Source organism: Apium graveolens, chromosome 3 (genome assembly GCF_009905375.1).
Source record: "Apium graveolens cultivar Ventura chromosome 3, ASM990537v1, whole genome shotgun sequence".
NCBI lineage: Eukaryota > Viridiplantae > Streptophyta > Magnoliopsida > Apiales > Apiaceae > Apium > Apium graveolens.
The window spans coordinates 157,894,530-157,966,618 of NC_133649.1; the positions used below are offsets into that span (position 1 = coordinate 157,894,530).

The window sequence follows — 72,089 nt, forward strand, 5'->3', positions numbered from 1 at the left end:
CGACGCTTTCGCGAATACCCTACCAACTGACCCTTTAACCTTACTTAATTATTTCATACTCCAAATAGTCATTTAAGGCCCTTAACCAAGGTTTCAAAATAAGGCGAGGGGAAATGGTTCATTCGCGAAACGCCGTTACTTAAAACGGTCGTTTCTCCTAAACTGTACATCGGATTCAAGCGAACCACATATCAAAATGAAGCCTACAACACATCTAGCTAAGATTGGCAAAGTTACAGATTCAACAGTTAGCTCTCTGTCACGAATACTAAGAACAAGCAGTTGTATAAAAATGGGCATTACGACGGCTATGTTTACGCGATTACCAAGTTTTAACCACTTCAAATCAATCACAAACTAACTCACAACCAACATTACAACCAAACTCTATCCAAACCTCACTACATCAGTCCATAACTCCATGATTTTTCCAACTCATTCAATCACAACAAGAGCTACTAACTATACTTAAGGTTCATTAACCAATAACCAATATTTACAACTCAAACTCATTACAAATCCAACCAAACTCTAAATATACATGAATCATGCTTCCCATGAACTATACCAATCATAAAAAGCTCTAAATATATAAAAGTAAGGCTATGGTAGGAGATTATACCTTCCTTGGTGAGTAGAAGTAACTAAGGAGCTTGAAACAACCCTTGAAAATCCTTACAAAAGCTATATCTAAATAAAAACACAAGATCAAAAATTTAAAATTCTTGAAAACACTATTCACTCTCTTTTCAATGATTTATTGAAAGAGGTTGAGAAGGAAATGGGAGCTTAAACTTCTAGGATAGCCATAACTAATCATGAGGAACCTTAGATAATTACCTTGCAAATTATCAAAGCTTGGATCTTGGAAATTGATTTTTTGTTCTTGCTTAGAATGAAGAAGCCGAGAGCTTCTTGGTTATTTAGCAAAGTCAACCTTAAAAATGTGTTAAGATTTTCCTTGGCTTGGTTGCTACTTTTTTGTTGTTAATTAATTTTTACCATGGTGAAAAATGCATGGCTCATCATCAACCAACCATCCTTTCCACTTATCATGCTTATGTCACCATGCTTAAGTCATCTTGTTAACACATGTCATCTCCTTGTTGGTGTGATGACATCATCATCCACTAACCTCTTTGATTAACCCTTAATTACTTGGCTAATGACCGCTTATCTGTTATACGGTTCGCTTAACTTTCGTTCTCGTTATCGTTTGAGGGATCATATCCGGGATCTTATTACTTGGTTTCCCCTAAACATTTCTCAATATTTTATATTCCTTTTTATGATCCTCTCTTATAATCCTTGAATTTAAATCCTTTTTAATCATGTTACCTTATACTCAATTCTTTCGGTATCTGGTGGATTTTCGGGAAAAATCAAAGTGTTCGAATTTGGATTCTGACGATCTTTACATACACTCATATACCATATAGAGTACTAATAAGATCTCAGAATATCAATAAAAGAACTGCTACAAAGTGTGGCATGAAAAGTTTTCTTATTCAGCATAATCAGCAAAATCACTATTCATAAGGGTTACAAAAAGTCCAAAATTTTTGGGGTTATTACAAGCCAAATCTGAAATACTTTCATGTATTTGGTTGTAAGTGTTTTGTTCTTAAGACTCATCCTGAACAGCTGACAAAATTTGATCTAAAAGCGGATGAAGGAATTTTTGTTGGATATCCACTTCCACAAAAGCCTTCAGAGTCTACAATTTAAGAACAAGGGTTGTCATGGAATCTGTCAATGTATCTTTTGATGATAAGAAGATTACTGGACTTGAAGATTTCAATGATCATGATCAACTGAGATTTGAAAATGAAGATTTAAACTCTGATACTGTATATTCTGATGACTTAAACTCTTATCCTGTAAGTTCTGACGGGTTAAGTTCTGATGTCATTAAAATTGTGGTAACAACTCCAAAGGAAAATGCACCTGTCCAGGGGGAACAAGCTGAAGATCCTACCACAACTCAAGACTCTCAAGAAGCATCAGAACCTATCACTTGCTCTTCAAATTCCGATTCATCAAGTTCTGATGAGTCAAGTTCTGATAATTCTGGAAACTCTGATTCTTCAAATCCTGAAGGAACCAACTCAAATTCTGAAGTTTCGGAGAGCATAACTACAGGGAGAGCATCAGAAAATGCTGATGGAGATAGCATGGATCATGGGGGGAGGATCCAGTTCTAGAAATCAACTTCCATCTGCAAGGAAGTGGACTAAATCACATACACCTGACTTAATAGAACTAGAACTGCAACATCATATGAATATCTCTATAACTCTTTTCTATCTCAGACTGAACCAAAGAAAGTGGAAGAAGCTCTTCAAGATGTTGATTGGGTGCAAGCAATGCAGGAAGAGTTAAATGAATTTGAAAGAAATAAAGTCTGGACCCTAGTGCCAAGACCAAAGAACAGATCAGTTGTTGGCACAAAATGGGTGTTCAGAAATAAAAATGACAGTGATGGCATAATTACAAGGAACAAAGCAAGGCTAGTTGCTAAGGGTTACTCTCAACAAGAGGGTATTGATTATGATAAAACATTTGCACCAGTTGCTAGATTGGAAGCCATAAGAATCTTTTTGGCTTATGCTGCTCACAAAAAGTTTAAAGTCTTTCAAATGGATGTGAAAAGTGTTTTTCTCAATGGAGAATTGGAAGAAGAGGTATATGTTGAACAACCTCCAGGATTTGAAGATCCAAAATTTCCAAATCATGTCTACAGATTAGAAAAAGCACTTTATGGCCTTAAGCAAGCTCCAAGGGCATGGTATGAGACTTTAGCTCAATTCCTTCTGGAAAGTGGATTTCACAGAGGTACAATTGATAAAACTCCATTCTACCTCAACCATGGAAATGTCTTACTTTTGATACAGATATATATTGATGATATCATATTTTGTTCTACAAATGCCAAGCTCTGTGAAAGATTTGCAAAGCTAATGCAGTCAAGATACCAAATGAGTATGATGGGAGAACTTAGCTATTTTCTGGGACTTCAAGTTAAGCAAAATGAAGAAGGTACTATTATCAATCAATCCAAGTACACCAGAAATTTACTGAAGAAATTTGGAATACAAGACTGTTCAACTACATCCATTCCCATGGCCACTGCAACCAAGTTAGATAAAGATACTGGTTCATCAATAGATATTACTAACTACAGAGGTATGATTGGCTCAGTACTCTATTTGACTGCTAGTAGGCCTGATATCATGTATGCTACCTGTCTTTGTGCAAGATTTCAGGCTGATCCAAGAGAACCTCATTTAATAGCTGTGAAAAGAATTTTCAAGTACCTCAAGGGTACAGCTGATCTAGGATTGTGATATCCCAGAGAATCAGATTTTAAGCTAATAGGTTACTCAGATGCAAATTTTGCAGGATGCAAAATAGACAGGAAAAGCACTAGTGAAAGCTGCCAATTTCTCGCAGGCAGATTAGTTTCTTGGTTTAGCAAGAAACAGAAATCAATTTTCACATCAACTGCAGAAGCAGAATATATTGCTTCAGGAAGCTGTTGTGCACAGATTCTTTGGATGAAGAATCAGTTACTGGATTATGGGTTAAAATTTTCTAAAATACCTATTTACTATGATAATTAAAGTGATATTGCTATGATGTGTAATCCAGTTCAACACATAATGATAAAGCACATCAGCATTAGGTACCATTTCATAAGGGAACATGTGACGGAAGGTACAGTGCAATTGTATTTTGTTCCAACAGATCAACAACTAGCAGATATCTTCACAAAACCACTATGTGAAGTTACTTTTACAAGACTGGTAAATGAACTTGGAATGGTTTCAGGTTCTCTCTCTAAATCTGCTTAGTTTTTGTTCTCATGCATCAGACTTTATGATCAGTGTTTACAGATTGTCTTATCTTCATGTAATATGTTCTTAAACTGTTAATATATTAAATATTGATTGTTATCTAATGTGATTCTATGAACTCTGATAGTGATTTGAATGTTCTATGACTATTCAATCCAATGATGATTATTGTGCTAGATGTTGACCTAGTAGTCTTTAACATACAAGAAATTATATGTTAGAATTAGTTGTTTATGTGGAAATTCATTAACACAAGCAAATTATGATTTTGAGCTTAGTCAAATTTACTTTGTGTATCTTATTACTAAGTCACAAACTAGATTCTTGCTTCTTATCTGTCAAATTCTGATGTCAGTAAATCTTAAGGATGAACTAAATGTTGATGAGCCTCACTTATCTAAAGAAAAGAATATAAAATAAAATTACAGTCAGGTACTCCTTTGAGATCTAGAGTAAATATGTGGAAGGGAAGACCCAAGTGCATTCCTGGTATTAAGTTATATGCATTAGAAAATTAAATAAATTTTTCTTGGTGACTTTTCACATTCTCTGATTACTGGAGAAATACTCTGATAACAGCATAAATTCTGATAAGCAGTTGTGACTCATTTACACTGAAAAGCCACTGTGAAAAAGAATTCTAAAAGATGCATAAAATGAGCACAAACGGTTAAGATGGACTTTTGCATAAATTCATTCTATAGTAGACTTCATTATTAATGGTAGATTTTAAGCACTTTTCTTAGTTATGCCTTATTTCTAAGATGTACTGAAGTTTATCAGACTTTAATCTTTATCTGATATTTTGCTAATGCACACACTATCACTCTATATGAATGATGAAAATTACTGTGGTGATCAAGTTGTTTCAGATAAACAGTTAAGTGTCATATGCATAAATTCTGAGGACAAGTTCTGATGATTAAACTCTGAAGAAACAAGTCAGTATTTGTATGAAGAATCACAGAAACAGACATTCACTTTTTGAGTACAGAAGCCATGTTCTGATGACTGTTAAAATCTGATAATAGTCAAGTTCTGATATTAAATCCTGATGGACACTCTGATGCTTACGTGGCATTATTCTTTACTTGACTTATTTGTGGTAAATACTGAAGCGGTCATATTTAATCAGAATATAATTAAGTGAGATAAAAATAGTCATAATCATTTGGGTTAGTGGTAAACGTGTTTGTCTTGAAAAACTGCATGTGCACGGTAATTATTACTTATTTCCCGTGCCCATTAACTCCTGCTTTAACTATTGACTGTTCACATATTGCCTAAATTATTACACATCGGTCTAGGGAGACGCTCATTAAGTTAACTCTACACTTAATCATTAATCAGTCCTCTAGTCCCTTAATATTCCATTGGCTATTTAACCGACATTTGATCTCAGACATATCATTATCTATTCTCACACAAAATCATTCTCTCTCTTTTAGTTCTCACTATTTTCCTCCTTCATAAATATGGTTCTTGTAAACATGTTTATGAACTATGAAAACTTCAACGTCGAGTTCAGTTGTGGTGACTGGGAACAGGAATGGCATGTCACTGCCATTCCTGATGAGATATGAAACTTGGTTCCACAAGAGGTTCGGAGAAATCTCTTGTGGTTTGAGATGGACTATCAACTCCATCTTGATCGCTTGGAAGAAGAACGGAGAGAGGCTCTTCTTCAGCAAGAACGGATCATCCGTCTTGCAGTGCTAGTTGTCAGCAACAGAGGAACTAATCGATAGCTTTCCTTCTTAGACCAAGGCTGTTAATGTTCACCATCTTAGACTAGGATTATCTTGTAATCTTTTGCATGTAATCTACAAATTTCATAAAATGTACTCTTTTGATATTTTAATGAAATTTCTTTTGATTGCAAGATTTAGTCTTTTTTTATCTCGCATTATGTGCATGTGAATGTTCTCATTGAAGCCTGTTAATCTTTACTTCATCTACTTGAACTATATTTCTTGATGACTATTTTGATTAAAATTGTGGTTACTAATAATTTGTGATGATTTGACAAACAAATGTTGAATTTGAATCGACATATCCTAACCTATTTCTGAAAAAGTAGAAGCAATTGAGAAAGCTCAAAAGAAGCAACAGGCCCAAATCTCTGAGGTCCTGGCTAATCAAGCTTCTCAACAGGCTCAATTGGATGAGATCCAATCTTCAGTTGAACTTCTTCTCTCACTCCTACTATCAGATGATGCCAAAAAGGGGGAGAAGATAGTTAAGTCCAAATGCTCTAATGATCAAATACTGAAGAAGAAAGATGATGAAGCTGATGACCAGGGAAACCCTAGCAAGGGTAGAGGTCAAGTTCAAATTAAAGAGCACAACATCAAGGTTTCTTCAAGGAAACTAATTACTGATGCAAGCAAATCTTCTATTCAAAAGAAGACAAGTTCTGAAGCTGCTCAAACTCAAAATCTGATAGCAAGTACTGAAACTCAAAATCTGATATCAAATCTGATGAGCAAAGTCTGATGACAAAGCTTGATGTTCTGATACAAGGTGGAAGTCAAGATTCTCAAAAGTTCATGCAAACTCTGAAGCTAAAGGGGAAGTAGACTATAGTCTACTACAAAGATCCCAAGATTCAGACACTTGATGAGGAAATTTCTAGAAGATTAATTTTGAAGCATAATCCAGGAATGGATTTAGAAAATCTCAAGGAGGAAGAAGCTATATTTAAAGCTGAAAAGAAAAATCTAAAGCCAAAAGCTTATGTTGCAAATAAACCTCCAAGGCCAAAGAAAAAAGGCAATGTGATCAAGGAAAAGTCAAATACTGAGGCATCAAAGCCCAAGACTAGATCACAGATTGAGATTGATCCCAATGACAAAGGGAAAGGAAAAGTTGATGACCCAACCAAGCCACTGGAGATGAAAATTCCTCAATACCTGATAAAGCCAGTGTGCAAAATGGTTCAATTTACTGATGATAATCTTGCTGAAGATAAAGATGTTCAAACTCTGAAAAGAAGGAAGATTTCTGAAGAATCAAAGAAAACCTCTGACAAGGCTCAAGTTGTTCAGAGTGAAGAACTTCAAGCTACAACAGAAACAACAAGTTCTGATAAAATCATCAAGACATCAACCTCTGACAGTGCTCAAGTTAATTTGGACAAGATGAAAGTAGCTGACAAAAAGAAACTCCTATAGAAAAATGTCAAACCATCAGATCCAAAGAAAAGCCAATTGTTATCTGATTTCATGACTGTTGGATTGAAAGCCAGAGAAGCAGGAGACAGAGTTGGACTAGGTTCTGATGAAGCTAAGATCAAAACAGGAGTCGAAGTGCTGACTAGAGATCCATTTCTTTTAACTGATCAACCTCTTGAAGATGTTACACATAAATACCTTGATAAGGTTATCTCTGTTCACAATGTCAAGGAAAATCTGATTCTATTTCTTGAAGATGGAAGGACATATCAGATGTCAGAATCAGATGTGCTAAACAAATCACTGAAAGAACTTCAATTCTTTCATTACCTTTTAGAGGTAAAGTCTGATATTACCAGGAGATGGTCAAATTTCATATTAAAGACCAACAGAGATAAAGCAAGAATTTCTAGTTCAAGAGTTACAGAATTCATTCCTAATATTGTTGAAGATGATGGAAGTGAGATTCCAATGAAGAAGAATTCTGCTAATCTTGAAGTGATTCTGAAAGGGAAATGTCTATACTATAATGAAGATTCTTCTCATCCTAGGGTAATAAGACTGAATGATGGTTTAGAAAGAAACCATATCTCTTCTTTAAGGACTGCAATCTATCATATTGGAAGTCAGAATGAAGAGATCAAGCAAGTCAAGCCAACACTCTCTCAAGTCCTGAAAATAAAGAAGAAAAGCTGATATCAAGCTTTGTCAAGAATCATTATGGATTCAGATTGACTCAGTGAGATTGGTAAAAGCTACAAGGACTGTAAGTTGTAGTTACTTATCTAGTTAAACTCTTATTTGCATTTGTACTTAATTGTTTTTGACATCATCAAATCTATTAACTTGTATATTTTGCATAATTTACAAGTTGGGGGAGATTGTTAGATATATTTGAGATGTCATGTCTAATATGATTCATATTTAGTTTTCAGATCTTAACAAACAGGACATATCAGGACTTACTGAAATCAGGACTTACTGGAAGTCAGAACTTAATATCAGAACTTAAAGTCATATCAGAACTTAAGTGCGGGAAGACTTTCATATAAGGAAGGAAGCTGATTTTTAATAGAAGATCGAGACTAAAACAAAAGAAGATATGCATGGAAAGAGTTAGAAAACTGGAAGACTTGTAGAAGATATCTGATTGATATATTTTAGGATACAGAATTATATTCCATATCAATTAGAAGTTATCTTGTAACTTTGTACTATATAAACACAGACTTAGGGTTTACACTAGATGTGTTATCATTATCGAGAAGATTATACATTGTAACCTAGCAGCTCTTAGTGATATTTGTTCATCACTGAGAGAGAACAACAGTTTTTATTGTAACATAGATTATTCAATATACTTGATCTTTGTTACATACTTGTGTTAAATCGATTTGATTGTATTAACACTGTATTTAACCCCCTTCTACAGTGTTGTGTGACCTAACATCATCTCTCCATCCTTGTCCTTAGGGTTTCTTTTATTTTCACCCGATCTCTCACCTATCTTACCACCCTGCACACTTCCCTCTTTGGTTTTGGTGGATTTTGAAACTGGCATCTTTTGAGAGACACCAGAGTGTGGTTTCTTTGATTTGGATTTAAAAGATTTGGGTTTTGTGGCTTGGGTAGGCATCTGTTTGGTCACATTCACAGATGTCCATTACCATAGTTGAAGGCAAAGAAATAGGTGGTTGAGAAGTAGTGGTAGAGACAGAGATGTTTACCTCACTTACCGAGGCAATTCCATGATGGGAAAATAGACAAGGGGCACCTTTTTATGGTGATCAGCTCTGTTCAAATCTGCAATCACTCTTCTTTCTTGAACCCAACAATTTAGTTTGTTGGTTGGGTTCTCAATTACAAGATTCTCACAAATATGGTTAGTAATAATCATGAAGAATCTAGCATAATACACATTTTTAGTTCTCTTCTTAATTTCCCCTAACTTGTATTTTAACTCAAACATGATGGCATCACTGTAATTGTAGTACTTATCAGTAAGAAGCATATAAAGTATGTTAAGCATTGTAGTGTTAACAGAATCAAAGTTACTTATTTTACTAGAAAATATCTTGGTAACTACATCACAAAGATAACTCCACTCTTTTTTAAGACCTAGTCTCCTAATCTCACTTAATTTAGTGATAGGAAGTGCATAGCCTATAGAATTAAGCAAATTGACTATATCAGCATCTGTGTGTGGCTTAGTAGTAGTGTTATCAGGAATTTTAAAGCATACTTTGATAATATCACTGTTAATACAATGTTCTTTAACTTTAATGGAGAGAGTGATGGTTTTATCAAATGCTTGGTAAACAGCAGCAGTCCACATCTCCTCCACAACTTCACAGTAGATTGTGGGTGATTCCAGCATGGCATAACTGAGCTTGCATCCCTTCACAAAATCCATCATTTTGTGATAATCCTCAGATGCTAGAATCTCTCTGTTCACTAGAGCCACAAAGTTGTTCTTTTCATATATGAATCCTAACTGAGACATGATCTTTACTACTGGTGCCATTGTTAAAGCAAGGAAATTGCAGAAAGAAAGGGGTTTTGCTTTGAGAGAGAAGAGAACAGTTAATTGCAGTAGAGAGAGATAAAAGCAAAAATAAACTAAAGTTAGGCTTTTATGTACTCTCAAATAAAATGGGATAAAAATTAAAGATAAAAATTAAAGACCCAATGAGAATTGCCCAAAATAGCCGTTTAAAAATAAAATAAACTGTCAAAATTCTGTCAACTATCTGTCGTGATATACTTACAGACTGTAAGTATATCCGATGGATAATGTTCAGTACTTTTAACGGCTAAGTTGTAGACAATTCGACGGATGAGAATAAAGCAATTATCCGTCGGGTTTAAAATAATCCAGAAAAGTAATTGATTTTTACCAGGCTATAATATTTCGACGGATGATCAAACTCGATGAATAATGAACATCCGTCGAGATGTAAATTTTGACTTAGCCAAAATTTCATCTAAAACAGAAAAATTAATTAAGTTTCTGGCTGCATTACAACTTGCAAAATTATTAGAAATAATTTAAGAATAATTAAGCATACCTAACTCACTTACCAACCTAGTAAAGGTGGGTTCACCAAGTGGCTTGGTAAAGATATTCAGCAAGCTGCTTTTCACTTGGAATAAAATGAAGTTCCACGGCACCATTCATTACATGTTCCCTACTGAAGTGGTACTTGATGTCTGTGTGCTTTGTTCTTGAATGTTGTACTGGATTTTCAGTGATGGCAATTGCACTTGTGTTATCACAGAAAATAGGAATTTTGTCCACTTGTAGACCATAGTCCAACAGTTGGTTTTTCATCCATAGAATCTGTGCACAGCAACTACTAGCAGCAATATACTCAGCTTCGGCTATAGAAGTAGAAACTAAATTTTGCTTTTTACTAAACCATGATACTAGCTTGTTTCATAGAAATTGACATGATCCTGTTGTACTTTTTCTATCAATTTTACAACCTGCATAATCTGCATCTGAATAACCAGTTAGATCAAAACCAGAATCTCTAGGGTATCAAATGCCAAGTTTTGGTGTGCCCTTGAGATATCTGAAAATTCTCTTAATAGCTACTAAGTGAGATTCTCTAGGATCAGCCTGAAATCTAGCACAAAGATAAGTATCAAACATTATATCTGGCCAACTGGTTGTTAAGTACAAAAGTGAGCCAATCATGCCTCTATAGCTTGAAATATCCACAGACTTTTTATAATCAACCTCCTCCATTATATTTACCATATTTAGCTGGTGAGTGTTCAGTGGACATTGTGGATAGGAGTATGCATAAATGAGAAAACATGATTGTTGAGTTAAGGAAGCAATTAAATAGAGCTCAGCAAAGGATAAAATAGCAAGCTGATAAACATAGGAGTGACGGAAGCTTTCGGATGGGAGATTGGATATGGTTGAAGTTACAACTATATAGGCACATGTCTGTTTATAATAGAGAAAATCAGAAACTAGCTTTCAAGTATTATGATCCTTTCAGAATTATTGAAGTCATTGGAAAGGTGGCTTATCGAGTACAATTACCGGCAGATGCCAAGATGCATAATTTGTTCATGTCTCTCAAATGAAGGCATACCATGGAGAACCTCTTGTGATGATTCAAATGCCAGAATGGTTTAAGGTGGCACATGCTGGAATGGAGTTGATCCATGCTGTTATATTGGATATGAGGCTTGTCAAGCACAATAATGCAGTTCAGGTGCAGTTTGTGGTGCAGTGGGAAGGTTGTGCCAGTCATGAAGCAAGCTGGGAGGTGGCTATTGATTTTGTTAAAAAGTTTCCAGATTTTCTATTTCATAACAGACTTGAGGACAAGTCTCTTATAAGGGAAAGATATGATAAGGGCATTTTAATAAATGTCCTTCTTTATATTATAGGCGTCAAAACCATTCAAAGGGTTTGCTAATTCTGTTACAAATTGTATAAAGAAGACAATTAAGATGTAGAAAAGAAATTATGAATAATAACAAACTTTTCTCAAATCTCTTTCTCTCGATATGTCTCTCCCTATCTCTCTTTCTCTATGTTTCTTTTATCAGTTTTTCGTTATTAGTGTGTTCTTATCTGTGATAAAGCTAAAATAATAACAAATATTAACTGATTATGTTGAGTAGAAGTATCCGTGGTTACAAAGACCTCAATCCCGGGTACCTTTTTGCCGGAAAAGAAAAGCAATTTTCATTAAACAGACAGCGAGGACAAACCCCCGACCCCGTGTACTTGATAATTGATATTACAGCAATTAACAAAATAGCTTTGGTGTTGGAACTGCTCTCAGGTTGCTAAATAGTGACCAAGAGTCCTACAGTCCAAGATAGCATCATGGGGTGCTAGAACCAAGAGTACCATGTACATCCTGCTTCCTCTGCCACCGGTGGAGATAGAAGCCATAGCATACATTGGGTACCTTGCTGCAGACTGTGTAATGCTCGACATCCAAGTTCGATCAACATCGTCCAAGACTACAAACAGCTTAAAGAGAGCATTGTTGCCTTGTTTCGCAACAACCCATATTTATCACTCTTCCACAAATTCTGCATTGTAAATTATATGTTCTAACTTTGCTTGATATCTTTTTCAGGAATTATACTGTTTCGAATACTTTGAGCAATAATGTTATATTTTGGCATTTCAAAAAGTTAGAAATCATTACATGTACTTACCTAAACATGTTGCGTTATATTTGTAGCTTGAACTTAAGGGATGGCAATCGGGTCGGTTTTTGCAAAATCCATATCCATATCGGAAAATTTTATCCATACCCAAACTCGATCCGAACTCAGATTTTTTTAAATTACCCGAATCCCATAATTTTTTAAATTGGATATACATACCCGAACTCGAACCCGAAATCTGAAAATTTGTATAATTATTGATATTACAAGTGCTTGGATTGAACACGCAACTTGCAGAGAAAGAGTTTTTAACGTATCATTTTCCACCAGTCTATCACATTATTAATTGTGTTATTATATATATAGCTAATATTTAAAAAATCAACTCAATTGATACCCAATTTTTTTGGATTTATCACTAAAATATGTTTTGTTAACCTTATAAACCTTATCACCCATTTAAATGATTAAATAATTATATTTCATTAAATTTTATAATTAATTATTTTTTAATATAAATATAAAAACATATATTCTAAAAATTATATAATAATATGTATAATGTATATTATATAAAATAATATATATATATAATATTATAATATGTTATATATATAATTCTAATAATATATATATAATAATTCGGGTTTTTTTCGGATTTCGGGTTCGGATCGGGTTCTGATAGAGTTTCGAATTTCGGGTCGGGTTTCGGATCGGTATACCTAATATCCAAATTCAAATCCAAAAAATTTCGGGTTTAAAATTGAATCCATATCCAAAAAATCGGGTTCGGTAAATCCAAAATTTCATATTTCAGATCGGGTATCCGTCGGATCGGATTATTTTGTCATAGTTAACCTCGATGCAACTTTACTAGTGATCGTATTTAATGCATGTAATATGTACACTTTAAAAAAAAATACTAATACTTAAATCTCAATACCAAATATGTCGAACAATTATTGTAGTATTGTACTATTGGATCCCACATATACGCTGGAAAGAACTAGGCTCTACTCTAACAAATCAAGCTTAAAACATATGTCCTGCATGAAGATTGTTTTGGAAAAAGGCGATGCACAATTATACAACAGATTACTAATTGGATTAAAAGGGTTCGACATAAAGCCAATGTAAAATTAAAAACTGTAATAGCACTTGTATTCAAAAAGCTCAGTACTCGGTACACAGCACTAAATGGCTTACAGACAACAATAGAGCTGATGATATTATGAATTTATAATACAACAAAAATATTACAACCAAAACATGACAGAATTGGAAAAATATAAGGTTCTGGGAGGAGGTAAAGGGAAAAAAAACATGCTACACGACCTCATTTCTGTTATTCAGTTCTTCACTATATACTATAATCCATGTGCAAAGTACACTCCTAAAATTTTTCTTGTGATATATTTTGTCCTACCTGTTTTCATGAAGCCACCACTTTCAACAATGCTTTATCAATTTGAACAAACACATCATCTTTATCAGCACTACCATCGATCTAAAAAGAAAATGCTATTTATCAATCTTCAGATCAGACTTTATACCACACACACACACATAGAGAGAGAGAGAGTTCACAGAAATTGCCTGTACATTACAAAAGTTAAGACAAATATGAATTCAAATAATTCTAGCTTGGTAAAATCTTTATTATTAGGTACACCTACAATTAAAAAAACAGCATTCTACTTTGTATTTTACTCTCAATTAAACATGGGCTCAACAGTAAGCAAGTGCCACCAATTTCTTCCTCATAAATCAATAACAGCAACTAGTTATGTTAATTCGCCCAGTCAACAAGGCAGCGCAATGTATTGTACAAACAGTATTTTGTTTTAACACAGAGAAATTTCTTGTTCATTTGACTTTGTTATCAGTCAGCATTCATCGCTATTCAATGCAAAACTTGCACAATAATTCTTTGGAGTAATTTAAACATCACCATCCAGACCAACTATCCGAAAGTATATATATTTTTCTAGGTTTAAAATTAAGATCTATGATCTTCAACAAGTAAACATACCTTAACCGTTATATCTTCATACAGTGAAAGCACTGATTCCACATTCTGATTATGAGTCTCCAATCGAAGCTTTACCTATATAATATGTATTGCAAGAAAAGTTTGAATTAGAATCACATATATGTTGCCAATTACACGTGGGAAACAATTGCATGTCAGGGTCCTTGATTTACCGATACAAAGGAGCACCACAATGCTTTGAAGTTTGGAAAAAACAAGCATGTACCTTTTCTTCCGTGTCGTCAAACCTCTGGGTAAGCCTTGCAGCAATTTCTTCACTTTCAGGGGGAGAATACTTCAAGTGATATATCTTCCCAGAAACTGGGTCTAGCCTACGGCCTACAACTCTGTCAACAAGAATCTCTTGCGGAACCTGCCAAAAGTGTAGAAGTATTAAAGCATCCTTAAGATCAGATCATCAGACAGACCTAGTAGCAGGCCACCTAATGATCGCGTAATGGAAATAATACTAAACAAGAATGAGATTTATTAAAATTACATTAAGACCACAAAAAATATCAGGATTTACTAAAACGAGGGTTAAATGCTATAATTTCAATCATTATTTCTAGGAATTTGCTATGCCTTGGGGGTGTAGTCATGCACAGTACATAATTAACTATAAAATAACAGATAATAGTTAAACGGGTTAAGGTTTTATATCAAAGTGTCCACTATTATTGTCAAAAACTATCAAGTATTCAAGTGGCTACCTCATCTCCACGAGGACTTGTTTTTGCCACTATAATCACTATATATCACTATGAGAAATCTTGAAAAAAAAGTTGACCTAAAATTTAAGTACCCGATGATGGCTTTTCTTAGAAAAAATTAATAAAAGAGAAGCACAGAGTTCTTTTTTTGAATACATGTGGCTCGCACATCATTTGCTAATTAGGATTTCATTTATTTTCATTTTTTTTCAAAATTTACAGAGTGATATTTATTGATTCTAGTGGCCAAAACGAGTCCCTATGAAGTTCGGGTAGCCACTTGATAGTTTTTGGCAATAACAATGGGCACTTTGATATAAAACCCATAGTCAAACAACTCACTTCGAGAAGAATGAAAAGGTCTGGCTTAAAACCATATTCCTGAAGAGCAGTTGCTTGAGATGAGCTTCTGGGAAATCCATCCAAAAGCCAACCCTTTTCTACAGAATCAGGCTGCGACAACCGATCTTTCACCATCTACATGCACCAAAAATTAAGTAATCATACTCAATGACTCAACAGTCTCTCTAACTAGTTTTAGAAAAAATAAAAGCAAAAACTAACCATGACAACTATTTCATTGGGTACCAATTCCCCTTTCTCCATATACTCTTTAGCTCGCTTCCCATTTTCAGTCCCTTCATCAATCTCTGCCCTGAGCAAATCACCAGCTGCAATATGCACCAAACCATACTGCATATAAAAGGAGAACGCGAGATTAAATTACTTGTTTTGGTAAAGCATTTAGTAGTTTAAGTGGTTACTGATACAGTTATAGGTTACCAACTGCCAGAAAAGATAAGTTGGACATGACCTACGAGCAGTATCTGAATTGGTTAGCTACGATAGGGATGTAACATGTCAAAATCTCAACAGTCAGAATCTGAGAGCTCTTTGGTTAAAATACCTCTAAACTAGTGTCAAGACGTTTTGATAGTAAAATTCAGCAGTCCATACACATTCATTTAAGTCAGTTTGTTGTATGTAGTGATGTGGATTCATTAAGGAGAAGAGAACCATGAGCACTGTTAGTTTAAGGGTTGAAAGCACCTAAAGTGGAATACAAGCAGAAAAGATAAGAGAAAGGAAAACAAAACTATTTTAAGTCTAGAAAGGATCAGCTATGAGCCTATGACCACTAGTAAGGGCATCACTAAAAGCTTAAAGAAAATCTAAAGCTAAACCTTCAAAGCTAGCATTAACTATAGGAATATTGATGAAATAAGTAGGTCTTGAAGAGTATCTAGACAAAACAAAACCCTGTCAATGCATTCAATCTGTTGCTTATGCAAGAACCTTTTAAGTGGGAAGTCAATAAAAACTAATCTAAATATTATCCATATTACAGCATACTAATATATTAAAACTTGATTCTTTTTTATAAAAAAAAAATATACTGGATTTAAAATGGTTGTTAGATCACCCCTCTAAAGCATAAGCAACAATATCTCGCAGCCTGATCAAGAAATTCCTCCTCTCTGTCTCAATGTAACCCGGATTTCACCTTGAAAGTCAGGCACTAGAATATAGTACATTTGTATGAAACACACAACACTAAATTTTGGACAAAAAACATGCAACTTTTCAAATATAAAAAAAAACCAAGCCCAGTTGGATACATATCATGTTGGAAACTCCGGTAGAGTCCAGGTAACATATCTCCGTCTATATCATATATGATGTAGTACATTAAAAAAATCAGAGTTCCAGACATACACAATTTGGATGAAAATATAATTAAAAAGCAAAAATTTAAAACCTTAGCGACTTGGCATTACAAATATAATATAAATAAACACAAAAATAATTATTTTTGTGAAATGGAAGGAGTAGTAAATAAGGCAACAGGTTCAATAATTTTAAAATTAAGTTATTTTTATTATTTAGCTGTAGGCCTGCTCAAAGGTGAAACATAAGCAGATGCATAGAAGATGAACGGAAAACTATAACTAACAATCAATGTCGTGATATTTGAATAAACAGAATTCTTCAGGATTATCTATTAAGAAGTTTGTCAAATTTTCGAGGATCACATACAAACAATGAAGAATCTGTCTTTACACAAACTCCAAGGCATTGAAGGTTCAACATACTGTTGTCATGTTACATTACTTAACCCCTATTAGACCTTGGATAATTAAAATGATCTAGCGACATGCAAAAACGTATTCCAATTAAATTATGCTACATTACATTTTAACATCAATGTATAATTGGCTAATTCCCTTGTTCAAAATACCAAACGGCATAAAATTAAAATGCATAAAAAACAGCCGAAGAAAAAAAAGGAAATTACTTTCTTAGTAATGAGCTCACACTGAGTTCCTTTACCAGAAGCAGGAGCACCAGATATCATAATCTTCATTGGATCAAACTTTTTCACTGAACAATTGACCTTTAGTGCCTATACATAAAAACCCAAATCAAGAAAATAAGAATAAATTGTGTATAAGATATATTAATGTAAATGTATATAAAAATGAGGACTTTTTAAAGAAAATGTGTACCAGATGTTTTTTGGAAGACGGGTTATGAGTAAAATGAATAAGGGGGGTTAGGGTTTGATGTTTAAAAGATGAATTAGAGGAAGAGAATAAAGAATTGAAATTAAGAGAAGAAGTGGAAGTAGAAGCCATGAAAATAGCCATTGCTTGTTGCGCTTCACTAGCTCTCTCTCCTCCCTCCCTCTCTCTCTCTCCCTCTCTCCCTCTCAAGAGGCCAAATGGCAGTGAAGTTAGACCAGCCTAAAAAAAAAACACTAGCACAACAGCGCACCAGCCCACTTCTTTGGAATATGACCAATTTATTGCAGCCCCCTTCATTGGATTATGAGACCATTTTGGGCGAGTCTTACAAAAATGGCCCAATATCTAGGGGTGTACAGATAAACCGCTCAACCGCATCCAACGGCTCGCAACCGAACCGCATTTGCGGATAATCGCAAAACGCGGGTTGGTTGTGGATTTAAATTTTAAAAACCGCTCATTCGCGGTTTGGATGCGGTTTTAAATTCTTGAGAATCGCAAAATCGCAACCGCAACCCGCAACATATATTTATAATAAAATATATTTCCAAAAATGTAGTTGATATCATATAAATTAATAAGTATACACATTTATCTACTAATCTTAGGTTAATGTTAAGATTGTGTTCATAAAATTTACAATTATTATAAGAGATATAACCAAACAAATGAAAAATATAATCAACATGTAATATTTTTAATCAATTTCTTTTTTCTTTTCTCTTCGCATCCACATTTTTGTATGTTTTTAATATCCTTACTATACACGGAGCATTAGTTTATATTTTATTTTTGAATATAATTTATCACGTAACTTAAACTTCAATTTATTAATATTCTGAATTTATTTTTTTGCAAAATATTAATTATTTTAAAATAAGTGGTTGAACCGCAAACCGATCCGCAATAACCGCAAATTCGCAACCGCAGATGACGCGGTTAACCGCAACCGCATTTGCGGTTGCGGATTATAATTTTTTAAAACCGCTCTTCGCGGTTTGGTTCGACTTTTACCCCAAAACCGATCCGATCCGAACCGCGTACACCCATATCATATAGAAAACATAATTCAGACAAGCTTAAAATTTAAAATATATTCTCGCACCGTTACACAAGATGAGCTAATTTCTTAAGATATATATTCGAACCATTACACAAGAAAATCTAATTTTCGTAACTTGCACAATCACATTTCAGTTATTAATATTTGTGTATGTATATTAATAATTTCTTGAATAAATTTATATATGTTAAAATATTTTTATAATTAAAAAATGAGGAAATATTTTTTTTGCTTTATCTTATATTGTATATTAATTTTGTAAAATCACATATGCTTCTCATGAATCAATTTTTTTTGGTTAAATTTTATTTCATAAAAATTTGAATAAATATCAATAACACAAAAGACATACTATATATTTAAATTTGGTAAAAAAACTAGTTTAGATTCAAATGACTTTAAATCATCTTTATTAAATTAAACAATTGAGTACGTATAAATTATTATTTAAGTATAATAGTCATTTTTGACATGTGATCACGTAAATTTATATGATTTTAATATAATTATAGTATATTTGTAAAATAGAAATTTTTATTGCCTAGAGACCAATATGCGATCTAACCGACCCGAACCAACCCTAACCTAATTCAAAAAATTCAAATTGAACTTTAATCTTGTTAAAATGAATAAAACCAAATTAATGAGTTTGGTTAGAATTTTCTTTGTAACCCGCCCATTTCAACGCGACCCGTTTCTCTACTTCTAATAATATGATTTTAGTTGAATCTTTCTATTCAACCTCCCATAACAAGATTAACACTTAACACTATTATGGTAGATGAATATAACTTTGTACTTGAAAGCTACATCTAAATGCAACCGTACATAACCAAACTTTTATTTAATTAAGTTGGAATACAGACTTAATTTAACTAATATTATATACACTTTTGACGTATTCATGTTGGAACTTGATTAAAGGACTACTTGTTAGTATAATATGTACCATAGTAAAAACTTGTATTTAAAAATTTGCACCAAGCCTGTTTTCTTTTATCTTAACATTGTTGTACACAGACGTAATAATTTTTTATATTCTGAACGACCCAACTGAACTCAAATTCTAACGAACCCGACCCGATAGAATTTAATGTGAGCTTTAATTGGGTTAAAAATTATTAAAATCGAATTATATAGATTGACTTTGAGCTTTACATGTAATCCGTCCAACTCGACCCGCGACACCGCTAATAGTCATTCTTGGAGTTATCTCACTTTGTGTAACTATATATAAGACATGAGTTAGTTCCCCTGTGGTAATATTTATATACATCTTTAATGACCGCTTGTTAAATATTAATATTCTTTTCAAAATTTAACACTTGACGCTCGTCTATTTCTTATAACATCGTGCCCGAATGAACTCAAGTACACGGTTATATATATCAAGTTCATCACATTGGTCTAAGCGAAGTATTATACATACTTGAAGATCTAAATTTTTAACTAATTTTAACTCAAATTTAATGCAATTTTTGTTATTTTTTTGAATTTTTGTGTATTTTATTTAATTATGTTATTAATAAATTTAGAGTAAATGACACTTTGCACCCCTTTTAAATATTCACTTTTTCGTAGAAGGCATCCCTTAATTTTAAATTTCATTGCATATTGCACCCTTTTAATAATTTGTGTCCAAAATAACCGTCCATAGTTAGCAGTTCCAGCTCCGTATGAAGGTCACGAGATCCATGAATCGGGATCCTGATGCATATAGATACAAATGGTCCAATAGGAGCAATAATTTCCAGGGCACACCATAGTTTTAATATTTTGACGATATGCATCATATATAGTTTTATAGTTTATACTTTATTTTAAATTTTCATAACTTTTGAAATTAATAAAAAAAATATTATTAAATTAAATTAAAAAATAAAACATATAACAGACAAACTGGCTAGGGTTGAGCGTGCTTTTTAAAAAAAAATAAACCGAAATCCAAAATTAATATTATAAAAACGATCCAAATCAAAACTAAATGCTATAAAATAAAGAAATATTAAACCCAAACATAAACATAAAATTCGATGGTTTTTAGTAGATTATTATATTATGAAATCCAAACCAAAATAAAGTAGAAAATTTTGGTTTGTATAGTTTAGTTCAGTGGATTCCGAGAAAAAGAATGTCCAATAACATTGCATGCATTTTACGAGTTTTTAATTTGGTACATATTTCGTAGCTAATTTATTTTAAAAATAAAGATAAGAACATGAATCAAATGAAGTATTTATTAACACTAAAAAAATTGAAAAATTAGGAAATTTATAAATTTAATAGAAATTTATTATAAAATATTAAAATAAAAACAAAAAATTATAAATTGTAAAGATTGTGCCAAAAAGTGATACCAAAACCTAGACACATATATTTGATAAAATAGATATCTTTTGATATTGTTATTTAAAAGTATATATAATTTAAAATTATCTGCATAGTATTTAAATTTAATTAATTTGGATAAATGATAGGGAATAAAAATAACCCTAATTGTGGAGTTAATGTCGCATTAATTAGACCTGATTTGGTCAAAGGGGAATGCCCAAATAATGAGGCTCAAAAACCTAACTATTTATTAAATTCGTAATTAATAAAGGGGCTAATTAAACAGCCCAATAAATACGTTCAAATAAGTAACTATGTCTACAAGAAGTAGCCTCCAAGCAACCCAAATTCAGAAGGAAACTTTCCTGATTTTTAGGACTCCAAAGTCCAATATGAGGTGGAGACTTTCCCATCAAGTCGTCCAATTCTACCCTATTTCCTAGACACTCAACGTCTATATAAAGGGTCTTACCCCTTCAACTTCAGCAAAACATTTTGGGGACAAGATCTCCACACGTCACAAAGCCGTGAAGGCATCCTACAAGCCATGAGGACATTACGAATGACGTTTTAGACTGAGTCCTCGAAGGGCATGAAAGTCGTTACGTCCTTGGTGAGCTCTCGTTGCCATAGCCCCAAGGGTATGCATCACCAAGAACTATGTTTTGGCTTGATCCTTGGCATACACCAAGGTACGTAGGCATCTAGTGAGGGCAGATTCAAGCCACGAAACACAAGCGCAACCATTAAAGCTCAAAGCTTATCAAATCCTGACATTAAATACCCGCATTAAAAAAATACTTGTTTTTATCCATAACATTTGGCGCCATCTGTGGGAAGAAGACGGCAACCATGAAAGCACGAAGAAGAACTGAGAAACCACCTTATGAGATGCGCAATATTGCACCCAACGTTGAGATTCCACCATAGTCAAACCTCAATATTTGAAAGTCTAATCTCTTAGGGACGAAGATCACCATTACCCAACTGTTTAATCAAAGAACGGTCTCCAACCTCAACGGATGCATAAATAAGGAAAGAGTCCCAAACTATATATGGTGCTCTCGCTAATGAACACCCGTATTTCAGATGTTAATAATTTGCTTCCATGAAGGGTGAATGATCACCCACCTTATGAGATACAAAATTTTGAGAAGAAACGCAACACCGAGTGTATGAGAAGTACGAACCTCAATATTTGCAAGGGCTAAACCTTATTGAAGGGATAAACAACAATTTTTATGATCCCCGTATCGGTGATAGTGATTGTTCATGTGAAATAGAGATCGCCCCAAAAAGGTTGCAGCCGATTAAGCAACCTGTTGTCAAATGGTGATTTTAGCCCCAAAGACGTGAAAGGATGAATCCCTAAGTCATAAAGCAGATGATTCGTGTTCATGAAGCACACATTCGGGAACCCCAAAAGATCTGGAATCATAGGGAAATCACGATCTACCAACCCTTTACCACAACTTTCAATCACACAATCAAAAAGCCGAACCCGTAATTATGGGATTCCATGTGACCCAAAATTTAATTCAAGGGACCGGTACCCAATCTCAAGAAGTTGAAAACCGAGGGATAAATCCCCAATCAAATTTCGGATGTTAATAATTACGTTTTCGTCTATAAGGACTGCTAACTCACCTGATTAGAGTAAACTTCAGCGTCGTTCACATTAGGTGTATGAATTCCAGTATTTACAAGGGATTAGCCCTATTCGTAAAGTAGTCTGAGATTTCTCTAGGATAGTGATCGTCCATCTGGTAAGGAAACCGAGCCAAGAAAGAGACAACCAAAAAAATAGCCCGTTGTCAGAATACATTCTCAGTCTCGGGGGCGTGAAGGGATGATTCCTCAAACCATTTGAAAGGCATATGTCATAGCCTATTTGTTTATTCGAGGAATTAACTCAACTCAAATAAGAATGTAACAAGTAAATAATGGTTCTATCGTCAGAGAGATCTCTCATAGTAACATATGTCGAAGGATTAAGTAACATTGTTCGTCTACAGACTTGAGGACTTAATTCACTGGAAGAAGCTCAAGAAATTGATCAAGCCTCAGTGATATAAATCAAGATTGTAGATTTAATCAAGTGATAGAGATCTCGTCAAGGTATCAATTAATTACAAGGATTTAGTCTGAAGAAAATCAAGAGTATCAAGGTCAAGGTATGAAGAAACGTCACGGAAGTTAGTCACTCATGAACCAGACAGTACATCGAGTGTCAACATTGAAGTGGTAGAATTGATTCATAATTGACAGTGATTTTCAGAAGATTTTCAGAAGAATGGTTGCTGCTCAAGATTAGTATTAATTCTCTATTAATTAATTAAGTCATATAATTTAATTAAGAGAATAAATTAAATCTGCAAAGATTAATTTATTAATTAATTGAATTAATTGATTAATTAATTCAGAATTATTATTTGATTAAAATCTATTTTAATCCAGCAAGACTATCTTTTGTATTAGCAAGACAATCGGTATGACAATCAATAGTCATGCCGAAAGTCATGCTAGTGCATTTAGATTGTCTTGCCGAAAGCACCATCAGTTCAATTGATAGTCCTATCGAAAGTCTTACCAGTTCAAAGGATTGTCATCCTGAGCTAAATGGATTGTCTTGCCAATTAAAATCACAGGATTCAATATAAAGCAGAGCAGCTGTTTTTCAACAAGAAGCAGAGTATTGAATGTAAAACACAGAAGAACACAGAATAAAAGAAAAACTGCAGAGAACTTATTGCAATTTCACAGATCATTTATTTCTAGTATTCATTGTTAAATCTAATCCACTAGAAATCCTTTTCTTGTTCTTGTGTAACTATCTAGCGGATCAAAATCCCTAGAACTTAATCTCAAATTGCATTTAATATTTGATCCTTTTTATTTCATAAATAGAAAAAGTTCATGTCGAATTTATTCTAGATTTGGAATAATTTATTTGAGATTAATCCCTTGTAAACGATACCGTTGTTGTAACACCTTTCAAGTTTAATAATAGTTTTATTTAACTTGAATTTTGTTTCACTTTTTTATTCCGCATTTTATTCGATTAAACGGTATTGTTTGTATTCAACCCCCCTTCTACAAACATATTGAGACCTAACAATTGGTATCAGAGCCTTCTGATTAACGTACAAATCAAGATCCTAGACTTTTGTGATTCTTTCACTCCTTGAATTTTTATTTACTCAAAAATTCATAATGACTACACAAAAAGTTGGAACCGTTAAAATTCCACTATTCGATAAAGAAAATTATGTTATGTGGAAGAAGAAGATGCTATTGTTTTTACAAGTTGCAAATTCCAAATATCTGGAAGTGTTAAAGAAGGGTCCTAAAATTCCGATGGTTATTGAACCAGAGGTAATAGAAAATGATGTGGTGATTACCAAAGCAAGAACTTATGTGAAAGATCCTGAGGATTTTTTCTCCTGCTGAAAAAGAAGAAGCCTCCCTGGATGCTAGCCTTCAATTAATTTTAGTAGATTCCCTTGATCCCTTGATGAATAGACATGTGATGAACTGTAAAGATTCCAAACACATTTGGGAAACTATTGAGGTTATTAATGAAGGCACAGAGGAAGTTAGGGAGAACAAGTTAGAAATCCTAACCTCTAAGTATGAATACTTTAAATCCAATCCAGGAGAAGGAATCACTGAAGTGTTTGAGAGGTACAATGCATTGATCAACAACCTGAACATTAATGGTAAATACTATTCCATCAGGGAGGTCAACAAAAAGTTCCTTTTAACACTGCCAACTCATCTCGAACATAGAATCACTGCCATAAGAGAAGCAAGAGATCTGAGTGAGATTTCTTTGGAAAGTCTCTATGGTGTGTTAAAGACTTATGAGTTGGAGCAGATTCAGCAGAAGGAAGTCTACGGGAAAGGAAGAGTGGTCAGCACGTCTACTGCTCTAGTAGCTGAAGAACAACAACAACAACAATCTCAACAGTCAGAAAGAATGGTACAGTCTTCCAAGGTTGAAGAAAATGTGATAGTAGCAGAATTTGATCCTCCTACTACAAATCAATCAGGAGATGATTTTTATTCCTTGGAAGAACCAGAGCAATTGGAAGATGAGTCAATGGCCCTGATTGTCAAGAGATTCTCCAATGTCAGATTCAAGAGGAATCCCAAGTTCAAGTACAAGTCCAACTACAACAGATTCCAGAAAGGTGGATCTTCATCCTCTAACACCAGCAGTGGTGGGTACAAAACAGGGATGGTTGATCGAAGCACCATTCGATGCTTCAACTGCAATGAATTGGGACACTTTGCCACAGAATTCAGGAAGCCAAAATAAGTTAGGAAGAACTGTTATGATTCTAATCAGAAGAGTAAATCTGAAAGGGCTTACCTGGCAAAGGGAAGAAGCTGGGATGATACTGACAGTGAAGATGAAGAAGTTGGGAATCTTGCTCTCATGGCTAGTGATGCAAACACCTCATCGTCAAGAAAAGAAGTAAAATTTAGTGATGCTGAATTAGTTTATCATCTAGGAGGTTCCTTAGATTGTGCTCGTAATGATAATGAAATGTTAAATCAACAAATCAAAGACCTTGAGAAAGAGGTCAATGAATTAAGACTTGTGCACATTAATCAAGATAAAATAAAAGAACAAGTATCTTTTCTAGAGAATAGAGTTGACTGTTATAGACAACTCGAAACTATTCTCAAAGACAAGATCACCGGTCTTGAGGCTAAGGTTAAAGCTTACTTTAATTCTTGTTCGAAGTCCAAAGAGTTTTACAATAAGCAAGCTGTTAATCAAACATCTGGAATAGGTTATGATTACAATGTTGCTATTGGAAAATTAGGCATAAACTCCCCTCCTCATGTCTGTGCTAAAGGTAGGGAAGTACCACATGTGCTTAAGGGTGTTGATGAACCCCTCTATAAAGAATCAATTGCTGAACCATTTGATGAGACCTCATTTATTATTAAAGAAGAAATCTGTGCTGAAGATCTTGCTAATGAGAAAGCTGTTTCCAAGTCAAGTGTGTCAAAGGTTCTAGTCAAAGTTGTGAAAGCAACTGAGACTAACTCAGACACACATGAGTTGGATAACACAAATGCCATGTCTACCATGCATAAGTTGCCTATTGTTAATCCCTCTCATAAAGCATGTGGTGTTCCTGATTTTATGTCTTGTGCTTTTAATTTGATGTATGCTTATTTTAATGGTAAGCATGTTTCTAATGATAAGATTACTCTTCGTCAGCATGTGAATAATAGGAAGCATGATAGGTCTAAGACTGCTAGTCCTCCTAAAGCTAGAAAGGAGACATTTGTGCCTAAGCCTAAACAGAAATTTGTCAAGGCTGTTCACAAGGTCAAATGTCCAGTCATTGAGAAAGTTGAGAACATTAAAGTTAAGGATGTTGTTTTGCCTGATAAAGGCCAATTTTACAAGTATGCCGGACCCAACCAAGCTTGGGTTCCGAAGAAGGTCTAATCCATTTGTATTGCAGGGCATTAAATAGGTACAACCGGTAGTGTGGATTCTTGACAGCGGATCGTCAAGACATATGACCGGAGATAGAGCCCTATTATCAAATGTGGTTGAGAAAGCTGGCCCAGTGGTTACCTTTGGAGATAACAGCAAAGGTTTAACTGAGGGATATGGCTGTTTGCTAGCTGGAAATGTTATCATTGAAAATGTGTATGTTGTGCAAGGACTTGAACACAATCTGCTTAGCATTAGTCAGTTCTGTGACAACGGCTACAATGTTTTATTTGACAAGCTGAAGTGTCAGATTTTACATAAGAAAAATGAAAAACCCTCCTTGATGGAAATCCGGAAAGGAAATCTGTTCGTAGCTGACATGAACTCTGGAAGCAATCCTGAAGTCAATTGTTTCTATGCAAAGGCATCGTCTGATAAGAGTTGGCTATGGCACAAGAGACTTTCTCATCTCAATTTCAAAATAATGAATTCTCTTGTCAAAAGAGAATTGGTCAGAGGTCCGCCTCAGCTGGAATTCTCCCCAGAAGGACTATGTGAGGCTTGCCAGAAAGGAAAGTCAAAGAAAGCAAGTCACAGAGGCATTGACACATCCTCCAAAACTGGTGTTCTGCAATTATTGCACATGGATTTATTTGGACTAGTTAATGTTCTTTCGATGTCAAAGAAGTGTTACTGTCTTGTGATAGTTGATGACTATTCCAAGTATACGTGGGTTTTATTCCTTCACTCTAAGGATGAAACACCACAAGTTGTGATTGATCATATCAAGTTGATCGAGTTAGATTCTAATGTCCCTGTTAGAGCAATAAGGTCAGATAATGGAACAGAATTCAAGAATTCATTTCTCAATGGATTCTGTACAGATAAAGGGATTACCAGACAATTTTCAGCTCCTAGAACCCCTCAGCAAAATGGAGTGGTAGAAAGGAAGAATCGTACATTGATTGAAGTTGCAAAAACGATGTTAAGTGAATCAGGTCTTCCAATGTACTTTTGGGTTGAAGCTGTCAATACTGCATGTTATACTCAGAATCGAACTATAATCAATAAAGACTTCATGAAAACTCCTTATGAGATTTTGAATGAACAGAAACCTTCTATCGAATATTTTCATGTATTTGGTGCCAGATGCTTCGTGCTCAAGGATGGAGATGATCGTTGTGGTAAATTCGAGGCAAAGGTATATGAGGGTATTTTTGTTGGATATGGAAGAAGATCATAGAGGGTGTATATCATTGATCAACACAAAGTAACTGAAAGTGTCAATGTTATATTTGATGACACTAAACTCCCTAGTATCCAAACTGAAGATCCTTCTGAGAAACTGAAGTTTGATGATATGTCAGATTCAGAATCAGAACATGATCAAGAACCTGAGGTTGTTGCTGGTGAAGAACCTGTTAATCATGATGATACTCAAGGTAATGGTGATGGAAACTTTGGCAACAATGGAGATACCACTGCTACTGACGGAGAATCTTCAAGTCAACATATCAACAACTCAGGGGAGATGCTGAAGGATCAACTAGTAGGACACAACATCCCAATGAATTTCAAGGCGAATCATCAAGATCAAATCTTCCAAGATAGACTGTCTGGAATAAAGTTCATCCTTTTGAGTTGATTATTGGTGATCCAGGTGTTGGAGTCAGAACTAGACGTGCTACTCAAAATGAGTGTCTGTTCTCAGGATTTCTTTCTGAGATGGAACCTAAGAAGATTGAGGAAGCACTGATTGATCCAGATTGGGTGATTGCTATGCAAGATGAACTCAATCAGTTTGAATATCAACAAGTCTGGAAACTGGTACCTAGACCTACACACAAGAAAGCTGTTGGTACTCGGTGGGTATTCAGGAATAAACTAGATGAAGATGGTGTGGTTACAAGAAACAAAGCAAGACTGGTAGCTAAAGGGTATTCTCAAGCTGAAGGCATTGATTATGATGAAACCTATGCTCCAGTGGCTAGACTAGAGGCCATCAGGATATTTCTGGCATTTGCAGCATTCTCTAACTTTAAAGTTTATCAAATGGATGTCAAGAGTGCCTTTCTGAATGGGAAGCTGGATGAAGAGGTATATGTAGAGCAACCTCCTGGTTTTGAAGATCCAGATCATTTGGATTTTGTCTACTTTCTTTTCAAGGCTATCTATGGACTCAAACAGTCTCCGAGAAAATGGTATGACACTCTCTCTGAATTTCTTATTGAAAATAGCTTTATTAGAGGTGTCATAGACAAAACTCTCTTTTCTAAAAAACATAAGAATGATACTATATTAGTCCAATTCTATGTGGATGATATAATATTTGGGTCTACTAATGATAATCTCTGTAAGAGATTTGCTAAGTTAATGCACAGCAAATTTGAAATGAGCATGATGGGAGAGCTGAAGTTCTTTCTTGGATTACAAGTAAATCAAAGGTTAGATGGAACTTTTATTTGTCAATCCAAGTATCTCAAGGAACTCCTCAAAAAGTACAATCTAGAGGATTCTACATCAGCAAGGACTCCGTCAACTACAGCTGTCAATCTTGGACCATGTTAAAACTCCATTAAGGTAGATGTCACAAGCTACAGAGGTATGATTGGATCGTTACTTTATCTTACTGCAAGTAGACCAGATATTATGTATGTTACATGCTTATGTGCAAGGTTCCAAGCGGATCCTAGAGATATTCATCTCATTGCTGTTAAACGAAAATGAATCTTAAGATATCTTAAGGGAACACCAAATCTAGGTATTTGGTACCCTGAAGAATCTGGTTTTAAACTTGTTGGATATACAGATTCAGATTACGCAGGCAGTGTTGTTGATAGGAAAAGCACCTCAGGGAGTTGTCAATTCCTAGGTAGCAGACTAGTCTCATGGTATAACAAGAAACAGCAAACAGTTTCAAATTCAACGACCGAGGCTGAATATATTGTTGCTGGAAGTTGCTGTGCTCAGATCTTGTGGATTAGGAATCAGCTATGGGACTATGGCTCTGTATTGAACAAAATACCTATTCTATGTGACAATACAAGTGCAATAGCCATCACCAACAACCCTGTGCAGCATACAAGGACCAAGCACATTGACATCAGGTATCATTTTATTAGAGAGCACGTCATGAATGGTACCGTTGAACTATTTTTTGTTCCAACAGAAGAACAAATAGCAGATATTTTCACTAAACCTCTTGATGAATCCACATTTACCAAATTAGTTGGTAAATTGGGTATGTTGAATAGCTTTAGTGATTAAACTTGTGAATATCTGAAATCTGTTCTTGAGTGAATTTACAAATGAATTTTTCATAAATGAAAAATTCATTTGCAAATTTATTTTATCATTTTCCATAATACTTGCTTATTTCTATGTAATTTGTATTATCTTATCTTATTTATTTATTCAACTTGTTAATTTTAATGTCTCAGAATACCTTATTTTCTCCAAAAATATTTTTCTATGAATTTTATTTGCTAAAATTCAAAAGAAATCTATTTTTGGACTGAAAATATAATTATCTCTGAAATATTTTAATTGTGTAAATATTTTCTGCCATATCTATATTAGTATTTATTGTATTTTTCTATAATTTTCTTTTAATAAGTTCTGTATTTGTTAAAAACTGTTAATATTTGTTTTATATAATATATATATATATATTTGTTTGTTTTAATTTGATACTTGAATGACAATCGGCAAGACAATTGAAATTGTCTTGCTAAAAGTCATTTCAGTATATTTATATAAATATTTAATTTATTTTATACTAGAATGACAATCGGCAAGACAATTGAAATTGTCTTGCTGAAAGTCATTCCAGTACATATAAGTGTTTATTTTTAATTCAGTTTAATTTTATAACTGGCAAGACAATCGGTATGACTATTGATTGTCATGCCAGTAATAAAATTTATATTTGTTTTTATTTTTTAATGGTATGACAATCGGTATGACTATTAGATTGTCATACCAATTATATTATTACTATGTTTTTTTGTTTTGCTTTCTCAATTTGCCTGGTATGACAATCGGGAAGACAATCGGTATGACTTTCCTCGATTGTCATACCAGTTGTCTACTTAATGTTTTTTTATTTTATAAATCATTCAGTTCAGTTTTTGTTCAAAATTCCAACAGTCTTTTTTTTCCTCTTATTTCTCTCTCTCTCTCTCTCTCTATTCGATCTTAATCAAAACCGCCTCCATTGTCTTCTTGCTCGAGTTTTTACTCAGCTTCACAAAACTTCACTCCTGTGATATATACATACTCGTATATACATACAGAAGTGCTGCCCAATTTTTATTTAAAAAAAAATTCACTTCATTTTTGTTCCCTTAAAAAATCAGTGTTTGTTTGCTTTTGGGTATTTTTTAGTTATTTTTGTTTTGTGTCTTGTGCGTTTTTCAGATCTTTCATTATGAGTTAAGAACATTAACGAGATACATTACTTTCTAAATTTTTCGTATATAATTGATTTAATTCGAATTATTAAATTAATTTAATTAATTCGAATTTTCTTAATATTACTCTTAAAATTCTGAAAGTGTGTGTCTTATTATTATTTTTAAATGGCTCTCAATTTCCAAATTGTTTCGCATAATCTTGTTGGTTATTTTAATCCAGATAAATGTGATGTGGAAAAATTTAAGCCATGGATTAGATTTTTAAATGACCATTCGATTGTTAGCTCTGCTATTAAATCAAATGTAATTTTAAATGTTGATCTGCTCAGACTGATTTGCACAACCTCTACTGTGGCCGATGATTTTAAATCTTTTTCATTCACCATGGCAAACACACAGTATGTAGTTGATGAAACAGTCGTCAATCGTGCGTTAAATTTTCCATTGGACAATTTCTGTAATTTGCCCTCTGAAAATGATATTTCAAACTTTTTCCATGCTATTCACTATCAGGGGGTGATTAACTTAACCAAGTTGTCTAAATCCAATTTGGTTTCTGAATGGGACATTTTCTTCGATACACTTTCTAAAGTATTTGCCAACTGCACTAAATCCAACTTTCACAACATCACTTCCACTCTGCAGTATATTGGTCTTGCGGTTGTTTTCAATCAAAGGATCAATTTTGGCAAACTACTTTTACCCATTCTTCTGAGACGTCTCACTACTGCTTTACGTGATCATTCTACAAATTGTAGGGTTTCATGCTACTACGCTCGTTTTCTCATGCTCATAGCAGAACATCTTCTCTCACCTGAGCATAAATCTCTTTTTGCTAACTCTTCAGTAACTGAACCCCCTCTAGTAAGCAAAAAGATTTACACTCGCCAAGACACAACCTTTAAATTCATGCAAGTTCCAGTACTTGTATCTGCTTTCATGGCAACTTACATTCCTTTACCTATCTTCAATCTTCCCGGTCATGAACAACAAGCTCAACCTCCAGTGGTTCAAACCACCTAGGCTCAAACATCAGATGCTCTTCCTCTACAGGTAATAATTCCTCAAACTCAAACTATTCCTCCTTCTGTTGAAAGATCCCCAGTGGTTGATAGGACTGACCATGAAGTTGTAGAACCACAACTTCAATCCCAGGTCATAGAGCCAAACACAGAGTCACAACCTATCTCAACCTCTCCCCCACTGTCTAAAATGTTGCCTAGAAGGTTAGTATGAAGTAGTATGTTGTTGGATGTGAATGAACCCTCAGCTCTGCCTCCACCCAAGAAAAGAAGAACATTTACTGAGGTATCTGAAAGCCCATCCTTGTCCTCCCAACAGGACATGGACTTTGAAATGGCCACTGAACAGTTACTAGAGACATTCTCTCAACAGGATGAATCTATTAAAATTCGCCATAGGGCCATGGCATCCTGTACTGAGTCAAGCACAATTCCATTACTCACAATGGAAGCATACAGATCAATAGATGATACTCAGGACACAGAGCGAGGAGTGCACATTGAGTCGGTTACAGTGTCTGCCATAGTTACGGCAGAAGAGCAGTCACATGCTTCTGAGGGAAAATCTGACTCTCAGCCACCTTTAATAGAGTCATTTTCTCCCCTCCCAGATCCAACACCTCTGGCTCCCTCACGGGATTCTCCACTCGCAGATTTATCTGGAGAAAGTGGAGGGCAACTTGGTCAATCTATCCCTGAAGCAATTCAGACATCTATTTCACATGAAAAGATAGGTTTGACTGAGGATCGGGACTCGCGAATTCCCATTGCACCACCACTGACCTCTCTTGAAGAGGCTATGGTGATTTTAAATGCAGGTACAGAAGATCAGTATCAGGAAGACTCCTCACGAGCAATTATATTGAGAGATACACAAGCACGTGAGTTGAGTGAATCAAACAGGAGAGATATTCAGGTGAGCGCACACACACACACAAACACTGAAAATCTGTTAGCTCAAATTACTGATCTCAAGGAACAACTTGCAAAAAGTCAGGCTGAAGCTAAATCATTCAAAGCACAAGTGGTTGAACGGTCTTCTTCTTCCACCTCTGTCAATAATCAGCTGGCTCTCATCAGGACTGAAATATCAGATTTGAAGACATCTGTTGTACCAAAGCTTAACTCAATCCAGGCATCTCCAACGTTATCAGCTGAAGACATTTCAAACTTCTGCTCTCTCCATACAAGAATGACTTCTCTTGAAGACTTGGTTGAAATGAATCATTCACTGGATTCCTCCAGATTTCTGAAGATAGAGACGGGTATGGAACATCTGAATGAAGGGATGAAGCACTTGTACTTCATGATCAAAAATTCTCACTGCCCTAATGAAGAACAAAGGACTTTCTTTGAAGGGCCGTCTGGTGGAGGCTCAGGCTCTGAAGGTGATGGAGGTCATGGAGGATCTAAGGGAAAGTCTGTAGAGGATTCCTCAACTAAGGGGGAGAAGAAAGGGAGAAGTGAAAAGGGAAAAGAAAAAGATACTTCTGCTGAAGGAACAGGGAAGCCTGATGATATCTACTATAGTGGAGAAGAACATGATGACTTTGATATTTGTGACGTTCCCACTGAATCAGTCTTGGAAGATAAAGATAAAGATGGTTTCTTTGAAGCTGAGGAGGAAAGTGATTTTGGAGAATGGGAAGAGGAAGCTCCAGTGGATCCTGTGTTTGAGAAAGAGTTTCAGCAGCAGCAGTCAGAGTTGAAAAGAAAAGAAGCTGAACTCAAAAAGGTATCCCAGATCATTGACATGAGGAAAGACATCCAAAGAACAGAAACTCTTCAAAAGCAACGTCTTCATGACATTAAAGCTATAGAAAGGAGAAGAGATGTCAGACTGAAGATTGGTGAGAAATGGGATGAAGCTAGGAAAGTACTTGATATGCCTCAGCTAAGCACAAACAATGATAGACAGTTTCTACATCTTCTGGACAAGCTGGAGATCTCTAATCCAAACAATGACGTGTACATGAATGCTATAAAGACTGAAGTCTCAAGGATCACAGCTGCCTTTGATAGATCTCTAAATGAAATGAGCATATTTGTATATTGTCAGAGCGAAGGATCTTTCAAAGTATCACTTCATCTGTTTGAGAATCGTTCTTTATCAGAGATTTGGGTTCTTCTCAACAAAGTCAAGAGAAGCTCAGAATTGAATGAAGTTCTTCGAGAAAGGCTCAAAGAGTTTGCCAGCAGAGCTAGTCCTCAAGTGGTCAACAATCCTCATCAGGCAAGATTCTTTAAGTCTGACTGTCTTCAAATCTGCCAGCTCGATTCACAATCTCTTAAAGACTACTCAGCTAGGCATCTTGTCTGGATAGAACATCACTTAAGAACTGCTGGATATTCATCCATGTTGAAAACTCAAGCAGCTGATCTGATTCAAACTTATTGTGAAAAGAATATTAAAAGGTACGATCAGTTCAAGAATAAGCTAAAGTCAGTTGGAGTTCAACCAGTCAGACCAGCCAGCTTCACTTCTGAAAAGGATCGTGTCTTTGACAAGGAGTTGCTTGAAGATTTGGAAGAAGGTGAATTCGGATAAGAAGACAACTGAATTCAATAAGCTCAAAATTTAATGTAATATGATTAGGGCTTTATGAATCAAGATAGACTAATGTAGTTATATGTTCAGTCTAGAGGAACAGCTATCTTGTATTCACTTGTAAATTTATTTTGGAATCTGGAAAATGTTAAATATAATCCAAAACTTTTCTGCTATTTACTTTGCATTACTGTTTATATCTTTTTCTTATTTGTTAGTTGAGTTATCCTCTAGGTATTTGTTGTTATTGTCTAACAAACAAATAGGGGGAGATTGAAAGGCATATGTCATAGCCTATTTGTTTATTCGAGGAATTAACTCAACTCAAATAAGGATGTAACAAGTAAATAGTGGTTCTATCGTCAGAGAGATCTCTCATAGTAACATATGTCAAAGGATTAAGTAACATTGTTCGTCTACAGACTTGAGGACTTAATTCACTGGAAGAAGCTCAAGAAATTGATCAAGCCTCAGTGATATAAATCAAGATTGTGGATTTAATCAAGTGACAGAGATCTCGTTAGGGTATCAATTAATTACAAAGATTTAGTCTGAAGAAAATCAAGAGTATCAAGGTCAAGGCATGAAGAAATGTCACGTAAGTTAGTCACTCATGAACCAGACAGTACATCGAGTGTCAACATTGAAGTGGTGGAATTGATTCATAATTGACAGTGATTTTCAGAAGATTTTCAGAAGAATGGTTGCTGCTCAAGATTAGTATTAATTCTCTATTAATTAATTAAGTCATATAATTTAATTAAGAGAATAAATTAAATCTGCAAAGATTAATTTATTGATTAATTGAATTAATTGATTAATTAATTCAGAATTATTATTTGATTAAAATCTGTTTTAATCCAGCAAGACTATCTTTTGTATTAGCAAGACAATCGGTATGATAATCAATAGTCATACCGAAAGTCATGCTAGTGTATTTAGATTGTCTTGCCGAAAGTCCTATCAGTTCAATTGATAGTCCTACCGAAAGTCTTACCAGTTCAAAGGATTGTCATGCTGAGCTAAATGGATTGTCTTTCCAATTAAAATCATAGGATTCAATATAAAGCAGAGCAGCTGTTTTTCAATAAGAAGCAGAATATTGAATGTAAAACACAGAACAAAAGAAAAACTGCAGAGAACTTATTGCAATTTCACAGATCATTTATTTCTAGTATTCATTGTTAAATCTAATCCACTAGAAATCCTTTTCTTGTTCTTGTGTAACTATCTAGCGGATCAAAATTCCTAGAACTTAATCTCAAATTGCATTTAACAGTTGATCCTTTTTATTACAAAAATAGAAAAAGTTCATGTCGAATTTATTCTAGATTTGGAATAATTTATTTAAGATTAATCCCTTGTAAACGATACCGTTGTTGTAACACCTTTCAAGTTTAATAATAGTTTTATTTAACTTGAATTTTATTTCACTTTTTTATTCCGCATTTTATTCGATTAAACGGTATTGTTTGTATTCAACCCCCCTTCTGCAAACATATTGAGACCTAACACCATTGGAAAAAAAGAATTTGAGCTCATGAGGAGCACATCAACAAGATTTAACAAGTTGAGAGATGCGTTAGGCAAAAACTCGATCTTAATCCGAAGGGACGATTTAAGATCCCCAAATTCGAAAGATAGAATCCTCAAGTTTAAGGGTCGAATCCCCAATTTCAGATGGTAATTGAGACCTTAACTCTACCAATGTTCTCCTTTCCCGAATCATGGACGATCCGGGATATGAATTCAAAGATTATAACCAAGGAAGCGGAATTCAACATCAACCGTGCAAAGGATATACACCCCCTTATATTCAAGGATTGAAACCCATCAATGTCCAAATTTGTGAATATTCAAGTCCCCAGACAAAGGACGATGAAATATGAAGTGAGAAGGATACCACTCCAAGAAGGCGACGTCCAGAAAGTGATCGACCGAAGCAAGATGTCCCAAGCCTCGAGGGCCTCAAGGACTGAAAGCTTAGGATGATGAAGATCGGATTTTCGTCTCATCAAACTCGTGATTTAATGGAGGAAAAGAAACCTGAAAAGGGAATAACAAACTCAACTACTTGCAAAATTTTGAAAGCCTGGACCCCGAGGGTCGATTACCCGATATAGTTGGTTCGGACGACCTTCCATGAAAAAAGAAGACGAAAGTTCTAAGTATTGATCCCAAAGATTTGATGCCCTTTGAAGGTCTGAATAATCCCACGTTTCTCTCCACAAGAGAAACTACGAATACCTATATTTCAAGGAAGCTAAAGGTACCCCCAATATGGGCGTATGATGGATTCAGTAATCCGGATAACCACATAAGAAAGTTTTCAAACTCTCTAGTACAATAGACGATGAATGGTTTTATAAAGTGCATGACATTTTCCCAAACCCTCGGGGGGCCTGACTTGATAATGGTGCAAAATTGTCTGAGCTATTTTGCATCTCCCAAGAATATGAAACGAGGATAAAAAGAATCCTTGTATGACCTAGACCGATTCAAAGAAAATCCTAGATCACCATATACTTGAATAATGGGATGTCATTGATAGTCCAACAAGGAGCCTAAGATGTTAACTTTAAGTTATCATTGGCCGAAACCAATATGAAAAGTATACATAGGTTGCAACAGCGGGGAGGTGAAAATAAATAACATGAAGAAGAATTTAACCCCTGATAGGAGGCGATGAAATTAATAACTAGAATCAAAAGGAGGATCAAAAGTGTGATGCTAAGGATAAGTATCCCTGATGGAAACTCTCACCCCAAGGAAGAACAACAGAGAACCGAAGTTCACCAAGCATGCACATTTTAATGCTCCAAGAAGCCGAGTCTTGATAAATATGAAAAGATGAAGACTGTCGATGGCTGATGCCACTACGTACCAACCCTGAAAAGAGGAACACGAATTTATATCCAAGATTTCACGAAGAGGACATCGACGATCTCCGTTAGCTAAGGAATAAAATTGAGTTCCTAGTCCAGAGAGGAATACCGAACAGGTTTACCAAGATAGTGAAGGAAGCAATAGAGTGAAAGATTATAAATAATAGAGGGGAGAACAAGATACTTTAGAGAAATACGCATCCTTGAGTTCCAGTTATCAAAATGATCTTTAGAAGGCTAACGACTGATGGGACTTCAAGAAGCTCAATTAAAGATTGTGCCTGAAATATAGTACACCGTAAGGAGCGACAGTGGAAATGGCCACTAACTTTGATGATTCTGATTCGGAAGGGACGAAATTCCTCCATAAAGACCCGATGATTGTCATACTATAATATAAAGCTCTGAAAGATTCTTGGCAAATGGGACCCGCTAATTCCCAACTTTCCTTTTATGATATGTTGCCATATTTAAAGGCCCGATTGAGTCGGGGGGTAGGTCCTCCCAAAAGAAGACATTGAATTTTGAAAGTTCGACGAGCAATGAGGAAATTTAACAGCAGATACGATTCTTATCCACTTGTAACCGGAGTACAGTGAGAAAAACGAAGAGGAATTCTTGCCCTTGGCAGGCGAGAAACCACAAAACAATAAGCTAATTATAAGGACGACATTTCTAAGGTACCACTCCTCATTAACTTTGTAATATTATGTATCTGTTCGCTGCTTTTATTTTGAGAAACCCAAAGGTTAGAAAGTAAAATTTTTAAGCATCTCTATTGAAAGACCATGAGAGTCTATGGTATAATAAAATTAAGAGCCTAGACAAGGCAGAATACATGAAACACCTCCGAGAGGTATTTGAAGTGATGATGCACCACAAGGTTGTTAGGTCACATAATACTATAAAAGGGGGTTGAATATAGTGTTGATACAATCAAATCGATTTCAACACAAGTATGTAATAAAGATCAAGTATATTCAAATAAACTCTGTTACAATAGAACTGTTGTTCTCTCTCAGTGATGAACAATATCACTAAGAGCTGCTAGGTTATAATGTATAATCTTCTCGATAATGATAACACATATAGTGTAAACCCTAAGCTGTGTTTATATAGTACACAGTTACAAGATATCTTCTAATTGATATGGAATACAATTCTGTCTCCTAAAATATATCAATCAGATATCTTCTACAAGTCTTCTAGTCCTCTAACTCTTCATGCATATCTTCTTTTGTTTTAGTCCAGATCTTCTCCTGTAAATCAGCCGCATTCCTTATCTGAAGTCTTCCCACACTTAATAACTGATATATATCTTCTGTCGCCTTAAGTTCCAATATTAATTTCTGACTTCAGTACGTTCTGATTTCCAGTAAGTCCTGATAAGTCCTGTTGTTAAGTTCTGAAAACTAAACACAAATCATATTAGACATGACATCTCAAATATATCTAACAATCTCCCCCAACTTGTAAATTATGAAAAATATACAAGTTAATAGATTTAATGATGTCAAAAACTTTTAAGTACAAATGCAATCAGAGTTTAATAAGATAACTAACTACAACTTACAGTCCTTGTAGCTTTTACCAATCTTATTGAGTCAATCTAAATCCAAAGTGATTCTTGATAAAGTTTGATATCAGCTTTTCTTCTTTATTCCTCAGGACTTGAGCTATTGTAGCTTTGACTTACTTCAATTCTTCATCTTGACTTCCAATCTGGTAGATTGCAGTCCTAAGTGCTGAAATGTGATTTCTTTCTAAACCGTCACCAAGTCTGATCACCCTTGGATGAGAAGAGTCTTCATTGTAGCACAGACATTTCTCTTTCAGAATTACTTCAAGTTTAGCAGAATCCTTCTTCATTGGAATTTCACTTCCATCATCTTCAACTATGTTTGGAATAAATTATGTAACCCTTGAACCAGAAATTCTTGCTTTATCTCTTATGGTCTTCATGGTGAAATTTGACCATCTCTTGGTAATCTCAGACTTTATCTCTAAAAGATAATGAAAGAATTGCAGTTCTTTCAGAGATTTGTTCAATACATCTGATTTCGACATTTGATATGTTCTTCCATCTTCAAGAAATAGAATCAGATTTTCTTTGACATTATGTTTATCATGAGCATCCAGTACCACTTGAACAGATATAACCTTATCAAGGTATTTATGTGTAACTTCTTCAAGAGGTTTGTCAGTCAATAAGAATGGATCTCTAGTAGCTACTTCAACACCTATCTTGATCTTGGCTTCATCAGAACTTAACCCTGCTCTGTCTCTTGGTTCTCTAGCATTCAATCCAATAGTCATGAAGTCAGATAGCAATTGACTTTTCTTTGGATATGATGGTTTGACATTCTTCCATAGGAGTTTCTTTTTATCAGCAACTTTCATCCTGTCTAAATCAACTTGAGCACTGTCAGAGATTGATTTCTTGATGACTTGATCAGAATTTGCTGTTTCTTCTGTAGCTTGCTGTTTTTCACTCTGAACAACTTGAGCTTTGTCAGAGGTTGTCTTGGATTCTTCAGTTATCTTCTTCTTTTCAGAGTTTGAATAGTTTCATCTATTGCAACAGCATCATTAAATACTTGAACCAGTTTGTATACAGGTTTCATCAGGATTTGAGGAATCTTCATCTCCTGTGGCTTTGTTGGTTCATCAATTTTTCCTTTTCCTTTATCTTTGGGATCAATTTCAACTTGTGATCTTGTCTTGGGCTTTGAAGCCTCAGAATTTGACTTTTCTTTGATCACAATACCTTTTGCCTTAGGTATTGGAGGTTTCTTTGCATCAGAAGCTTTAGACTTTATATTTGTCTTCTCAGCTGCAAATCTAACTTCTTCCTCCTTTAAATTCTCTAAATCCATTCCAGGATTATGTTTGAGAAATACTCTTCTAGCAATCTTTTCATCAAGTGTCTGGATTTTAGGATCTTTGTAGTAGACAGTAGTCTGCTTTCCCTTTAGCTTCAGAGTTTGCAAAAACTTCTGAGAGTCTTTACTTCCTCCTTGAATCAGAAATTAGTTTCCTTGAAGAAACTTTGCTGCTTTGTCCTTGACCTTGACCCTTGCCCTTGCTAGGGTTTCCCTGGTCATCTTCTTTGTCATCATTTTTCTTCAATACTTGAGTATTAGAGCATTTGGACTTCACTACCTTATCCCCGTTTTTGGCATCATCTGGTAGTAGGAGAGAGAGAGAGAGAGAAGAAGTTCTAGTAAAGATTGAATTTTATTCAGTTGAGCTTGTTGAGAGGCTTGATTCTGCAGGACTTCAGTAATTTGGGCCTGTTGCTTTTCTTGAACCTTCTCAATAGCTTCAACATTCTCATGAATAGTTCAGATAAACCTCTTTTTATCTAGCTTGATCTCTATATCCAGCTTATCAGATCTTTCCAGAAGTTTTTCAACTTTTTCATGAGTTTGAGAGTGTAGACCTTGAAGAGATTTGGTACTTAGAGCAATGAATTTGAGTTGGTGCTTGAAATTAGAATTTGTCATCAGCTCATCATCTTTGGCAATATATTATGACAGAACTTTTGAGCTTGGAATGAAATCAGATTCATTCCACTTCTTTGTCCACTCAACCCCTCTGTGAGTTTCTTCCCAAGGAACATGAGCAGCTTGTTCAACAAACTTTTCCATCAGTGCCTCCTTTCCAAGAATGGGAGCTGGAGTATTAACTGGAGCTGACTCTCGAAAACTTGCAGAAAACTCATCATCTTCTGACAGTACCAAAGTGTGTGTCACTGAAGGTGATTCTGCAGTAGCTTCATCTAAATTCTGATCATCAGAATAGATCTCCAGAATTGGAGTTGTTGGTATCTCAACCTATAAGATAGGAGAAGTAATAATAGTTGGCTGAGCTGCAGTTGGAGCTTCCAGATAGAGCACAGTTGGAATGTTCAGCCTGTGGATGTCAATTTCAGGACTTAATCCTGAATCTTCAACTGTTGTTTCTTTAACTGGAGAGACAGGAGGTGTAATCACTGTTTCTGGAATAGTGTCTTTAGCTTGAGGTGGGGATGGCAAAGCTTCAATTACAACAGGTTCTGATGAGATAAGAGATTACCGATCCCCTTCCTCAGCTTCTTGAGTATCCTCAGAATGAGGTTATGCCAAATGCCTTCCTGCTCTCTGTTTCTTTGATCTCCTGGATAGTGAAGGAGTTGCCTGAGTAGCATCAGAACTTGAAGTTCTTTTTCTCTTCAAAATATCAGAACTTTCAGCTTCTGTTTCTTTCTAAGAAGTTGCCTTTTCAGCTGCAAATGTCACAGATTCTGATGCATGAACCTGGACTTGCTCCTCTTCTTCATCAGACTCATCCCTTAGAATCATCCTTCTTCTCCTTGGTGGAGTTTTAGGAACAGATTTTGCCCTTGAAGGTTTGGGTCTGCAGATGGTTGAGGTTGAGATTGTGCTGGCTGGAAATATCTTCTGATGGTAGGTTGAGTTGGTTGAGGTTGAGAAGTGGTAGGTTGTGTAGTAGTTGTAGGTGCTGATGGAGGTTGGGATGGTTGTACATCAGGATATATGGCAGTATAGGTGTTTGGATCAGAGTTTACTAAGACCTGTTTGACTGATTGAGGAATTTGGGGGGGTCTTAGTACAGTCTTCTTATTATCAGTAGATAATAAGTCAGTGAAAGACCTTTTTGCAAGTTTAAAGGGTTGGATCAACTCACTAGCTAGTTGGGGCTTATCAGAATTACAAAAACTTTAAATAAGTTGACAGAATCTAGCAAAATATACAGTATTTTTGTCCTCTTGCATCCTATCCCCAATAAATCCTAGCATCGCACTAGCATAATCAAAATGAGATTGAGTAATAAGAGCATACCCAATTTGCTGACTAAGGATTAGAATTGCATCAAAGTTTGGTGCACTTTTTTGTAAAGGCCTTGGTGATGCAGTCGAAAAAGAAACTCCACTCCCTCCTTATATGGGGCCTGTTCAATTGTCCCATCTTGGACAAAGATTTTTCATAGACAAGGTTTGCCATCATCTGTTGAAGAGATGGCTCCTTAATTGTTGAACTGTAAACACAGTTTTCTGGAAGATGTAAAGCTTGTCGAACAGTTGATAATGTAGCCAAGTGTTCATCTTCCCTTGTTGTAAATATTATGTTTGGGGACCCATTTGCACCACCATCATCATAAAAACAACTCCTCCAAAACTCCAGTACTTGAGTTTCTGAGAGTGCTTCTGGTTGGGTCAAAGCATACCTAATCTCACTGTTAGCAAAAAAGTCCTGAATGAAGTGAAGATCTGATGGAGCTTCGTCCTTGCTAAGAATAACCATGTAGTTGTTTGGAACAAACTTTGATCTATTGAAAATGGTGTCCTTTGGTGCCATTGAGAAATAAGTGAGAAAATGGTGTGTAAACAAGATGTTTGATAAAATGCCTGTAAGAAAATAGCTTCAGAGAATATTAGAGAGAGAGAGAATAAGAGAGATTATAGAATAAGAAAAGTAGGTAAAAGATTGTAAAATCTTTTAACTCCCATATATATACTCTCTCCACTCAACAACTCTTTTTGGAAGTAAAACAAACACTTTACACCTGTCAGCCAGTAAATAGTTAAAGCAGTAGTTGGTGGGCACGAGAAATAAATAGTAATTATTCTGCACATGCAGTTGTCAAGGCAAACACGTTTCCCACTAACCAAATGATTATGACTATTTTTATCTCACTTAATTAATTTTTGATAAATATGACCGTTACAGTAAAACCACAAATAAGTCAAGTAAATAAATAATGCCACGTAAGCATCAGAGTTTCCATCAGGATTTGCATCAGAACTTGACTATTATCAGAATTTAACGGTCATCAGAACATGGCTTATGTACTCAAAAAGTGAATGTCTGTTTTTGTGATTCTTCATACAAATACTGACTGGTTTCTTCAGAGTTTAATCATCAGAACTTTCATCAGAACTTGTCCTCAGAATTTATGCAGATAATACTAAACTGTTTGTCAAAAACAACTTAATCACCACAGTAATTTTCATCATTCATATGGAGTGAGAGTGTGTGCATTTGCAAATGATCAGATAATGATTAAAGTCTGATAAACTTCAGTATATCTTAGAAATAAGGCATAACTAAGAAAAGTGCTTAAAATCTGTCTTTAATTTTGAAGTCTACTATAGAATAAATTTATGCAAGAGTTCACCTCAACTGTTTGTGCTCATTTTATGCATCTTTTGATATTCTTGTTACAGTAGCTTCTCAGTGTAAGTGAGTCACAACTGCTATCAGAATTTATGCTATTATCAGAGTATTTCTCCAGTAATCAGAGAATGTGAAAAGTCACCAAGAAAAAATTATTTGCTTTTCTAATGCATATAACTTAATACCAGCAATGCACTTGGGTCTTCCCTTTCACATATTTATTCTAGATCTCAAAGCAGTACCTGACTTCAATTTCTTTTCTTTTCTTCAGATAAGTGAGGCTTATCAAGCATGTAGTTCATCCTTAAGATTTAATGACATCAGAATTTGACAGATAAGAAGCAAAAATCTAGTTTGTGACTTAGTTATAAGATACACAAAGTAAATTTGACTAAGCTGAAAATCAGAATTTGCTTATGTAGTTTATTTCCACATAAACAACTAATTCAAACATGGGATTTCTAGTATGTTAAAGACTACTAGGTCAGCATCTAGCACATTAATCCTCATTGGAATGAATAGTCACAGAACATTCAAAACACTATCATAGTATATAGAATCACATCAGATAACAATCAGTTTTTAATATATATAACAATTTAAGCACAGATTTCACAGAGATAAGACAATCAGTAAACACTGATCATAAAGTCTGATGCATGAGAACAAAATCTAAGCAGATTTTGAGAAAGAACCTGAAACCATTCCAAGTTCATTTACCAGTCTTGTAAAAGTAGCTTCACATAGTGGTTTTGTGAAGATGTCTGCTAGTTGTTGATCTGTTGGAATAAAATGCAATTCCACTGTACCTTCCATCACATGTTCCCTTACGAAATGGTACCTAATAATGATGTGCTTTATCATTGAGTGTTGAATTGGATTACCTGTCATAACAATAACACTTTGATTATCACAGTAAATGGGTATTTTAGAAAATTCTAACCCATAGTCCAGTAACTGATTCTTCATCCAAAGAATCTATGCACAACAACTTCCTGCAGCAATATATTATGCTTCTGTAGTTGATGTGGAAATTGATTTCTGTTTCTTGCTAAACCAAGAAACCAATCTGCCTCCAAGAAATTGGCAGCTTCCACTAGTTCTTTTCCTGTCTATTTTGCATCCGGCAAAATCTGCATCTGAATAACCTATTAGCTTAAAATCTGATTCTCTAGGATACCACAATCCTAGATCAGTTGTACCCTTGAGGTACTTGAAAATTCTTTTCACAGCTATTAGATGAGGTTCTCTTGGATCAGCCTGAAATCTTGCACAAAGACAGGTAGCATACATGATATCAGGTCTACGTGCAGTTAAATAGAGTAAAGAGCCAATCATACCTCTGTAGTTAGTAATATCTACTGGTGCTCTAATATCTTTATCTAACTTGGTTGCAGTGGCCATGGGAGTGGATGTAGTTGAACAGTCTTGCATTTCAAATTTCTTGAGTAAATTTCTGGTGTACTTGGATTGATTTATGAAAGTACCTTCTTCATTTTGTTTGACTTGAAGTCCCAGAAAATAGCTAAATTCTCTAATCATACTTATTTGATATCTTGACTGCATTAGCTTTGCAAACCTTTCACAGAGTTTGGCATTTGTAGAACCAAAGTTGATATCATCAACATATATCTGTACCAAAAGTAAGTCCTTTCCATGGTTGAGGTAGAACCGTATTTTATCAATTGTGCCTCTATTAAATCCACTTTCCAGAAAAAATTGAGCTAAAGTCTCATATCATGCTCTTGGAGCTTACGTAAGGCCATAAAGTGTTTTATCAAGTCTGTAAACATGATTAGGAAATTTTGGATCTACAAATCCTGGAGGTTGTTCAACATATACCTCTTCTTCCAATTCTCCATTGAGAAAAATACTTTTCACATCCATTTGAAAGACTTTAAACTTCTTGTGAGTAGCATAAGCCAAAAAGATTCGTATGGATTCCAATCTAGCAACTGGTGCAAATGTTTCATCATAATCAATACCCTCCTGTTGAGAGTAACCTTTAGCAACCAGCCTTGCTTTGTTTCTTGTAATTATGCCATCACTATCAGTTTTGTTTCCGAACACCCATTTTGTGCCAATAATTGATCTGTTCTTTGGTCTTGGCACTAGGGTCCAGACTTTATTTCTTTCAAATTCATTTAACTCTTCCTGCATTGCTTGCATCCAATCAGCATCTTGAAGAGCTTCTTCCACTTTCTTTGGTTCAGTCTGAGATAGAAAGGAATGATAGAAACATTCATTTGATGTTGCAGTTCTAGTTCTGACACCTGCTTCAGGATCTCCAATTATTAAGTCAGGTGTATGTGCTTTATTCCACTTCCTTGTAGATGGAAGTTGTTCTCTATAACTGGATCCTCCCCCATGATCCATGATGTCCCCATCAACATTTTCTGATGCTCCCCCTGAAATTATGCTCTCTGAAATTTCAGAATTTGAGTTAGATCCTTCAGGAATTGAAGAATCGGAGTTTTCAGAATTATCAGAATTTGGCTTATCAGATTTGATGAATCAGAACTTGAAGAAGCAGTGACAGGTTATGATGCTTCTTGAGTTATGGTAGGATCATTAGCTTGCTCCCCCTGAACAGGTACATTTTCCCTGGGAGTAGTTACCACAGTTTCAAAGACATCATAATTTAACCCGTCAGAACTTACAGGATCAGGATTTAGGTAATCAAAATTTACAGAATCAGAGTTTAAATCTTCATTTTCAAATCTCAGCTGATCATGATAATTGAAATCTTCAAGTTCAGTAATCTTTTTATCATCAAAAGATACATTGATAGATTCCATGACAACCCTTGTTCTTAAATTGTAGACTCTGAAGGCTTTTGTGGAAAGTGGATATCCAACAAAAATTCCTTCATCAGCTTTTAGATCAAATTTTGACAGCTATTCAGGATGAGTCTTAAGAACAAACACTTACATCCAAATACATGAAAATATTTCAGATTTGGCTTCTTTTTCTTCACCATCTCATATGGTGTTTTTCCATGCTTGTTTATGAGTGTAGCATTCTGTGTAAAACAAGCAGTCTGCACAGCTTCAGCCCAAAAGTAGGTTGGCAGCTTTGCTTCATCAAGCATAGTTCGTGCAGCTTCAATGAGAGTCCTGTTCTTTCTTTCTACAACTCCATTTTGCTGTGGAGTTCCAGGTGCAGAAAATTCCTGCTTTATTCCATGCTCTTTGCAGAACTCTTCCATGATTGAATTCTTGAACTCAGTGCCATTATCACTTCTTATGATTTTAACAGAATCTTTGACCAATTTCTCCAGCTATCTAACATGATCAGTTAGAATAGATGTAGTTTCATTCCTCTTGTGCAAGAAATACACCCAAGTGTATCTTGTGAACTCATCCACTATAACCATAGCATATTTCTTCTTTGCAATAGACATGACATTGACTGGACCAAATAGATCAACATGCAGTAGGTGATAAGGCTCAAGAATTGAGGATTCAGTTTTTCTCTTGAATGAAGACTTTCTTTGTTTTGCCTTTTGACATGAATCACAAAGGCCATCAGGAGAAAATACTGATTTTGGCAGTCCTCTCACAAGATCTTTCTTTACTAGCTCATTTATGTTGTTGAAATTTAAATGAGAGAGTCTTTTGTGCCAATTCCAGCTTTCTTCAATTTATGCTCTACTTAACAGACAGATTGCAGAACCATCAGAGTTTGTTTAAAGTCTGGCTTCATATATGTTACCATGCCTTTAACCTTTCAGAACTACTTTGCCTGTAGAATTACTTATAACTTCACAGTGTTCTTCAAAGAAATCCACATGATAACCTCTGTCACATATTTGACTCACACTTAGCAGATTATGTTTAAGTCCTGAAACAAGAGCTACTATTTCAATGATGACATTCCCAAGATTGATATTGCCATATCCCAGAGTTTTTCCCATCTTGCCATCTCCATAAGAAACTCCTGGGCCAGCTTTCTCCATAAAGTCTGATAGCAGGGCTTTATTTCTAGTCATATGTCCTGAACATCCACTGTCCAGAACTAGGATATTTTTTCTGTTGCCCTGCAATCACAAAGACCACTATTGGTTAGTTTTAAGGACCCAAACTTGCTTGGATCCTTTGGCCTTTTTAAGTTTGTTAGCATTTGCAGCGGATTTAGTTTCAGAGTTTATGCTAACATGCTGTTTATCAGAATTTATATCAGACTTTGCATCAGACTTTACACTAGAAGGAATTACACTAACTTTCTTCAAAGAAGGTTTTATTTGATAATAATCATAGTACAAACTATGATATTCCTTACAAGTATAAATGGAATGCCATAAACTACCACAATGAAAATAAGGATTTTGTGGTTTAAACCTAACAGACTGACTCTTAACTCCAGATTTAGGAGGTAAAGAGTTTATATCTTTATTTTTCCTGCAAAAAGAAGCAAGATGGTTAGAGTTTCCACAGTTATAACATTTCTTTCTAGGAGTATTAGGAACAGGCATATAATTATTACTTTTATTCAAACCTTCTTTTCCATTCCTATTTTTCCTAGCTTCCTTTACCTTGTTCATATTTCTAATCTCTTTCAGCTTATGCTTAAGCTGCTTCTTAGTCATTAAGCCTATGTTTACTTCATCTGCTTTATCCTGTTTTAATTTGTCAGAAGTTGACTTTTCTTTTACTTCTGTCTTAGAATCTTTCATCTTTTCAGAATCAGACATAACAGTTTTTGCTACAAATTTAACAGGATTTACCTTTGGCTTAACAGTCTGGTTAACAACAATTGGCTCATTTTGCACAGTTCCTTTTTCACTTTTATCATCTCCATAACCTAAGCCCTCTTTCCAGTTTCCACTACTTAGTATATTCTGAGTTGTTCTGCCAGAGTTAGTCCAAGTTCTGATAATCTCTCTTTCCTTTTCTAAATCAGTTTTTAGAGATTCATTCAATTTTAGCACTTCATCTCTAACATATAAATCCTCATCTCTCTCTTTCTTAGTTCGATGAAGAAAAACTAACTCCTTTTCTAAATAGTCATTTCTATTTCTAAGAGCAAGACTTTCAGATGTTAAAGTCTGATCTCTAAAACTAATGAACATTGTTTTAAGATATAATCTCAACTCAGTAATATCATCAGTATGAAAAGCAAAAGTTGTTTGAGGTACCTTCAATTCAGCAGTGTTAGTACTGCTATCATCATTTTCCATCAAGGCATAGTTCTTCTCATCTTCAGAATCTGAAGTGTCTATCCAGTTTTTCTTCTTTGTGACAAGAGCCTTGCCTTTATCACTTTTTCCTTTCTTGCATTCAGGAGATATGTGGCCTCTTTCACCACAATTATAGCATTTGACATTTGAGTTGTCTCCTCTATCAGACTTTCCTTTTTTGCCTCAGACTTTCTGAACCCTTTCTGATCAGAACTTCCACCTTTCCTGGAAAACTTCTTGCCCTTTCTGAATTTCCTGTAGGCTATCTTTGTGATACCTATCACCATAAGAGCACATAGTTGCATCATCTCAGCATCAACATCAACTTCAGATAAACTTTCAGTTTCTGAATCATCATCATCAGAATTTGATGACTCTGAATCAGACTTTATGATGAGAGCATTTCCTTTGCCCCTTTTTGAGTCAACCACTTTAGGAGATTCCTCCTCAACTTTAAGAGCAACTATCCTTGACTTTCTTCCATGCCTCTTGCTCCTTTGATCCATCTCAAGTTCATGAGTCTTGAGCATACCATAAATTTTATCAAGAGTAGTTTCAGTAAGGTCATAGTTGTCTCTTATGGTAGTAGACTTCAAATCCCAATTTTCAGGAAGAGCTAAAAGGAATTTTAGATTTGAATCTTCAAGATCATATTCCTTGTCCACCAGTGACAGATCATTCAAGAGTTTGGAAAACTTGTCATATAAATCAGTTAATGACTCATCAGCTTTTGGGTCAAAGTGCTCATACTCTTGAGTGAGTATAGTCTTCCTGTTCTTCTTGATTGCATCAGTTCCCTGGCATCTTGTCTCCAAAGCATCCCATATCTCCTTTGTAGTCTTACATCCAATTACCCTGTTTGACATGACATTATCAATTGCACTATGTAGGAAATGCCTTATCCTTGCTTCATTGGCAATAGATCAGATATCTTCAGGTGTGTATTCACTTCTCTCCTTTGGTATGGTCTTTGCTGGTTGATCAGCAACTGCAACAGAGAGCTTGGTAAGCTTATATGGTCCTTCATTAATTTTGTCAAGGTATTCTAGATCTGTAGCTTCCAGAAACATAGCCATCTTCACTTTCCATATGGGATACTCAGAAGGTCTCAGTATGGGAACCCTAATAGTCTCATATCGACTATGGGTTTGAGTGTTTTGAGTTTCTTGAGTTTTGGTGGGCTTAGTTGGGGTTTCTGTTTCTTCAGAAATGATTGTTTGGATCTTTACTGTATGTGTGTTAACGGAAAAGCTCTGATATCACTTGTTAGGTCACACAACACTATAGAAGGGGGTTGAATATAGTATTTATACAATCAAATCGATTTCAATACAAGTATGTAACAAAGATCAAGTATATTCAAATAAACTCTATTACAATAGAACTGTTGTTCTCTCTCAGTGATGAACAATATCACTAAGATATCTTCTACAAGTCTTCTATTCCTCTAACTCTTCATGCATATCTTCTTTTGTTTTAGTCCAGATCTTCTCCTGTAAATCAGCCGCATTCCTTATCTGAAGTCTTCCCGCACTTAAGTCCCGATATATATCTTCTGTCGCCTTGAGTTCTGATATTAAGTTCTGACTTCAGTAAGTTCTGATTTCCAGTAAATCCTGATAAGTCCTGTTGTTAAGTTCTGAAAACTAAACACAAATCAGATTAGACATGACATCTCAAATATATCTAACAAAGGTAATGTTAAATCCTACAAGGTGTGTCTTCGAGGTAGGATCTGTAAATTTTTGGGCCACATCTCTGAGTGGGGAATCAAGGCCAATATTGATAAGATTCCTGGTTATGGAACCCTCATCTTTCATTAAGAACATAGAGAAACTAAAAAGTGCGATTTAGGAGAGGTTCATTTCTGAACCCAGTGATAAGTGTTTTCCCTTATTCACGATATTGAAGAAAGTAAAGGACCCTTTATGGATTAATGAAAGCCATTTAATCTTTGAGAAATTGAAGAAACAGAAAACCGGAACACCAGAAGAAGTACTAAATTTATACATGGAAAACTCAATTGCGTAATTGAGACTTTCTCCTGTGAGAGAAGACATGGAGGTTCAGCAACCCACATGCTAAGACAATAAATTTTGTGTGAATAACTCTAGTATTGAGAAGTTCGCGTTAGCCATGACCATAACATGAGGAAGTTAAACTGTATTTCCAAATGTGCACGATTAAAAAAAAACTAGCCCCGGGGGGCACAATGCAAATCCCTAAGGATGGTGGAAGGTTGTTTAAGTGGACAACCGAGCCTGACAAATTTAGTATAAACATGTACCATGTTTAAGGTTCAAGATTTGACCGACTTCATGGTTGAATGTCCCATTGACAACCAAGAAGTCGGGGTCATGACGAGATACCCTATGAGGGCAAGGAAACATGTAGGATAAGATAAAGAGATGATACTGAAGTACTACTTGGTTCTCTATTTTGATGGAACATTCAAAACAAAAGTGAGTGTTGTAAATTCATGACAGAATAATGATATAGTTAACTTCGACATCGTATTTCTCAATCACGAGTGACGAAGTCGAAAATAAGGCCTCGATGGCTAGACTTGGCTTAGCTCGTACCCTGAGGGTTATAAACCTCAAAGTCTATGGAGACTCAATGTTGGTGATTTCTCAAGTAAATCAGGAATTCAAAATAAAGTATGAGAGAGGCATGTGAAGCCGTGAATAAATTATGTAAAGTTACATCCCAGTGGAGGAAATCATGAAGGATAATGTCCTATTTGAGTTTGTATATTAAAATATAGAGATTTATAAATTATACCATCAGTAAGTGTGGAAAATTGTTAGATTAATTTTATGAAGGTTTACCTAGAAACTAGTGGTTTCCCAATGCATGAGAGGCATGAAAGCTGTTGGAAAAGCGCCTATATACGCTTTGATTGAGGGGATGTTACATAAGAAATTATTTATGGTTCCATACTTGGAATACCTGGGACCCTAGGAAGCGGAACTAACCTCGTAGGAAGTTCATCCATGAATAGCACCCGGGGGGTAGTGCTGACACAAAAAAAATAGTCGAGCAGAATTCAACTCGAAAGGAGACTAAGTCCTGATCGAAATACGGTTCAACCAGTGTAATATCCGGGACATGACGTGTAATTATTTTTATCAATAAATAATTTTTATGTGATTTTATGTGATTTTTGGTGAATTATTTGATGATTGGTGTTGTTATGTGAATGTTCATATGTGGTAAAGTCTAGGTATGTTAATTTTATTATGTCCAGAATAAAATATAGAGAATTAAGGTATTTTTCTGGTAATTTTTGGAGTATTATATGATTTTATATTGATTTATGAATTTATTAATTATTTTCAGAATAATTACAAAATTATTTTATAAAGCCGGGAATCATCCAACCTCAACCGTTTTTACGTTTTTATAACCCGAAACTCTTCCGAAAACTCCTTCCTAACTTAATCTGGTAATTCCAGACATTTTCCATGTTTTGACTTTTTCGATCCGGATTACGGTTTGACCCGTGCGCGGCCCGGCGTAATATTTTCGATACGCTGACCCTTTTCGATAACATTATCTTCGTACAAATGGTTTTATAAAATCCCGGTTTTGGTAATTATCCGAAATAGGATAGTGTTTATCCAAAATAGGATAGTGCTGATCCAAAACAGGATAGTGCTTCTCCAAAACAGGATAATGTTTATCCAGAATGATCGTATTTATAGTTACTTAGCGACAAAGCAACGTATTTATCGATCCAACACGATCCAGAACGTACTAATATTCTGTAAATATAAATAGCCCTTTTCTTATTTCATTTCACTTGTATAATCATATTCAGACAGTACAAATCACTGAAAATCAGAGAAAACCCTAATAAAATATTGTGTTCTTGAAAATCAATCGCACAAACGAAGGTGTTATCAAACTCCGATTCGGGCGTGCAATATATCAAAACGAAGCTCTCGAAAACCTCTTTCTGAATCCACCATCTGTTTTTGTGCAAGAATCATGGTATTTTTCTTATTTTATTGTTTTATTTTAAATTTATTAAAGATTAAATTATGAATTTTTGTTTTGGATGTTTTTGATATGATTTGATGGCATAATCATGTAGATAATATTTTTCTGGTCAATTTCATATATTATATGTCAAAAATAGAGTTCAATAACATGTTGAAATTGATGTTTTATTCTGGAAAACTGAAATTAGGGTGCGAATGTTTGAATGTTCTAAATCGAATTTGGGATTTTTGATTTCGTGGATTCTGGGCTTGATTGATTGACATCAGTGTATAGATCGTTCAAAAATAAGTCAGTTTATGTAATTAGTTTCTCTGTTGGATGCCGGAATCGACCCGCCGGAAAAGCTCGAAGCTTCGCCGGCGTTAATGGTGATTTCGCCGGCATCTCAGTTTTAAGGAAGATTTACGACTACTTTTACTATCATTTGATTGTTGTTGAATGGTTAAACGAAACCCCATCAAAACACGATGCAAAATCATGTTGTTTAGAGGGAATTGGAGCTCGCCGGATTGTTTCCCGGCCACCGGATTCTGGAACCGGCCGGCTGTTCTTGGACGACCCGGTCGGGTCGATTTCGACCCGGGATACAACTCGGTTTCAATCCTCTTTTTCCCTAATTCAAAATCAAAAACTGTTTTTGATTTCTTTTATTTTAAAAATTATTTTTTTAAATTCTGTTTTAATTCTAAAAATTTATTTTAAATTCTAAAAATCTATATTTAATTCTGAAAAATTATTTTTAATTCAGAAAATTATTTTAATTATTTATTAACTTAAAAATAAATCTGATTTATTTTATTAATTAATTTTAATTAGTTTTTAATTACTTTAATTAATTGATTAATTGAATATTAAATGATTAATTAATTTTATTAACTATTAATTGATTTTAATTGATTTAATAATTAGATTAATAATTAGATTTAATTATTTAAAATCGATTTAAAAATCCTGAAAAATAGTTTCGAGCTTTAAAATATTATTTAAAATATTTTCAAGGCTCGATAATTATTATAAAATTATTTTAAGGTCAGATTCGGGTGTTCGAACCCTATTATTTAATTATAAAATGATTCGGAGCCCCATTTTAATTCCGAAAAATGTTCAAAAATTCGTATTAAATACTTGGAAAATCATTTTGACCCCGAATCTTCTTTGAAAAATTATTTTGATTAAATATTTTACGTGCTATGTGCTATATGTGATCTAATTGCTAGATAATATGATTGTATATGCATTGTTTGACTTTTTTGCTGTAAGTTTCAATCCTTACTCAGATTTGGGTAAAATGAAGGGTAGATAGAAGCTTGTATCGAGTAAAATGAGATGAGAAGTAGTGTTGATGAGTGTATGTGATGTCTAACAGAGGAAGCGAGACGTAGAAAAGGAACGCAAGTGGTTAGTGAGTGGGAACCAATTGGCAAGTGTTAGTTAAGTGAAAGCGAATTGATAAGGCAAGTGTCCCTGAACTTTCTTGTAGTATAATTGCGAATACTTTGGAACTCTTTTCATTATATTGCAATTGTTCCCAGTAGTTCCTATTCTATACTGAGAGTACTTTGCAGTACTTAACCCTAAACCCTGATTCTTATTGATCTTGAGCCGCAATCCTGATTTCTTGTAAACCATTGATTGTTGAATTCTTGGATACGAACCACACATATCTGATACTACTCCACAAATACATATCTACCACATACTGATCCTTGATATGAGATTGCTTAACAGACGAACATTTATGCTTTGTATAACAAGAGACCATTCCTTGTAACATTTGCACCCTTGGTTTTCTACACTCTGATTCTTTCTTTGAATTGAAAGTCAATTTTCTTGTTTACCTTGTTATACCTTCATGGTATTATGAATCACATTATACTTCAAGATAAATGTTATTTATGATTCAGTTTATTGAATTACATTGTTTATTATGTTATTATTATAGAATTAGATTGTTTTTAAATATGGACCAGATTCGTGGTCGGACCAGATTCGTGGTCATAATAGGCCAATGTGTGCCTTGAATCCAACATATATAGCAAAGTTGGGAGCCTTGCTCGGGGTTAGTGCGTGACTGATCAGCAGCCTAACCTTGGTTTTTAAAATAAAAGTGAATATCCAATTCTAATCATTGCTTATCAGGAAACTTGATTCCCTATATCATTTTAATTGATCATTATTTAATCTTATTGTTGTCATTGTGACTTGCTGAGCTAGTTAGCTCACTCTTGCGAATCTGTTTATGTTCTTTTCTAGTTAAGAAGGAAACTGGTAATGGCGAGGATCCCCAGTCGAGTGTGCCATCTAGGTTTTCAAGTTGAAATGGAATAAGCTAGCGGAAGTTGTGTGACTTGGTGTGTGCTAAAAAGTTTGTAATAAAGTTTGAATTCAGATATAAAATAAATAAATTTGGGATTTGGTACGTTTATAATAAATAAGATTGTGTCTTGTGGACATACTTTAAACTGTTGCGATCCGTGGATATGGTAAGTAGGGTCATTGAATATATTATTATATTCATAAACAGGTTTAAATATGGTATGTGTGTGTGTGTTGTGGACCCCAAACTTCTGACCCGGGTTTTGAGGGCGTCACAACCAGGCTGTTTAAAATCAAGGTAAGTCGACCAGAAGGCAAGTCGAGGGGGTTTATTTGACAAAATTACAATTTAGTGCCCAAGGTTCTAGGAGCTTTGCAGCACACTCCCTGGAATTTTAGAAACAATAAATTCGTTAATAAAATATGAGAGACTTGTGAAGTCATGACTGAATTTGATGAATTCTACATCCTGAGGGAGGAAGACATGAAGGCCGTGACTCAAGAGATATAAAATTATACAGGAATTTTTACTTCTGAGTCTCGAAGTCCCAAAAACTAATACGAAACTGATAACACCGATACGTGTAAGGACTTATTGCCTAGGTGACTCAGTCTAAAACTAGTCGGTTACCCGACGATGCCATGGGAGCATGAAAAAAGCTGGAAAAGATTTGGAGTTTCAATTTGATTGCAAAGACTTTATGTAAGGAGTAGTTCGTGATTCCTTACTTGAAATGCCCGAACCCCCGAAAAATGGGATTGGCCTTAAAAGAAGTACGTGAAGAGAACCATGGGCTACGCTCGGGGGGAAAGGTTGTCACTCAAAACGTATCCTATTTAGATTATATTGGCCAAAGATGATGGCTGATGCCAAAGATTGTGAGAGGAAAGTATACTTGATTTCGGAAGCACACACATGTAGTTAGGAAATCTTATAAGATATTGATTTTAACCAATTACCATGTCTCATTTACAATATATAAGATTGATACTATTGATACATTCCCATAGCCAGTGCCCGGAGGTAGATTCTGATATAAATATGATTGAGGCTAAAACCCTTAGTTGTATAACCAACATCCAAGTAACACAATTCCCGTAGAAAAGTGCGATATAAAGGTATGAACTCCCACGAATCCTAGTGATGGGTGATAGAAGACAGTACAACATCAATGATGTGAGAAGAACGATAGTAAATCCTGCTCCACAAGAAGTCGAGTAATCCTTGATGGACTGAAAGAGGGACGAATACTCGAGAAATGACTAGGCAGACATGCCACTTGCAAAGAAATGATAGGAGTTATTCCATTATTACTGGCTAATAAAGCTGAGGTTGTGATGCCATTATGAATCACTCAAAAAACTCCAAAGGTTGAGGTCTTTGAGCCGGGGGAGAATGAGGAAGACATGACACATACTTTAGATTCACTGAAGCCAACACCGGGATGGTTGAGCATCTGCAACAAGTTTTGATGAATATAATGTAAGAGAAAAAGAAAGATTTCTTCGAAAGAGAGACTTAGTCCTCGGAAAGATCAAGGCATCCTGAGTTGGGCAGAAAGGAAAAGCAATATCTATTTTCGAAGGGTCGTCCCTAAACTTGAACATATTTAGGACAAGGATCCCAAAAACTTGGAAATATTTTGAGAAAATAAGGTACTCAGGCTTATACCTTAAACCTCAAGGTTTAATCTAGTTGATAATCTAAGTAGGACAACTCACCTGATTGTACTAACTAGAAATAAGGCTCGTAGAGGCCACGTTGATTGAAGGCTCGTATAAGCCAATTTCTGTCCAAATTGAGGGATCAAGGAACACAAAATAAAATATGAAGATGCAATCATGAGTTAGAGCTCGTAATAAGCTTCGATTCGGTATATTATATGCTCAAATCAGGATAATGAGCGAAAAGTTATGACCATTAAAAGGCTTGTAACCTGTAATTTAGGATTCCTGGTCTAAAAGACTAAGATTCTTGGTATACGGGGTCAGGATTCCTGGTCTAAAGGACTAGGATTCCTGGTATACGGGGTCAGGAGTCTTGGTCTAAAGGACTAGGATTCGTGGTATACGGGGTCAAGAATCCTGGTCGAAAATCAATTCGACCAGAGTGTTGAAATAGCCCATAATCCGACGAGAGTGTACATCGAAAAAGGGGAGAATCTTGGTCGAAAATCCATACTACTAGGATGACAAATCAGCTCATAGTTAAACCAGAGTTCTGGTCGAAATTCGACCAGAATGCATCCTGGTCTAAAATCAGTTCGACCATGAAGAATGAATGACCCATAATTATATCAGAGTTCTGGTTGAAATTTGACCAGGATGCATCCTAGTTGAATTTTGACCAGGAATAAAAAGAAAAATTCCTAAAAATTTAGGAAAAATCACGAAAAATACCCGGAGGTACAGAATAGTTCCTAAAATATTAGAAAAAATTAAGAAAAATACCCAGAGGTATAGAAAAATTCCTAAAATATTAGGAAAAATTAAGAAAAATACCCGGATGTATAGAAAAATTCCTAAAATATTAGGAAAAATCACGAAAAATACCCGGAGGCATAGAATAATTCCTAAAATATTAGGAAAAATTATACAAAATATCCAGAGGTACAAAATAATTCCTAAAATATTAGGAAAATTAAGAAAAATATCCGGAGGTATTATAAAATTCCTAAAATATTTGAAAAAATCACGAAAAATACCCGGAGGTATAGAATAATTCCTAAAATATTAGGAAAAATTACAGAAAATACTTAGAGGTATGAAAAAATTCCTAAGATATTAGGAAAAATTATGAAAAATGCCCGGAGGTACGAAAAAATTCTTAAAATATTAGGAAAAATTATGAAAAATACCCAGAGGTACGAAAAAATTCCTAAAATATTAGGATAAATTATGAAAAATACTAGGAGGTACGGAAAAATTCTTTTTAAAATTTAGGGAAAATATATGCGAGTACGGAAAACTTTCTGAAATTTTAGAAAAATATATGTGAGTACAAGATACTCCCCGAAAATTAATGAAAAATACCATAAAATTCCTAAAAATAGGAATAAGGTAAGAAAATGAGTATGGAAAATTATATAAATTCCAAAAAATATCCTGAAGCCTCAAATAAGGAAAATTGTTGTAAATTTGTAGGTCGCTCCACACTTTACGCTAAAAACGGTAACCCGGATAGGGTAAGAAAAAACCTAACTTCTACGAAACATCGAGTGTGTTTCCCAGAAGTTGGGGGCAAATGATAGGGAATAAAAATAACCTTAATTGCGGAGTTAATTAAGCATTAATTAGACCTGATTTGGTCAAAGGGGAATGCCCAAATAATGAGACCCCTAACTATTTATTAAATTTGTAATTAATAAAGGGGCTAATTAAACAGCGCAATAAATACGTTCAAATAAGTAATTACTTCTGCAAGAAGTAGCCTCAAAGCAACTCAAATTCAAAAGGAAACTAATTCCTGATTTTTAGGACTCCAAAGTCCAATCTGAGGTGGAGACTTTCCCATCAAGTCACCCAATTCTACCCTAATTCCTAGACTCTCAACATCTATATAAAGGGTCTTACCCCTTCAACTTCAGCATAACGTTTTGGGGATAAGATCTCCATACGTCACAAAGCCGCGAAGGCATCCTACAAGCCACGAGGCCATTACTTGGAACGACATTTTAGACTGAGTCCTCGAAGGGCATGAAAGTCACTACGTCCTTGGTGAGCTCTCGTTGCCATAGCCCCGAGGGCATGCATCACCAAGAGCTACATTTTGGCTTGATCCTTGGCATACGCCAAGGTATGTAGGCATCTTGTGAGGGCAAATTCAAGCCACGAAACACAAACGCAACCATTAAAGCTCGAAGCTTATCAAACCCTGACATTAAATACCCGCATTAAAGAAATACATATTTTTTTTATCCAAAACAATGAAAGACTTATTTGTGATTTCGATTCAGATTTAATAGAGAATATTTATATTTTAATTATTTTTAAGTGAAAAAATATTATCTAATATTATCATACAAATTTATACAGTTTTTGAAACGAGTTGAAGTTAAAATCGAGGTGTAATCGGTTACAATATTATAAATATGAGGTGCACATTGTAATAATATAAACATAAAAAAGTTATTCCGATTTTACCCTTGGAAATTGTTAAAAGAGGTGCGATATGAAACATAATTTAAATTTGAGGGATGCATTCTGCCAAAATTAAAAGTTTGAGATCAAACCAAAAAGTGAATATTTATAAGAGGTGCAAAGTACAATTTACTCATAAATTTATAAACAAATATAATAATTTTTGAATTGACTGTAATACACGAACACATTACTTTAAGTACAAAAAATAATTAAAAAATAATGTATATGTTATATGTGAGATACAGTTTTTTTCCGTAGGTTTTGATTGTTTTGTTTAAAACAGTTAAGTGTGAAATTAAATTAGTAATATAGGAAGTTTACTAAATCAGATAGTAATCCTCCCCTAGTTTTGTATTTGTGGCATTTTCCGAGAATTAAGTCAATATCCTTTTATCCGGACTTTTATCCCTAAAATATTTTTCGATGAAACTTAAATGACATAATTTGGATAGATATATCAATTTGATGATATGCTCTAATCTAAGTTGTTTCTGTCAAAGAAAGTACATGCAACGGCTAAACGCACGATAATCGAAAATATTCAAAACACCCTTAAAAGCGAGATGATCTTAAATGTTTTACTCTCAAATATACTTGATATTTTTATTTGAATATAAATATCAATTATCTTGCCAAAAGTTATGCCAACAGATCAAATACAGATTTTATTCCGAAAAATCCTGAAATGCTTTTTTATCCGGATAAAATCTATTTAAATTCAATTGTAATTATTACTCGGACCTCATAGTCATTATTATTCAAGGAATATTGTGTTTGAACATATATCAAGTCAAAACTTTTGTCCAGACTATCGGTAAAGACAAATCATTTTTTCGGTCATTTTGGAAGGCTGTTTTAACATTCAAAAATCCGAAATGATACTTAAAAATATCTTTTTGACTTGGAAATTGGTATTTGACATAAATATATTTATTTATAATATTGGTAGAAATTTCATAATTTTTCATGACTTTTTCTAGGACCCCTAAAATTCGTACATAACTGATTTATCGGTCGTTTAAAAGTCATAGATGGTGAAATAATTTCAAGGTGAAATTTTTACCATGATCTCCTGGGATTATTTCTACAGGATTCCCCAAGTTTCATATTTTTTAAGTGATTTTTCAATTTAATACAAAAATATGGGATCCGTGGTTGGGGAGAAAATAACCCGTTTGATTGAGTACGTTACTAACAAATTTCTCCCTCTTATTATAGTATGTGCTTCCGGGGGCGCGTATGCAAGGGGGAAGTTTAAGTTTATTCATCTTTCTCACATTTATTCGCTTTATTTTGAGATGTTTAAATATAGAAAAAGCGAGGAACACTTTTGTATTATAAAATAAGTTGTACGAACAGCTCTTGGATGGGTGCAAAGGTCAACCAACATTTTTCCTTGATTTAAGGAAGTTTTTTCCCATTTTTGGTCACATTTTAGCCTATTTAAACACACTTCCTCACATGCATTCTTTAAGCCATTTTGAGCAAGAAAAATTCTGGAGATTTTCCATCCCAAACTCTCTCTTCCAGTAGCAAAAACCTCTCCAAATTTCTAGCAAGCAAGCCTTTTTAATTATTAAGTTTCATACCTTTAAAAGACTTGTTTTTGCCCCTTTCTTGCTCAAATCTCTCACACCTTATAACACTTACTTAGACAACTTAAATACCACTTTATTGCATCCTCTAAGTGTCCCAAGAACCTCCCAAAAGTTCTTTTTTATTGTTCTTACTCCGGCCAATTTTCTGGCCATTTTTCCGACCACCTTCCGATAACTTTTCGAGTTCGTTTTGGTGTATTTTCGGCTTCGATCCTAACTTGTATCTCTTGTAACTCACTCTTTAATTTAAGAGGGGCTTGAGCCTTTGTAAGGTCAAGCGTCATAAGTTAGTTAATATTTATATTAGTGATTAATTGTCCGATCTTTTGCGCAAATATTGCTGTTAGTTTACAATTTTGTGTATTCGTGATAAACTAGTTAAATCTTGTTGGTACACATAATTTGTAAAAATATTTAGGAGAGTTTCTACCTCATCTAATCTCTCATAAATTAGTTGTTAATATTCCGTAGATCTTTATCCGGAATAAAATACAACTCCGATTTACTTAAATTCCGAGTTGAGGTAATTTTGTATAAGTTGATCTACGACATTAGACAAATAACCTCCTTGTTGAGTTAAAGTAAGTAAAAAGTTTATATTCCGATTTAGAAGCACCTTGTATAAATCTCATATAGAGATATAAACGAAAGCTTCCTTGTCGAATATTTACTAAACGGTTTCTTTTCTTTCTAAGTTGAAGTTGATTTGTATAAGTCGAAAGTAACCACATAAACAATAAACTTCTTCATCTGAAATATAAAGTAACTTAAAGACTCGCTCTTATTCCGAGTTAGAAGCTATTTGTATAAATCTCGTTATATTTAGAAGAGATATAAGCAAAACGCTTCCTTGTAGAATATTTGCAAGTTAGTCCATTTTATTTCCAAGTTGAAGTAAAATTTGTATAAGTCGATATAATACGACATTAAAAAATACTTCCTTGAAAAAAAAAAAACTTAAACTAACTAAATTTTGAGGTTACGAATTTTTGTATAATTCTCGTTATAATTATAAGAGGCATTAGCAAAATATCTCTCGTTGAATATTAGTAAGTTTGTTACAACTTCGAATCCCAGTTGAACGCAACTTGTATAAATATCACTATATTTTTTAGAGATATAAACAAGACTTTCTTGTTGAATTAAAGAAGTTAAAATAACTTCGAACACTAAGTTCAAGGTTACTCGCATAAATCTCATCTACTTTAACTAGAGATATACACGTGCCTTACTTACATTGTTCTTGAAGTTGAAACCAACCTTAATTTCGAGTTGAGAAATATTCATATAATTTAATATACAATATAAAGTCTCCTCATTTATTTTATGTGGTTTATCTTAGTTTGTTAAAAAGCCATTATAACTATTTGTTATATTTCTCCCGAAGCTTTTTAATAACAAACAAAGATACACTTGAATTTTATTCAAGTAATTAATATTCGGCCTTAAATTATATTCGGCCTTATATTTAATATCTTAATATTGCTTGTACTTAAAATGCCCTTGTTGTGTTTTAGGGTTTGCATATTATTTAAGATATTGAATTATCTCTCGGTTTAGTGGTTTAGTATTATTATATACTAATCCAACCTTCTTTCTTACTTAGGAGATTTTATAAGTCGTAGTACTTCTATTATATCCTTTGACGTAAGGTGAAGTGAAGTGAGGTGATTCTCGCTCTAAGACCCAAGTCTTAGACACGCTAACAGAGAGTTGGGTGTCTACGCGCCGTGAAGAGGAGAAAAGAGCCAAGACCCGATTTAAGATCCAAGACCGGAAAAGGGTGTAGATACGAAATCTACGTAAAGGGTTGCATATTTTGAGGAGGTAGCGGAGAGTTACGCTCCAAGACAAGCTTGCAAGGGTTCTACTTAGATTGTGAGGAAGTAACGGGGAGTTACGTTTGAAGATTAGTCTAGTAGGTTTTGCTATTGTATTTTGAGGAATTAGCGGGTAGTTAAGGTCCAAGATAAATAAATAGTGTTGTAAAGGCTTCTCCGCCTGCTATAAAGGAGTTTCTTTATAGTAGAGAAAATCTTGAGTCCGGGGAGGAGCTCGGGGACGGGACTAGGGGTGAGTGGACTCCATTTGTGACAGTCAGCTACCGCGAACCAGGATAAAATCGACTGTCTCGCACTCTACATCTTTACCGATTTATCTTTCCGCACTCAGCTTAATTGTTTACAAGTAATAAATTTTAAACGGTAAAGAAAATTTGAAAACACCAAGCTCTAAAATTTTAAAAGGTTATAAGCTATTCAACCCCCCTCTAGCTTATTAACCCCAATTTTGGAACTAACATAATATAACTAAAAAAATCACTGATTATCCACGTATTTAGTATTTCATTTAGTAAATTGATTAATATAACTTTGCACTTCAGTTTAATATATCATATAAAAATCTGTTACGAAAGACACACATTTTTTTCATTCCAATTTTATAAGCTTTTACTTATTTAAATTTACAAAAAGACTGCAGAATGTTTAATCGATGATAATATCTTTTGTGTTTGCAATATCTTTTGTTTCAGAATCTCAACCTAGTTATTCATATTTAGGGTGAATATGGTGAATATGGAGAGTTAGAAAGTTGAGAAGTGTGAATGTTTTTTTAAAAAAAGTTGTTGAATTAGTGAGAGTGGAATAAATACCAAAATTAATAAATAATGATATGTCATTTTAGCGAGTGTACATTATGAGAAAAATTAATAAGAAATAAATAGAACGAACATACCGTAATCGGACTATACATTTTTTGCCATATAGTTTAATATATTTAAACAAGGGTCATCTATTATAAACTATTTATTTGCGCTTTTCAATATTTATTTGTTAAATGTTTTAGAAATTTCTGATGTTATTGATAGCCGGTAAAAAATTCAAAATTTTCAGGTTATTAGTTATCAATACCTTAAAAAAAATCAAAATTTATGTTATTAGATAATATTTGCTAAGTATATGAGGCACCACATACTATTTGGTTAGTACGAGAAATTATATAATAATGCTCAAATTCGGTTTAAATCTGATTTATAGTACCGGACACTACATTACAATTGAATTAAATTATATTAAATTCAAATATAGACATTACAAATTAAAGTGATCTCGTTCTTGAGTATGAATTTGTTCGTTTTCACCCCCACTTTACACCCCATCAGTAATATGACTAATTTCAAAAAAAAAGTTCATAAAATGATGATATAATAATTAAATATATATATAACATTATTTAATCAAAAACAATTTAAGGGTAATAAATTTTGTAGAAGATGATTGAATTTATAATTATATATAAAACTATAAAAACTGAAAAAATAGAATCATATAAAATATAATAAATATTTTATTTGCTCAAAGTTAAAATAATATAAGAAATTAGGACAGAAAGTGAGAATGTGCTTTATTTAATAAGAATGTTAAAATAAATTCAAAGATCTTTATAGTATAATGGTTATGAGATCAGTTTCCTTGTAGGATGCTAGGTGTTCGATTATTAGTATCCACAAATTTTTCTCATTTCAGCACAATTATATTAGAACTAGTAATATAGCCCGTTCTTCGCACACGGGAATTTCTTGCAATATACAAGATTTATTTTAAAAAAAAATTAGTGCAATATCGCAAAATTCATCATACCTTTATATTCTTAAAAATAATGCAAAGATTAGCATAGGTAGCTGATACTTGAATTAGTATGTTAAAACACATAATTATATTTAATTATTTACAATTATAAAGATGTACATGGAGTAAACTTTAAATTTGTTAAAATTATTTTAAAATTAATTATGTTAGTGAAATTACATCACTAAAACAAATTGTGCGGGCAGTACTGTATAATAATTGAAAGATATAAAATTGATAAATTGCTAATAAATATAAATAAAATTTATAATGCTTTATGAATTCCCGCCATAAATATTTAATAAACTGGTTAAAAGATCCAATATCCAATACCACTGCGCATTTGAGAATACTCCGGTCTTAATATTTTATCGAATATATTGACAATTTTAATTCCTTAAGATCTTTGATGATAACTAATAATTTCACTCGGCAAAAAGCGGTCCATCAAATCCTTCGAATTCAAGACTGAAACAAAAAACATGATAAGATATTAACAAAAAATGTATAAAATATAATTATAATTTAAAAGTAAAATAAATAAATTAAGTTAATATATTTAATATTTAATATTAATATAACATAACTTATAATAAAAACACCTTTATCTTATTATTATTACTACCTCCAAATCAGGATTAAGATATATCTTTGATGCAGGGAAATTGGTTATTGCTTTTGAGACTTTTAAAAATATAAAAGTGCAATAATTGTTAATAAGTTATAAATTATTATGTGAAAATTTACGATTACAAGAGTACCTAAAAGTAATAATATTAACATTATGTCTCTTAACGATGACCTTGTCCAAATTCACAATTACAAGAGTACTTAATGCTTGGTCAAAAACTTGATTCATAATCTTTAATTGTTTTTTTCACTACATTAATTGATTGATATGAAAAGATGAAATTGTAATGATTTATGATTGATAGATATGGATCCAAAAGGAAGGAAAAATTGATAAGCGATAGCTAGGTAATTTTAAACTTTCTTTTAGTTAGTTTGTAGAAAGAAGCTAGAATAATTATTTCTTTTAGTTTATATTGATGATAAATTATACAAAAGATTATTGAGAATCCTCATAAAAATATTTTAAAAATAAAAGCATATCCGGAAAATCAGTTTATCGATTTTAATTTTTTTAATTTAACTTTGAAATCAAACACATGTTTTCAAGGAAGCATGTAAATTACAAATTTCGTTATTCTAGATCTTGTTTTTTTTTAAAATTTGAAAATATATCGATTGATTCATTACAAATCTTCATGAAGTTTTTCCAGTGATTCTACAAAATCATATAAAGATTTAAGTAAGCTAAATATATGAAAAATATATTGTTCATAAATATATTAGTTGTCATATTATACCTAAAACTATCCAATATGTTAAAAAAACCTATATATATATTTATCGATCTTGGTTAAATCTTCATAAAGATATCATTTAATTAGATTGAAAATCATTGCAACAATTAAGTAAGCTGCATAAATTTGAGAGATACAATGTAAAAAAATCATACAAAAACCAAGATGCATTGTAAAATAATCTTAGATTATATGTTCTATTAACATAAAATATCATCGTATCGGATGTTGTTGCAAGTCACAGTTTAGCACTGTACCATCTCTCTCGTGCAAAAATGATGAAGGTTAGTTTGTATTTAGTTTGAAAGTACAAAAACACATATATTCTACATCACCACTTTTGGAGAGTTATAGTATAATGTGTTGTGTATTATTATTTGTAATTTAATATGATTTACATAACAATCTCTTGATAAGTAATGTCAAATTATTTTATTATTTATAATCTATACATTGCTTGTGATATTTAACCTCTATATTATACTCTAAGTTAATGTTTGGATGAATAAAAAGTTAGTCAAGTTCTGACATATTTTTTGAAAAAATTTAGTTATTATAATTTTTCATGAAAATTACGTAATGATTTCAGTATTATCAAATTTTGCAAGGTCGCTTATCAAGCACAGAAGAAGGACTTAAAGCTAAGAGGAAGGACTTCTTTGTCGGAATTCGTGAACATAACTCTTTTGGTTCATTGATATGTAATACAATACTCAATATAGAGTCGTTGGCAATTAATATAAATGTGAAATTGATCGTTTGCGTATATATTTGTTAGATATATTTGTGATGTCAAGTCTAATATTGTTAGATATATTTGTGATGTCAAGTCTAATATGATTTATGTTTAGTTTTCAGATCTTACTTAACAGGACAAATCAGGACTTAACTGGAAATCAGTACTTATACTGAAGTCAGGACTTAAGATATCATAACTTAAGTTGTCAGAACTTAAGTTATCAGGAGATAATATCAGGACTTAAGGAGACGTTCAGATAAGGAAGGCGGCTGATTGAAAGGAAAGAAGATCAAGACAAACATAAGAAGAGATATGCATGGAGAAGAATTCTATGAAGAATATAATACTTGGAAGAAAAGATAACTAGTTGATATATATTAGGAAGCAGAATTATATTCGATATCAATTAGAAGATTATCTTGTAACTGTGTAGTATATAAACACATACATAGGGTTTGCACTATATGTGTTATCTTAATCGAGATTATTATTCATTGTAACCTTAGCAGCTCTCGTGATAATTTGTTCATCACTGAGAGAGAACAGTTCTTTGTAACAGAGTTTATTGTATTGAATAAAATTTGAGTTCTGTTACTTGAGTTCTTAAATTCGATTTGATTGTAGTAAACACTGTATTCAACCCCCTTCTACAGTGTGTGTGACCTAACAAGTGGTATCAGAGCAATCTGTTAACATACATACAGTAAAGATCCAAAAACAATCATGTCTGAAGAAGCACAAACTCCAACCAAGCCCACCAAAACTGAAGAAACTCCAAAGACTCAAATCCATAATCGATATGAGACTATTAGGGTTCCCATACTGAAACCTTCTGAGTATCCCATATGGAAGGTGAGGATGTCTATGTTTCTGGAAGCTACAGATCCAGAATACCTTGACAAAATTAATAAAGGACCACATAAGCCAACCAAGCTCTCTGTTGTAGTTGCAGATCAGCCAGCACAGACTGTACCAAAGGAGAAAAGTGAATATACAGCTGAAGATATCTCATCTGTTGTAAAGGATGTAAAGGTAAGACATTTGCTGCATAGTACCATTGATAATGTCATGTCAAACAGGGTAATTAACTGCATTACTGCAAAGGAGATATGGGATGCCTTGGAGACAAGATGCCAGGGAACTGATTCAATTAAGAAGAACAGGAGGACTATACTCACTCAAGAGTATGAGCACTTTGACTCAAAACATGATGAGTCATTAACTGGTTTATATGATAGATTTGTCAACCTCTTGAATGATCTGTCACTGGTGGATAAGGAATATGATCTTGAAGATACTAATCTCAAATTCCTTTTAGCTCTTCCTGAAAGTTGGGATTTGAAGGCCACAACTATAAGAGACAACTATGCTCTTGATGAAACTACTCTTGATGAAATTTATGGTATGCTCAAGACTCATGAACTTGAGATGGATCAAAGAAGCAAGAGGCATGGGAGAAAGTCAAGGATAGTTGCTCTTAAGGCTGAGGAGGAATCCCCTAAAGTGGCTGTCTCAAAGAAAGGAAAAGGAAAGGATCTCATCACAAAGTATGATACTGAGTCATCAACTTCTGATAGTGGTGAGGATTCAGAAACTGAAAGTCTATCCGAGATGGACCCTGATGAAGAGATGATGAAGCTGTGTGCTCTTATGGTGAAAGGAATCCCAAAGATTGCATACATGAAATTCAGAAGGGGAAAGAAGTTTTCCAGGAAAGGTGCAAGTTCTGATAAGAAAGGTTTCAGAAAATCTGAAGGCAAAGGAGGAAAGTCAGACAAAGGAGATTACTCAAATGTCAAATGCTACAACTGTGGTGAGAAAGGCCACATATCTACTTATTGCAAGAAAGGAAAAAGTGACAAAGGCAAGGCTCTTGTCACAAAGAACAAAAGATGGACAGACACTTCAGATTCTGAAAGTGAGGTGAACTATGCCTTGATGGCAAATGCTGATAGCAGTTCTGAAGCTGCTGAGTTAAAGGTACCTCAAACAACTTATGCTTTTCATACTGATGATATTACTTAGTTGAGAAGATATCTTAAAACCATGTTCATTAGTTATAGAGATCAAACTTTAACATGTGAAAGATTAACTTCTGAAAATCTTGCTTATAAAAAGAGGAATGATTATTTAGAAAAAGAGTTAGTTATGTTCCATAAAACTCAGAAAGATAGAGATGATGCTTTCTATGTTAGAGATAAAGTGCTTAAATTGAATGAATCTCTAAAAACTGACTTAGAAAAGGAAAGAGAGGTTATCAGGACTTGGACTAACTCTGGCAGAACAACTCAGAATTTGTTAAGTAGTGGAAATTGGAAAGAGGGCTTAGGTTATGGAGATGATAAGAATAATAAAGGAACTGTAGAAATTGAGCCTATAGTTGTTAAACAAAAGCCAAAGTTAAATCCTGTTAAGTTTGTAGCTGTAAAGTCTGATATTGATAAATCAGAAGTTAAAGAGAAATTAACTTCTGACAAACTAAAATAGGATAAGCCAACTGAAGTTAACATAGGCTTAATGACAAAGAAGCAGCTTAAGCATAAGCTGAAAGAAGTTAAGAATGTAAACAAGGTAAAGCCAATTAGGAAAAATAGGAATGGAAAGGAAGGTGTGAATAAAAGCAATGATTATAAGCCTGTTCCTAATGCTCCTTGAAAGAAATGTTATAACTATGGAAATTCTAACCATCTGGTTTCTTTTTGCAGGAAGAATAAAAACATAAACTCCTTACCTTCAAAAACAGGAGTTAAGAGTCAGTCTGTTAGATATAGGCCACAAAATCCTTGTTTTCATTATGGTAGTTTATGGCATTACATTTATACTTGTAAGGAATATCATAGTTTGTACTATGATTATTATCAAATAAAACCTTCTCTAAAGAAAGTTAGCATTATTCCTTCTAGTGTAAGTTCTGATGCAAAGTTTGATACTGTAAATTCTGATAAGAAAAATGTTAACATAAACTCTAATGTTAAATCCGCTGCAAATGTTAACAAACTTAATAAGGCCAAAGGATCCAAGCAAGTCTGGGTCCTTAAAACTAATCATTAGTGGTCTTTGTGATTGCAGGGCAACAGGAAAAATATCCTAGTTCTGGATAGTGGATGTTCAGGACATATGACTGGAAATAAAGCCCTGCTATCAGACTTTGTGGAGAAAGATGGCCCAGATGTTTCTTATGGTGATGGCAACATGGGAAAAACTCTGGGATATGGCAATATCAATCTTAGGTATGTCATCATTGAAAAAGTAGCTCTAGTCTTAGGACTTAAACACAATCTGCTGAGTGTTAGTCAAATCTGTGACAGAGGTTATCATGTGGATTTCTTTGAAGAGCACTGTGAAGTTGTAAGCAAATCTATAGGCAAAGTTATTCTAAAGGGATACAGGCATGGTAACATTTATGAAGCCAAGCTTTCAACAAATTCTGATGGTTCCGTAATCTGTCTGTTAAGTAGAGCATCAATTGAAGAAAGCTGGGATTGGCACAAGAAACTCTCTCATTTATATTTCAGCAATATAAATGAACTAGTCAAGAAAGATCTTGTGAGAGGACTGCCAAAATCAGTATTTGCTCCTGATGGCCTTTGTGATTTATGTCAAAAAGCAAAACAAAGAAAATCTTCATTCAAGAGCAAGACTGAATCTTCAATTCTTGAGCTTTATCACCTACTACATGTTGATCTATTTGGTCCAGTGAATGTCATGTCTATTGCAAAGAAAAAATATGCTATGGTCATAGTGGATGAGTTTACTAGATACACATGGGTGTATTTCTTGCACACAAAAAGTGAAACTGCATCTATCTTGATTGATCATGTCAAACAACTGGATAAATTGGATAAAGACTCTATGAAAATTATAAGGAGTGATAATGGCACTGAGTTCAAGAATTTGATTATGGAAGAGTTCTGCAAAGACCATGGAATCAAGCAGGAATTTTCTGCTCCTGGAACTCCATAGCAAAATGGAGTTATTGAAAGAAAGAATAGAACTCTTATTGAAGCTGCATGAACTATGCTTGATGAAGCAAAGTTACCAACCTACTTTTGGGCTGAAACTGTACAGACTGCTTGTTTTACTCAAAATGCAACACTTATCAACAAGCATGGAAAGACACCATATGAGATGGTGAAGAAAAAGAAGCCAAATCTGAAGTATTTTCATGTATTTGGATGCAAGTGTTTTGTTCTTAAGACTCATCCTGAACAGCTATCCAAATTTGATCTAAAAGCTGATGAAGGAATTTTTGTTGGATATCCACTTTCTATAAAAGCCTTCAGAGTCTACAATTTAAGAACAAGGGTTGTCATGCAATCTATCAATGTCTCTTTTGATGATAAGAAGATTACAGGACTTGAAGATTTCAATGATCATGATCAGCTAAGATTTGAGAATGAAGTTTTAAATTCTGACTCTGTAAATCCTGACAGTCTAAATCCTGATACTGCAAACTCTGATCGATTAAACTCTGATGTCATTGAAACTGTGTTGACTACGCCAAATCAAGATGCACCTGTGCAAGGGGAGAATATTGAAGATACAACCACATCTCAAGAAGCATCAGAATCTAGAACAAGCTTTTCAAGTTCTGATTCATCAAGTTCTGATAATTCTGGAAACTCAAATTCTGAAGGATCCAACTCAGAGAGCGTAATTTCAGGGGGAGCATCAGAAAATGTTGATGGAGACAGCATGGATCATGGGGGAGCATCCAGTTCTAGAGACAACCTTCCATCTGCAAGGAAGTGGACTAAAGCACAAACACCTGACTTGATTATTGGAGATCCTGAAGCAGGTATTAGAACTAGAACAAAAACATCAAATGAATGTCTCTATCATTCTTTTCTTTCTCAGATTGAACCAAAGAAAGTGGAAGAAGCTCTTCAAGATGCTGATTGGGTGCAAGCAATGCAGGAATAGTTAAATGAATTTGAAAAAAATAAAGTTTGGACCCTAGTGCCAAGAGAAAGAACAGATCTGTTGTTGGTACAAAATGGGTGTTCAGAAACAAAACTGATAGTGATGGCATAATTACAAGGAATAAAGCAAGGCTGGTTATAAAAGGATACTCTCAACAGGAGGGAATTGATTATGATGAAACATTTGCACCAGTTGCTAGATTGGAAGCCATAAGGATATTTTTGGCTTATGCTGCTCACAAAAAGTTTACAGTCTTTCAAATGGATGTAAAAAGTGCTTTTCTTAATGGAGAATTAGAAGAAGAAGTAGATGTTGAATAACCTCCAGGTTTTGTAGATTCAAAATTTCCTCATCATGTCTACAGACTTGATAAAGCACTTTATGGCCTTAAGTGAGCTCCAAGAGCATGGTATGAGACATTAGCTCAGTTTCTTCTGGAAAGTGGATTTAATAGAGGGACTATTGACAAAACATTGTTTTATCTCAACCATGGAAAGGACTTACTTTTGGTGCAGATATATGTTGATGATATCATTTTTGGTTCTACAAATGACAGACTTTGTAAAAGGTTTGCCAAGCTAATACAGTCAAGATATCAAATGAGGATGATGGGAGAACTTAGCTATTTTCTGGGCCTTCAAGTCAAGCAGAATGAAGAAGGAACTTTTATTTGTCAATCTAAGTACACCAGAAATTTGTTGAAGAAATTTGGAATGCAAGACTGTTCAAGTGCATCCACTCCTATGGCCACTGCAACAAAATTGGATAAGGATACTGGTACATCAGTAGATATTACTGATTACAGAGGTATGATTGGCTCACTACTCTATCT

General features: G+C 34.3%; 1 protein-coding gene across 2 annotated transcripts; it reads right to left on the reverse strand.

Moving 5' to 3' along the window:
• Positions 1 to 13,312: 13,312 nt before the first annotated feature.
• LOC141712889 (adenylate kinase, chloroplastic) lies at positions 13,313 to 17,703 on the reverse strand. 2 transcript variants are annotated; one of them, XM_074516005.1, is made up of 7 exons: positions 17,431 to 17,700; positions 17,220 to 17,327; positions 15,488 to 15,616; positions 15,266 to 15,400; positions 14,437 to 14,583; positions 14,211 to 14,285; positions 13,313 to 13,685 (listed from the first exon to the last, which is right to left on the reverse strand). In XM_074516005.1, exons 1-7 carry the CDS (start codon positions 17,569 to 17,571, stop codon positions 13,611 to 13,613), a joined length of 810 nt encoding a protein of 269 aa, XP_074372106.1. In that variant the 5' UTR covers positions 17,572 to 17,700; the 3' UTR covers positions 13,313 to 13,610. The 2 variants fall into 2 exon arrangements, with proteins under 2 accessions (XP_074372106.1, XP_074372107.1); XM_074516006.1 differs by having other exon boundaries at positions 13,558 to 13,774; positions 17,431 to 17,703.
• Between the last annotated feature and the right edge of the window lie 54,386 nt (positions 17,704 to 72,089).

Bases quoted from the DNA above. Each gene is read 5' to 3' on its own strand.
- LOC141712889 (XM_074516005.1), bottom strand. From the start codon at position 17,571: ATGGCTATTTTCATGGCTTCTACTTCCACTTCTTCTCTTAATTTCAAT. The intron at 14,584-15,265 runs GTGAGTTGTTTG...CACTTTTGGCAG, and splicing joins ACCTTTTCATTCTTCTCGAA to GTTCCGCAAGAGATTCTTGT. The intron at 14,286-14,436 runs GTACATGCTTGT...CATATTATATAG, and splicing joins TTGACGACACGGAAGAAAAG to GTAAAGCTTCGATTGGAGAC.